Source organism: Penaeus monodon, chromosome 16, assembly GCF_015228065.2.
Source record: "Penaeus monodon isolate SGIC_2016 chromosome 16, NSTDA_Pmon_1, whole genome shotgun sequence".
NCBI lineage: Eukaryota > Metazoa > Arthropoda > Malacostraca > Decapoda > Penaeidae > Penaeus > Penaeus monodon.
Window position 1 is genome coordinate 6,918,986 of NC_051401.1, and position 52,500 is coordinate 6,971,485.

The 52,500-nt window shown below is 36.5% G+C and overlaps 1 protein-coding gene across 11 annotated transcripts; it reads left to right on the forward strand.

Moving 5' to 3' along the window:
• Positions 1-6,946: 6,946 nt before the first annotated feature.
• Positions 6,947-33,164, forward strand: LOC119582476 (collagen alpha chain CG42342-like; the record flags this gene model as incomplete). Of its 11 annotated transcripts, none has more annotated exon segments than XM_037930738.1 (23): positions 6,947-6,982; positions 7,626-7,694; positions 9,873-9,941; positions 11,319-11,375; positions 12,133-12,321; positions 13,374-13,445; positions 13,795-13,830; positions 16,034-16,127; positions 16,411-16,526; positions 18,313-18,412; positions 18,750-18,955; positions 19,118-19,162; positions 19,851-19,901; positions 21,657-21,695; positions 21,885-21,989; positions 22,223-22,330; positions 24,223-24,249; positions 24,519-24,572; positions 25,306-25,332; positions 26,318-26,353; positions 26,706-26,840; positions 28,383-28,575; positions 29,765-33,164. In XM_037930738.1, coding segments are annotated over 22 exon segments (1,824 nt in total), but the record flags the coding sequence as incomplete, so codon positions are not given.
• Between the last annotated feature and the right edge of the window lie 19,336 nt (positions 33,165-52,500).

Consider the following 52,500-nt stretch of genomic DNA (forward strand, 5'->3'; position numbering starts at 1 on the left):
TCCATTCTCTACAGAAAATAGATTGACAGACTCGGCTCGGCTCTACATTTCTTTGTTTGTTTGTTTGTCTGTATGTTGTAAGCAACCTCCAGGCTTTGTCACCCCCCCACCCCACCCATCCCCTCCCTAACCCCATGATGATTCCTTAATTTCTCTATCTTTTGTCATTTTTTAATTTCCTTTTCTCGCATCCTTTCTCTCTCTTTCTCTCTCTCTCTCATTCTCTCTCTCTCTCTCTCTCTCTCTCTCTCTCTCTCTCTCTCTCTCTCTCTCTCTCTCTCTCTCTCTCTCTCTCTCTCTCTCTCGTTCTCTCTCTCTCTCTCTCTCGTCTCTCTCTCTCTCTCTCTCTCTCTCTCTCTCTCTCTCTCTCTCTCTCTTTTCTCTCTCCCATTCGCCCCTTGTCCTCTCTGTGCATGACCTGTACTCGGCTCGTGCATGATGGCCAAGCAGGTGACGCTGTGCCATGAACTACGCCATGAGGTGTATTGCATTGCTGACCCCCCCCCCCCCTTACCTCCTACTTCCTCCCTCCCCCCCCCCCTCTTTATCTCTTTATCTCTTCTCGCTATGCTTTCTTCGTTTATATATCCCCTTCGTCCCTGGAGTAGATGTAAGGCATTTTATGAATATATATATATATATATATATATATATATATATATATATATATATATACACATATATATATATATATTATATATATATATGTATATATATATATATATATATATATATATATATATATTTATATTTATATTTATATTTATAATTGTATTTATAATTGTATTTACTTGTATTTACTTGTATTTGTGTGGTATTTTATTTAAGTTTTTAGATGTTATGTATCTTCATTCTCTTTTTTTTTGCTTGATAGTTCTTTATAGTTATTTCATTTCATTTATTTCGTGTATTTTCGTGGTTGTGTAACGTTGCTGATCGGCTGTCACGCCTTTTTTTCAACTTTGCTTATCAAGGTTGACTCTGAAGCTGATTTTAGGATGCAAGCACACATGCGCACACGCACACGCACACACACGCACACACGCGCACACACACACACGCACACGCACACACAATTTCCTTCTTTTAAGTATTCTCTCAGTCTGCTTCTTTTTCTTCCGTCTCATCATCCTTTTCATACTCCTCCTCCTCCTCCTCCTCCTCCTCCTCCTCCTCCTCCTCCTCCTCCTCCTCCTCCTCCTCCTCCTCCTCCTCCTCCTCCTCCCCCTCCCCCTCCCCCTCCCCCTCCCCCTCCCCCTCCTCCTCCTCCTCCTCCTCCTCCTCCTCCTCTTCTTCTCCCTCTTCGTATTCCTCCTCCTTACTGCCTGTTCCTCCTCCGCCTGCCCCTCAAGCCCTCCAAGGTAGGAAGGTAGATAGAATGCCCCTCCCCTCCCCCCCTCCCCTCCTCTCACCTCCCTCAACTCTCCCTTCTCCTCCTTCTGTCCTCCCTTCTCCTCTCCCCTTCCCTCTCCCCTCTACCCTTCCCTCATTTCTCTACCCTCCCCTCTCCCCTCCCTCCTCCTCCCCTCTCCCCTCTACCCTCCCCTCTCCTCTCCCCTTTACCCGCCTCTCTCCCCTCCCTTCTCCCCTCCCCTCTCCCCTCCCCTCCCCTCTCCCCTCTCCCCTCTCCCCTCTCCCTTCACATCCAGAGGTCTGCGGACTCTGGTGCTAAGTTGTAAACAGCCGAGATATCTTGATGGAGATCCAATTACAGGCCTTCATTCGGTCTCTCAATTGACGTTCTCTTGGGAAGGATCAGGGAGGGCGAGACAGACTGGGAGGGAGGGAGGGAGGGAGGGAGGGAGGGAGGGAGGGAGGGAGGGAGGGAGGGAGGGAGGGAAGGAGAGAGGGAGGGAGAGAGGGAGGAAGGAAGGAAGGAAGGAAGAAGGAAGGAATGGAGAGAGGGGAGGTGGGAAGAATTGAGGGAAAGGGGTAAGAAGGATAAGGCGGCGATCCCTCATCAAGATGAGTAGGATGGAAGAAGAATTAATAAGGGAGGGAGAGAAAGTAAGAAAGGGAAGGGAGGGGAAGGGAAGGGCAGGGAGGGAGGGGAAGGGAAGGGAGGGAGAGAAGGGCATGGAAGGGAAGAGAGGAAGGGAGGGAAGAGAGGAAGGAAGGGGAAGGGAAGGGAGGGAGAAGGCGGAGGCAGGGGAGGAGATGAACGAGAGGAGGATTAAGGAATAAGGGAGGGAGGACGAAGAGTACGAAAAAGAGAAAGGAAAGAGAGAGATGAATGTAGGAGGAAGTGAAGAGACGGAAAACTCTCAGGAGGGAGAGGGGGAGAAAAAGGAGGGACAGAGAGGAAAGAGTGATTAAAAATGGGAGGGAAGGAGGAAGAAAAAACGTGAGGGAAGGGGAGGAAAGGATGGAAATGATAAATAGGAGATTGGGAAGGTGGAAGGGAGGAGAGAAGACGAAAGAATAGAGAGAAATGAGAGAAGAGGAAGAAGACGTAATATCGGAAGATGAAAGGGAGGAGGAGAGAGAGAAGAAGGGGAGGAGGGAAGGCACGAAAGAAGAGAGACAGGGAGGAAAAATAGTGAGAAATTTATGAAAGAAGGAAGGGAAGTGAAGAAACGCAGGAAAGCCAACACCTGAAGAGACAAATAAATAACCGAAGAGAGAGAATAGAAGCAAAGAGAAGAGAGACCAAAGAAAACAGAAAAAAACGGAGATGAAGCGGGAACGGAGAAGGCAAAAAAAAACAAACAAAGGTAATACCACAAGACGCTTTACGTTAGGGAATAAGAAAAAAAAAGAAGAGAAAGAAAGGAGAGACAAGGAAGAAAAAAAAAATTGCAGGAAGTTTGAGTCATCCGTAATGATTTGAGCGCCGGAACTTAGAAGCTTTGTGAACTCAGGGCCAAGGCGGCGCATCCTGATGAGGGATTGGCGGGGGAAGGGGTGAGGGGAAAGGGGAAAGGAGGGGAAGGGGGTGAGGGGAAAGGAGGGGGAAGGGGGGTGAGGGGGAAGGGGAAAGGAGGGGAAGGGGAAAGGAGGGAGGAGATAGGGTAGGGGAGGGAGGTAGGGAATGAAAGGGGAGGAGGGAAGGGAAGGGTTAGAGAGGAGGAAAGGGAAGGTTAATGAATTAACTAATAGACGGAAGGGCTCTCTTGGTGACGAATAAGGTGATGAGTCCAAGTTCATGGAGCGAAAAAGGCATAGAGGTAGGGGTTGAGAGGATGGGGGGTTTGGCTCTCTCAAGATACAACCCATTTCCTTTTCTTCTCCTTCTTCTTCTCCTTCTCCTTCTCCTTCTTCTCCTTCTCCTTCTCCTTCTTCTCCTTCTCCTTCTCCTTCTCCTTCTCCTTCTCCTTCTCCTCCTCCTCCTCTCTCTCCTCCTCTCCTCCTCCTCCTCCTCTCTCCTCCTCTCCCCCATCTCCTCCTCCTCCTCCTCCTCCTCCTCCTTTCTCTTCCTCCTCCTCCTCCTCCTCTATCTCTTCCTCCTCCTCCTCCTCCTCCTCCTCCTCCTCCTCCTCCTCCTCCTCCTCCTCCTCCTCCTCCTCTCCTCCTCCTCCTCCTCCTTCCTCCTCCTCCCCCCCCCTCCTCCCCCTCCTCCTAGCATTTGTTTCTCTATCATTATAATTTCCTTCATTTTTCCTTCCGTCCCTTCGTCTGAAACATACGAAATCAGCAAGGATTTCTCGCCCAGTTTGCGGGAATCCGTGGCGTGTTTCGGCAGCAACTGCATCCCGTGTAAATCCCTGTAGGACACTTTTTCCATGGGATTAGGGGATTCTTTTCTTTTTAAGTCTGTTTCCTCGGCATTTTTTTTTTTTTTTTGGCAACTGCTTTCCGTTATGTGGAATACGAATCGCCAAGTACACGAGTCCACATAATGATATATTTACTTCGGAACATGGTTGAACAAAAAATTTTTTTTCAGTATGGACGTCAGACATATTTTGAAAGAAAAAAAAAAATGGATGATATCTGTGTGTGTTTTAATGATCTAATCGCTTTATTTCGACTAATGCTTTCGGTTTCACCAGATTTAAATATTAATAGTTTTAAAAATTCTCCTTTTTTGGCTAACTAATAATAAGTTAAACGGTAACCTCCCCTTCCCCCCCAACGAGTCATTATTTTTAATTAACACGCGTATTTGTGTAGTACTTTCAGAGCAGGTCTTAACATCCTCCATTCTCTTGAATTGAATCCAGCTTGTTGCTCTAAATAGCCAGCGGTGGGTTGACGCGTTAAGCCATTTTGTAGTAGAGTGAGTGATCTTCGCTCGTGTTTGGTCTGTCAATGTTGACTTTGTAGGTGAGTCAGGTACACACGCTCTAAGATGTGTTCTTGTGGTGCTGATAAATTACTCAGATTTTTATTTTTGTTTTTGTTTTTTAATTTTTGCTGTTGTTGTTCTTTTGGAGGTGTTTTTGAGACGGTAGAGTCAGAATTGTCCATGCAAGCGTTACCTCGTTGGCGCGCTTTTTTTTTCAAAGATGGCCGCCCCCGTCGTTTCGCTTTTGTTTTTTTTCGCGCGCCACAAGAACGCAGCTTTATTTCCAGGTGAACTAATCGTGCCTTTGGTTCCGGGGTCGAAGGGTGACTGCATTAACGGCGGTTTCTCTGTTTCAGGGCCTTAAGGGACACCGCGGCTACCCTGGTTTCCCGGTCGGTGGGAGCATTGTAATGGGCTTTTAGGGCCGACCCTAACCGTATTACACAGCCGTAACCTAACCCTGATCTAGCTCTCTTGTACACACGATTCACAGATAAATCCACACCTCCTCCTCTTTTCCCCCTTAACAGAAAGACGGTTAACCCTCTGGCATCGTGGGGCTCGGGATGTGACTCTTTACTTGGGCCGTGTTGACGTATTTTATTGTCGACTTCTTGAAGTTTACTCAAGGGCGTTGGGGTTTTCTCTCCTATGTGAATGAACTTTGTTTGCGCACATCACTTCGATATATATTCTTTTTTCGTCTCATATTACTGTTTAGTTTTTTTTTCGTTGAATTTTCTCTTTTCTTCTTTTAATCTTTTTTTTTTCCAAAGTCTTTTTCTCTTTAAGTCCGATTGATACATCTTGACGAGGTATATTCCCTCTCGTCAGTGTTCTCGTGGTTGCTTTTTTGGGATTGGCTTTCTTCTCCTTTCTCTCTCCCCTTCCTTCTGCTCCTCTTCATTGTTCTGTACCGAGCATTCGCTATTCTTCTTCTTGTCCTCCTCCCTCTTCTTCTTCTTCTTCTTCTTTTTCTTCTTCTTCTTCTTCTTCTTCTTATTATTATTATTATTATTATTATTATTATTATTATTATTATTATTATTATTATTATTATTATCCTCCTCCTCTCCTCCTCCTCCTCCTCCTCCTCCTCCTCCTCCTCCTCCTCCTCCTCCTCCTCCTCTCTTTCTCCTCCTCCTCCTCCTCCATCTTCTCCTCATTCTATCCCCCCCCCCGACCTTTTCCTCTCCTCCCTCCCTCTCTCTCTTTACCTTTCTCTCCTCTTCTTATTCCCTTCCCACTTTTCTCCCTTCTTTTTCCCCTTCTCCGCTTCCCCATTCACGTCCTATCCCTCCTCTCTCCCTCTACCCTTCTCTCCTCCCTCCTCCAACCGTCTCCCCTCCCTCCCCCCTCTTCCCTTCTCTCCTAACTCCTCCCCTCCCTCCCTCCCTCCCTCCCTCCTCTTCCCTTCTCCCCCCTCGCTTTCCCAGTCAGTGCGCGCGCCCTCTCGCGGGTGTAGATCCCTTAATACTGGGCAATGGCACTCGTGATAGTGTCGGTGATGCCACGGGGTTGCTCGCTCAATTAAACACTAATATTTATTAACAGCCTCGCCAAGGTTAATGTGCGCTCCCGGGCTTCGGTTCAGGGTCGTTTTCCATTATTTGCATTTTTATTTTTTTTTTTTTTTAATTTTTTTTTTTAGGGAGAAGAGATTTGGGGGATTTTTTTTTCTCTCTCTACTCGCTTTTGTGGAGCGATTTATGGGTATCATGATCATATTTTTTTTGTCTGGCCAAAAGTAACTGTCAGTGTTAATTAACGTTGGTTGGCTGTTCAACTAATCTAGGGTTAACTGTTCATCAGGAGAGCACTTCCCGTCCAACGGGATTTTGAACCTTATCGCCTGCTGGAGTGAGGGCGATGTCCCCCTGTCCCCTTCTCACTCGCGCGTGCGGCTGCGCATTCTAGGCCCTCTGTGGGTGCGCCATAAGGGTGCTAATTCCAAACGTCATGCGTCACGGGATTGTCTGGGTTCATCCGTGTATATATCTAGATGGAGTAGAAATTAACCTTTTTCGATTCCCTCATGTGAGCTAGATTCTGGGGTAGGGGGTGGGGATGGGGGGAGGGGGAGGGGGGGCAGTCATTGGAGCTAATACCAGGGTTCCAGGATCATCTGGAATTTTGCGGGGAGGATCCATTTGTAAATATCATAATCCTTTGATATATGTATATATATATATATATATATATATATATATATATATATAATGACCCTAGGTTCCCTAACAAGGCCCTCGCAGCCCGCTCTTTTTTTCTAATTTATAACTGCAATTACTTGGTAAATTGTTCCCTTTTACTTTATTCCCCTTATTATTTCATATGCACCTTTCTTGCATGGCATTTGATTAGGCATATGCATGGTAACTTGCTTAAGGCGGATGCATGTTTATATTATAAATATTATTTTCTTGTTTAATGTTTCGTAGGTCATTGCCTCTGTTTTTTTTTACTGCAATATTTTACATTAATATTTTGATGGAATTTTAACAGAATTAATCATCTCATAATGCTTAGCATGGTTCTACTCAAGAAGCATATTACGTAACTTAACAATTATCATCCAGATTTGAATTTCAATTTTATTATTATTATTATTATTTTTTAAAAACCAACGTCCGTTATTTTCATTTAAAAAAGACCAGTAACAATGCCATCAAATATTCGCTGGACTGAGAGTCGAAAATAAACATTTACATATTCTTTCAGGGCCCCATCGGCTTGGACGGGCCAAAGGGTGAACCAGTAAGTTGTCTTTGTCATCGTAAGAACAGAGAGAGAGAGAGAGAGAGAGAGAGAGAGAGAGAGAGAGAGAGAGAGAGAGAGAGAGAGAGAGAGAGAGAGAGAGAGAGAGAGAGAGAGGTGGGGCGGGGAGTAATAGAGAGAAAGAGGGGAGAATGATAGAGAGAAGAGGGGAAAGAGGGAGAGAGTAATAGAGTCGAAAGAGAGGAAAATAATAGTGTAAGAGAGTGGGGAGTAGGAAAGTTAAGGAGAGTAAGAGAGAGAGAGAATATATTTGAAAAAAAGAATATATAATTATATGTTGTACCTCGATATTTTGGATATCTTCAACAAGGAGTCCTTTTATGTTCCTTACAACGTTGCACTGCAATTTAAATTTATGTCTGTATTTTGTCTTCCATTTTTTGTATTTGAAATGTGGCTGGCAGAAACCGCAGAGTTCAAGCTCGGTTGTCCATTGCATGCGAGTCTGCTTCCTCTCGATTGTTTTTCCTTTTTAAGTATCAAAAGGTCGACCAGTCGTCCGCACTTCACCGTCATACCGGTTGTTCCTTTAAGACCCGTAGTCCGTAGATCCCCAGCAGGAGAATGCATGCGAAGGGCGGCGTTCCCAAGGGCGACACTAATGTGATTTTAACTTCGGCAGGGCGAGCCGGGCGAGAAAGGCGTCAAGGGAGACCCCGGCAGCGGCTACGACATCTTCGGGAAAGCCAAGGTGAGGTGTCGGTGACAAGCTCGAAGGCGCTCTCGAGGTGTACAAATAAAACAAACAAACAAACAAACAAAAGATCTATATATATATAAAGAGGATTTTAACGTTTTTGTACATATCTATTGGCTCTGTTTTGTATTTATTTTGATGTGTGTTTTGTCTTGTCCAGCTTCTTTAAAAAAGGAGAAATCTTATGGATAGTTTAAAAACAAGGTACTAATTATATTAATCTTTAAGTTTAGGTATTTAAGGATGAGAGATATCTCGAGTGCCCATTTTTTCCGTAGGTAGGAAACGAACCGCCATTGAATTAAGGCGAAGAACGTATTAGTGCCATCCTCTCTTCTAGAAATAGCACTCTTCTAGAAATGGCACTCTACCGTTCGACGCAGAGAGAGAGAGAGAGAGAGAGAGAGAGAGAGAGAGAGAGAGAGAGAGAGAGAGAGAGAGAGAGAGAGAGAGAGAGAGAGAGAGAGAGAGAGAGAGGAATAAATGGCACTGAATCTCGGAGAGTGGGCTTAGATAGCTGCTAAAAGGACGGCACTGGATGGCTGTGAGAGGCGTGAGTGCGTCAAGGGCGTGAGGAGAGGATGACAAGGGGGCAGGAGGGGTTGGGGTGGGGGTAAGGGGGGTAAGGGAATCTGCCGTTTGAAGGGTGTGTTGTTTTCTCAAGGTCTTCCAGGTAATTCTTGAGACGCAGGATAAAGGAGGGAGAGAGAGAGAGAGAGAGAGAGAGAGAGAGAGAGAGAGAGAGAGAGAGAGAGAGAGAGAGAGAGAGAGAGAGAGAGAGAGAGAGAGAGAGAGAGAGAGAGAGAGAGAGAGAGAGAGAGAGAGATATAGAGAGACAGACAGATAGAAAATGAAAAAAAAAACAAGGCCAGATAATGTTTAAGTTCAGGTTTGTGTATTCCTGGTTCTTGGGGCAAACACGTCGGCAGAGTATCAGTTTCAAGGTGCTGATTCTATGCATGCGTGTGCGTGTATACGTGCTGGTGCGTGCAGGAGAGAGAGGAGAGGGAGGAGAGAGAGGAGAGAGAGGAGAGAGAGGAGAAGGAGAGAGAGGAGAAGGAGAGAGAGGAGAGGGAGAGAGAGGAGAGGGAGAGAGAGGAGAGGGAGAGAGGGAGGAGAGGAGGAGAGAGGAGAGGGAGGAGGGGAGAGAAGGAGAGGGAGGAGAGGGAGGAGAGGGAAGAGAGAGAGAGAGAGAGAGAGAGGAGAGGAGAGAGAGAGAGAGAGAGAGAGAGAGAGAGAGAGAGAGAGAGAGAGAGAGAGAGAGAGAGAGAGAGAGAGAGAGAGGTAGGTAGGTAGGTAGTAGATTAGATAGATAGATAGATAGATAGATAGAAAAAAGAAAGAAAGAGAGACAAAAAAGGAGAAAAAGAACGGGAGACACGAGCGAAAGAGAGAACGCGAGAGCAGGAGAGACAGACCGAGCGAGCGAGCGAGCGAGCGAGCGAGAGAGAGGTAATCGGTCAATCTGTCCGGAGAGGTGGCATTACCGGTCGGACAAGAGAATCACATTTGCGTCTTGTGCATGTCGGTGTCTCATAAGATTGATGTTGGCGGGACATCCGTTGAGGCAGGCTGTCAAGGCAGGCTGTCAAGGCAGGCTATGAGGACGTTGGAGCGCGGCCAGGAGGCAGCCAGACACGCGGGATGGTGATCGCCTTTATAGTGGCCAGTTGCTTGATTCCTTTGTCCTATGTCGACTGTTTCTGTTTGTGGAAGGAGTAGGAAGGGAGTAATTAGGTAATCGGGATTTCCGCTTTTCTTGTTTAATTGTTTGTGTAATTGTTAGCGTGATGTAATTGCAAAAAAAGGGGAAGTGCACGGAATGCGTTTCGGTTTGAATAGAATTTTAGGTTTAGGAGAGACGGGAAAGTAAAAAAAAAATAGCTTCTTCAAGTAGATAAGACTCAGGTGTGTGTGTGTGTGCGTGTTTGTGTGTCACGTAGCATTCCACAGGTTTCGCTTCTAAGGTTTTTGTCCCCCAGGCGAGCACTGTTAGAAGGAAGTAGCGAAGTAGCAGCCGGCTTTGGGCTAACTCCTGCCACTCCCATTGTTCACTCGAGGTTCTCTTCCAGGGTCGGCATAACCCGCCAACGTCTAGGCAGCTTCACTCCTGTCCGATCTCCAAGCTTAAATATTCGGCTTTTAACGGTTCCAACTCACATTTTATTTCAGGGCATTAAAAGATCTATAACAAGCTTGGAAGGTGGTACGTTAGGCTATGCAGAAATCATCGCTATTAAGGTGAGACAGCACGGAAACAAACTCGGGAATCCCCACCTTTCATTTAGCTTCCTGGTGTTGGTAATCCTGCAGTAACACCTCCCCCCCCCCTCTGTGACGTCATCAGTGTGTCCAAACTGCTACCACTCTTTTTTTAAATTCCTGCAAAATAATAACAAATAAAAAAAAAGAACACGTGATCGCACTTGGTCTTTTTTATTTTAAACTGATTGTCGCACACTGCTCTAGTTACTGTGCTATGTTCCACGTTCCACTTTATGTGTTCCCTGTGTGTGATGTTATAAGTGTGTCCCTTGCTACGTCATCGCTGTGGACTTGATGACGAGACTTTTGTGTTTTGCTACCCACTGTGACGTCATGTTTTCCCGCAATTTTCCTGTTTTTTTTTCTTGGCTGCAGTTGTGACTTCATCTTATTGGTCTACTAACATGGTTTTGTTTGATTTATGTTTTTGTACAGGCTGTTTCGGTGACGGAGTGTTAGCTGTATATTTCGTTACTCAGTTATCTGTAATACTGTATATTGTTTTAAGTAGTTTTGATAATCTCTTAACCTGCACACCTTAATTAACCCCATGTCTATCCGTATAAACAAAACACAACCCATAAACATTTGTGTTGTACATGTGTAAACTACTAACACCTAATTTGTTTACCTTATTTAAATAAAAATACTAACAGTTATTTCCAGAAGTCTCTCTTTTTTTTTATTTCTGTCTACTACGTTCCACGTCACTGTTGTCCACGTCCGCTTCTGTGTCTGTTCATGTATGTGTGTCTGTCTGTTTATATTCGTCCTTGGCTGGCACCTTACTAAATCTGTCTTGTGTCACGTGTTTGTAAATCTGGCACCTGCACCTAATCAAGTGTTGTTGAGGACAAATACACTTTTTTTAACGTCGACAGAATTACCCCATATTGGGTCAAAGTCGTTTTTTTTCGTTATAACAGAATAATTGCTTTGATGTTAAATATTTTTTTCTTTTTGTATTCGCTTACTAACTTTGTGTTTTTTTGTGTTAACTTCTAGACGGAGTTAATACCATTCCTAAACAATTTTTTTTCTTGATTTTGTTTTGAGAGCAATATTTTTATTTTTTTGGTAGTAAGCCACCAAAAGATTGTCATTATTTTCCTTATTTTTTGGACTGATTTTGTATTCAACTTGATTTTGACATAATCTAGACAGTTTTACGATTTTTTTTTAATGCAAGGAGAATGAGTAAGGAAATGACCAGTGATTCCTTCATGGCTGAACCAAAAAAGCAACCCGGTTTCAGTTCTGCTTCAGTCCTCCCTCTCTTTTTTCCCCTCACGCCTGTGTTCCCGTTTTCTGTGGTGTGTTCCTGATTGTTTGTGTCTTACGCCCTTGTTGCAGGGAACTCCCGGAGGAGCCTGGGATTACATAGATTCTGATAGAGTGTTAGCTATTAAAGTAAGTCAGATCTTGTTTATTTGTTAAAACGCCAAACATTTTGGTGTTTTTTCAATGTTTTGCTGTCACTCAGAATAATGGATACACAAAAACAGTAACCATGGACGTAAATGTCATATATATATTTGTTGTTTTTTTTCTTCTTCGTAAACTATCCTTGATCATGACTTGAAAAAAAATAGTTAGTAAGTATATTTAAAATTAACTCTGCATGCCTCCATCCCTTATTTAAACCAACCGTTAGTGCAATGTAGATAATGAATAATTTTGACTGCATTTTTTATTTGGTTTTGGGGTAGTATTATGCCTTGATATACTACTAACAATCTGACATATAGATTCCACGTAATCATAAGTTATTTTTTTTCATCATTATTAGTTTTATTTTTCTTTTCGAAGTTCACTAAATTAATTGGTCAATTACGATCAACCATTTTTAAGCACCAGTAATCGGATTAACATAGTTTTTAAGCCAATAATGCTCTAATTGATAAGGCTGGGCGCAGCGGGAGGACTTCGCTCTAGTATGTAACAGATGTATATGCAAAATTGTGTGGATTTAGCTTTTGCATTTTCAAACCTATCACATGTAAAGTAATGCAAGGAAGACTGACCCTTCCACAAAAAGAAAGAAAGAAAGAAAGAAAGAAAGAAAGAAAATCCTTGGTCGCTCCACTCCCCACGAAGTAATGGCCAAGGCGAGTCCCTCCCGCTGGCCCTCGGTGGCGGCCGCGCGTACTAACGAGTGTTCCTGCAGGGAGAGCCGGGCGAGCCTGGGCCGCCCGGTCCCATGGGGCTCAACGGCAAGGACGGCCTCCCAGGCGTGGACGGGCGCGACGGCTACCCGGGCGAGCCAGGTCCGCCCGGGCCCGTGGGCGCCCCGGGCACCGCTGGACCTCCGGGGCCGCTGGGGCCGCCGGGGCCGCTGGGACCTGTCGGCGAGAGGGTGAGTACGCGTGGGATCTGCATCGCCTTCCTTTGAATAAGTTCATAAGTGCCTTTTGATTATTTTCTTGTTATTATTTGGTTATTAAACTTATTTTATTACTTTTCGTATATGGATTTTGTTAATTTCACACAGATATCGTTGGTTGAACGCAGGAACAGTTACACAAGTTTTATTATTATTTAGGTTTTAAGCACAAATATTAAATACCTATTTAGTAAATGAAATTCTCTGTAAAGCCTCTGTAATGTTAGTCTTTATTTTGCGTACTCTCTCTGTGACACCTCAAGTTACTCGACTGTCTGTACCAATCACTTTTTTCACTGTCATTTATAAGTTCTTAAATTTCCCCTCCCTATCCAGTACCAGCTTGTGCTTCACGTGTGCTCGTTTGGTTAAGAGGGATGAGGTGGTGGTGCCCTTAATGATTTGCCAGGTGCATAATATCTTGTGAGTCTGTCCAACATGTCCCTGTAATAGGAACTTATTCCTGCTTTCTTTCAAGTCTATTCATTCCTCTTTTCGGTATACGCTGGCAATAAAGTTAAATATATATAGATAATCCAACAATTGTGGTACCTATGTGAGCCAGGGTATGTTTGATATACAGTAAGTGACAGGAACATCTGACATACTGTGAGAAAAGTAATTAGAGTCAGCTCTCAGGTTGTTAAGGCTCGTACTTCAGTTATTACTCTGAAAAGTCTTAAACTTACATGAGAACTCTCAGCTTTATACTTGACACCATCACCTCACCCAACATGTCACGGCTTGTTAATACGTAACATTGCTCCCCTACCCCCTCCCTCCTTGTGTGTCTGTTCTTCCCCGTCATTCTCACGTCTGCGTTTGTACATGTGGTTGTTATGTGGCCTCAGTGTTGGCCTGACTGTATGTGTGTAATCTGTGGTCCTTACTGAGAGTCTTTGTCCCTCATTGTCCTTGATCCTGGTGGTCCCTTTCCTGGATGGTCTGCGTGCTCCCCATGGTCCGTGTGTGCCCATGATCCTCCGTGGTCCGTGGTTCCCCGTGTGGTTGGTCTGATGGTTCAGGGTTTCCGAGGGATGGCAGGAATCCCTGGAATGGATGGTCTGCCAGGACCTATTGGACCTCCTGGTCTACCTGTGAGCAATATTTATGTACAGGACTGTATCACCGGTGGGGGTAGGGGGAGGGCAAAGGGAAGGAAGTAGGAAGAGGGCAGGGCCTGCTGAAGGCCCTGTTCCTTTTTCTCTCCTTCACTTACATTCCTGCTCTCCCCTGCTCTCCAGGGTGGTTGTCTCTCAGTATATCATTGTGTTTTCATGGTCTTTTATAGTCTAAGATGTCCAAGAAGTTTTATCCAATCTTTCATTACCATTCTCTTATCCAACTGCCAATACTGTGATTATGGTTGATAACAAGATAAAGATAATGTATGGTGTTGCTGCTTCTAACATCCCACCCCCACCCTCCTCACATCACCTGTGGCAGGGCCCAGAAGGCAAGATCGGCAGCGTGGGACCACCCGTAAGTTGTTAATGCAGCACCACTTTGGCTCTGCACTGTAGCACATGGCAGCCAGCACTGGTAGACTGCTCACTGTGGCACTGTGCTTTAATACATAGTCTTACAAAGCTTGTAAATTTTGTTTGTGTAACATGCACCAGTTGTCTGTAATCTTTTCTGCATAGAAGAACTTGTAAATAATGGAAATAGACTGATCATTCAACTTTTTATTCAGAAACTAAAATTTATTCTAAAATTGTGTAAGGGATTATATGAGACTGCAATGTAGGTTTTAAGTCAGCATAATAAACAAGACAAACAATCCAAAGTTTGTTATCAGCAGCAACTTGAAACATGGTTTATTTAAGGAAAAGGCAAGGAGAGATGTAGCTAACTGGCTATTATTTTTTTATAATCCTAGTTTCATTCAAAGTACTGTATTTTAGTAGATAAATGAAAAGTAATCATGCTGCCTAATGTTCTTGGAAGTTATACTGTACTGCCATTGGTGCATGTTAGACATCCACACATTGTACATAGGTGTTGTCTAGTCCACACAAAGCTGACAACCTTGGTAGTGGTCACACAACTTTACTACTAAAATGTGTCAAATGTGATTACTACTAAAATGTGTGATAGTTGTTGTTCCTCTAGTTTCCAGCTCTGTTTGTACATATGAGTTCTCAGTTACTCTGATTTTCAGTTCTTAGTTATTTGTCTCATTGACACTGCTGGTTCCCCCACCTGTTTTGAACATGGTCACACTGTTTTTGCAAGCTGTGCTGCCTCGCTATTCTGACCAGTAGTCCATTTGGAGCTCGGAGTGTGTGATCAAGTTGTTGTTATTTTATTTATTTATTTATTTATTTTTTTCTTCTTCAAATTCCAGCAGATGGTTTTGGTGTCTCTTTAGAATCTTTTATTTTGTGTTTTGTTATATAATGGAAATGAAACTGAACTACAGGATATAATAATATCTGTTAAGTCCACATCAAACCAGAAATGATTCATAAGCAGCTGGTGTGAATAACCTGTATAAAGCAACAAGTGATTTACACTTGGTTTCATTACCTTTGAATTGGAATTCATCTCAAATATCTATCCTCTCAAAAATAAATGTTCAAAATTGACAAATTTTGTAATGAAAGCTTTATGATATGATATGAAAAGGGCAGCATAATAAGCTTCCATTTAATGCTTTTGATGAGCAAAACAGCTAGCAAACTTTGACTCTAAGGTGGCCCACACAACATGCAAAGGGAATTTTTTGGCCAAGTGATTATATCCAGTGTAACATGACTAACAGGGTAAACCTCTCTATGTTTTAACATATATTACAGAGGTTTATATAGATAACTTCAGTACTAAATTAGTTACAGTTTATGAAGTGTCTTGTCAAACTAACAGACATTTCCATGCTCATTAGTTGGTTTACAGTAGTATTTATAGATAATTGATAACAGACATGTCCTGATAACTCTTACTGAACTCTGTGTACCCATAATATTTTTAACTTTGGTCTATAGTTAAGCAACTTTCCAATCTTATAGTTTGACTGTCAGAGAAAGCAATTAGACCAGATTAAGAAGAGCAAGAAAAAACATCTTGTAGATTCTGTATGTGAATTTTTTGTTTATTTTTGCATCAGGAACATTTTCATCTGAATTTTCCTGATTTAATTAATTCATATTATTGTTGTTTTTATTAGCGTTCAAAGAATGGCTTTGTCTTTCCTTCAGTTTATTTTCAACTTTTTTGCTTGAAATAGTACCTCTTCTACATCCTTCTGAAACTTCTTTATTCTGAGACATGACAGGTCCTTGTTTCCTTCATTTTTTCTGCTAACTTTTCTCTTATTCTTCTGTTTTCCCCTCAAATAATTACCTTCGTTAAAAGAAATTGAGAATTAGATTAATACTCTCCCCTTTCACCTAAACTTGACTACCTGTCTCATCTCCTTCCTTTCTGCCCTCTTCCATACCACTTCCTTCCTCCAGACTTCCCACTTAGCTCCTTCTTTATAGTTAATCCTCTCTCAATCACTTAATTTGATGTCTTCCTTTGTGGGAATGACAGACTCCCTTCCCTTCCCCCAGCATGACTGTCCACTCCTCAACATAGGTCAGCATAGCAATACTTGTCCCCACATCTTTCTACCCATCCTTATCCAAGGCATGTCTCCCTCTTTCCTCCCTTGGCACGACTGACCCTTGCGTCCCCCCAGGGTGAGAAGGGCAGCAAGGGCGAGCGTGGCGTCACCACTGTGAACGGCAAGGAAGTTGCAGCAGCCATTCTTGAAGGTCCTCCAGGGCCGCCAGGTGAGTCTTATGGGTCTGTGATGATCCTACCCCTGCCACTTCACTCCTGTGGTACCTTCCATAGCACCCTCATCTTAGATCATGTGATAAATGAGTCTGTATCCATGCTATATGTATAATTTTTTTTTCTGTGTTGGTTTATGGATAATGCCTGGTGTCAGAAGAAACATGCAGGTATGTGGCTTAGATGTTATTAGGGATAAGAAGCCAGGTGCACATAACATCCAGCCAACGTGAATGATGGAGTCATAATCCCTCCTCCCCTTCATCCTCTCCTTACTAGGTCCCCCTGGGCCACCTGGTTTCAAGGGTGAACGTGGCATTGAGGGACCCATTGGACCCCCTGGGATCGATGGTGTACTAGGCCCACGAGGACCCAGGGGCAAGCGGGGCAAGAGGGTATGTACCACATGTTATAACATGCTCTTAGTACAAACATGGGTGCACTCTCTCACAAATACACAGACATATATATGTACATGTACATGTATACTGGGATGTGTCCTCTTACATTTTTTTCCAATTAGATCACAACTATAACTCTATGATTTTACAATGATAATGATATAGCTGTGATTTGCAGGGAGCACAGCCTTTTAAATCAAGGATGACACTGTTGGTGACACTTTGATTATATTGGGAAGCTATCTAGTTTTACATTCATACATACAGAAACAAGTATATGCACTTTTTCTTCTTTTTTTTCTTTGATATACAGTTTTTATATTCAGGCCAGCAGTGAATCAGAGTGTATTAGTAAAAGATTAATATGTTGAATAGTAATACTAATCTCTGGCAAATATCCTGCCACAACCATAGATGTGGAATGTAGCAGGACTATGCCTTAATAACTCAGTTAAACAGTCTGTGCTGTTTGATTTAATGTATTTGCTACATTTCTCAATATTAATCCAATAAATTTGATAGTTATAATTAAACTTCAGAATGAGTATTTAACTAATCACTTGAGTCTAAAAGCACTGATACCTTGGTAATGTATGGGAGCGTGAATGAATAGATGAGTAATGTGTACTGAATCCTGTTATATGATGATGCAATATGGTCTCCACAACCATATGGACAGTGATATACTAAATCCTCCCATTCCCTGTCCTTGTGTGTGTGAAATTCTATGTATTCCTTTGTGTGTGTGTGTGCGTGTGCTGTATGATGGTGTATATACATGTCTTTGATTTCCACTTCCCTAAAAGTTTCCTATTTGTGTTTGTTATTTTGTACTTGCTTATTATGATAATGTATGTGCCTTTAGTTCTTGCATGTCAATGTTGCCTTATTTTTGCATAACTGCATGAACAAGTAGCATACCATTGATTATAAATCATTAGTTACTTTCAGGTCTTCCAAAAGGGATTTGGTTTTGTGGTTGCTCGAAATTTTCTTTGGTTACTGTTGGGTGAGGTCTTTCATTCAGGTTTTCCGTTGTACTTAGGTGGTTGGTTGCTACTAACAGAAAATCGGTTCCTTATTTTCTTGTAAGCTGATTTGTGATTGGTCAGCTGTGGTGTTGGTGTTTGTCCTGTCTCCACCTCCTCCAGTCGATTGACCAATGGTCTCTCGGCCAAATGTGACGTCACTAACCCTTTCACCCAATCTGGTGTCACTAACCCTGTGTTCGTCCTGTGTTCTGTGTAAGTATTATTGTGTATTTGTGTAGTCCTTGTAAATGTTATGTGTACTTTAAACAGTAGTTACTAACAGATAAAATGTTAATTAATAAAACACTAACATTGTGTGCTGACCTTATTCAAGAAACCCAAATTTAAAGGATGTTTAAGGTTGTTCGGTCATCTTTATACATACACATTTATGTTTAGTTAGCATTCTATAAATTTTATGCACAATCTTTTGTTTCCCATTTTTGCATTTAGTTTAAAGCCTTTTATATATTTTAGTTATGTTGGTACTATTCTGTTTGTTTTTAAGTTGTTGATACTGTAATGATAAACTGATATTTCTCTTTAAAGAATATATGCTCATGTGATTTTTGAACAGTGCCAGTTCAAGTTATGATATTGACAAAATATGGGGGAGACAATATAAGGAAGTGCTCTACTAGATAGAATTTCTAGGGAGTATAGCATGTTATCCAGTGGCATCTTATAGTTGCCCTTTATCACTCTGTAGACAGACTAGTGAGAGTTCATTAATGTGGTTGTGGTGACAGGGACGACGTGGCCAACCAGGCACAGCTGCACAGAGAGGTCTTCCAGGAAAGCCTGGGCCCAAGGGTGAACCAGGACGAGTGGGCGACAGGGGTGAGAAAGGTAGGTTCTACGAAGAAGGTTAAGGAAGTGAAAAGTCATTTATATGTAGAGAAAAAATAATTTTTTATTTGTAAGGAAATTTGTAAATGATGTGTTAGAAAATTCCCATTTAATAGTAGAATTTAATGTATTCTTTAATATCAGAATACAAACTTAAATTTTGATTTGCCTTGATAGGAATCAGCAGAACTAAAATACCAAAATGAGAATAGCTTATATTATTGCTTTCCCACATGAGGCTATCTCCTTGTAATAAATAGCAATTTATTACACATTTGAAGGTGAGTCAAATATCAGTTTATTTTGATGGTGTAACTAATGTCCTTGCTGTACACAGGAGAGAAAGGTTCAATGGGTTCCATTGGGCCTAAGGGTGACAGTGGGCCAAGAGGACCTTCAGGCATTGATGGAATCCATGGTGAACCTGGACCACAGGGTCCTCCTGGCCTTCCTGGGGCTCTCGGTCCTAAGGGAGAGAAGGGTGACTATGGTGATATAGGTCCTCCAGGTCTCATGGGACCCCCTGGACTTCCTGGACCCCCAGTGAGTAAACAAAGAAAAACACTGATAAAGCATAATGAGTGTATGGTGATGCTAATGATTGTATTGTTGTTTGCAAGGCAAATTATGTCTTAATGAATTGAATTTTTTTTTTTTATATAAGTACTCTTACATTTTTTAATGACTTAATTTCTACCATTACAGGGCCTGCCAGGTCTCAAAGGTGATAAGGGCGATAAGGGTGATTCGGTGAGTAAAACTGTGGGAAGGGACTGGTGAAGAGACCAGCCTTTTGTTAGTTTCCATTGATCTTTTTGTAATATTATTATCAAATTCTTATCTATTTATGTGGATGAAATGAGAACAGATGTAAAACCCTTGCTAATGTGTATGAAATTTTAACATGAGGACCTTTCTTGGTTATTTGTAGGCAGGTTACATTTAGACCCATTTTAGAGGCACATTTCTGACACCCACACACTTTGCTAATCAACATGTTGAACCTACTTTTTCCAATATAGATATTTTTTTCATAAATTCTATATTTAGCAAGATAATTTACATGCTCTTCCTATTATTTAGTTATGTTTCATAATAGAATTCCCAAAACACAGTGCTCTACTGTATCACAAATAATTCACTAATTCCTATGTTTATGATAAAAGTACTTATAATCCATTTTTTCAGCATACTCACTATATACACAAAGGTTTTGATGATGAGATCATGCACATAAAGCTGTCAGAATTGTAATCATGTTATTCCAATTTATAATGTTAATCTACCATGAAAATAGAGATTGCTAAAGAACATAAATATTTGACAAAAGAGAGTAATGTCCCCCAGAAAAAAGAAATTAGAGTAATTCAAATAGAATAGCCCCACCTCTGCCCATACTTGACATCATGGATATTCTGTCTTGCTATTGGTCCACCAGGAGGGGCCCAAGTCGCGGTCAGCTGTTGTGCGGCCGGCGAGGGGCAAACTTGTAAGTCGGTTTGTGGGCTGGAGTTGTTGGGTGATGCTATGCTTATGGTTATAGAAGTCCTATTAATCCCGCTATGGATATTATTATTATTATTATTATTTTTTTAGCCCTGTTTTAATTCTACTGTTGAGGACTTTAGACATGGAATGAATAAAGATCCATAAACTGGCTGACCCAACACCTCCCTGGTCACATATTTCAGAAGGGTCTGCTTATCCCACCTGCCCTCCATTCCCCTGTCATGTTTTCACTTGATATGTCCTCAGACGAGCCAACATGTCAAAGCAGCTTTTTAGACACTTTATTTAAGTGCTTCATATTATTTTTGTGCACAGGAGACACAGGATATGTGGCGGCTTTCGACTTGCTGTAAAACTGTCTGATTTTTATTTGTGAAGTCTGTAAATCATAGCTTGTCACGTTGTCTTTTGTCTCAACATTTTTATTTTATTTAGTTCTGCCAGTGACTTTATGATTTGAGCATGATTTTAAAAGATTTTTAATGTGTGTCTTTTCTTTTTTCCTGTGACTGCAAACCCAGAAACTGAAAAAACTGAGAAGAAGACAGGTAACTGCACGTTGTTTTTTTTCCCTCCTCTTCTTCTTCAATTGTTTTTGTGTGTGGTATTCAATTTTTCCACCTTCTTTTCTCTAGACTCTCTTTTTGTATCTGTGGTGATGAATTTCATCGTCATGGTATGTTGTGAATATTCTGATGTTCCATATATTATAAATTTCTTAAAGACAAGAGAAAACTGGGAAGATAATGTCGGTTTCAGATTTAGATTCTGATGTCAATTATCATGTTAAACTGATCTGTAGAAGTTACACAAAAAGATTATAATGAAAGCAGATTTTTGCTCTGTGGTATTTTTAGTCTAGGTTACTGATTACGGATTAAAAATCAGTAATCAGTATTTACAAGAGTACTATTATTTCAAAAATTAAAGTAATGGAGAAAGTAAGTTATCTTCATATCAAAACTAATAGTACTGTTTTCTGATTTTTTTCTGATTCATCCAGTTTTGAAGAAAAAATTATTTATTACCTTCTGTTGGATATAGTAGATAGATATTTATTGCAAACAGATTTTATCGACAAGAGTTCGCAATACAGCATCACATTCTGATATTCTTAACATTACTTTATTTTACAATATGGATATTAGAATTTGAAATATTAGTTATTAAGCATTTTAAATGTTCTTACTTTCACTATTTGAAAGTTATTTGTACTATTATCTTATCAGTTTTCTCTTTTCCTTCATTTAAATGGCATTTCCAAACTGTTTAAAGAACAGGTTTCAGTACTAGCAAATACCTCTCTGTAGGTATTACCAATATCTTTCTAAACTTCAATTTGGCTTGCAAAATTCTAACAGTAAGTTTCCTCTTATTATTGTAGATAGCCTTTCTTATATCTTTTTCTTGTAGGATGATTTTAGTCTGATCTGATTTTTTGAGTACGTAGAAGGAATGAATTTCAAATTTCTAACCAATAAAGCCAAAGGAAAATGAATTTCTCTTGTATATTCTTGTATACCATGTGTTGCCTGTGTTTATACATGATTAAGAAGCTTGCAAATTTGTATCCTTTTTATCTTATTCTTGTTCTGACTGTTAAAAAGAAATGAAAAGATAAAAATGTTAAATGAAGTTTATTGCAATTATCGTTTTCTATTTTTTACTTTTAATAATTATTTGGTAACTGTATGTTTTGCATTAATAGTTTTTAAATCCAGTTGTGTTCTTTCAGGGAGACAGTGGCATGTGGACCGAAGTAGAGGGAGAAGTGGTGAGTTACAATGAGTATGACAGCAGTTGAATAAGCTCTGCATAATTTGAATATTAAATGGCTCTGATTCTGATTTGTTTGAAAGTATTACCTTTTGGTATAGTGGAGAAACCTGACCTATATGAAGTGCCTGGAATTAAAGTTTGATGCTTGACATTTGGGGTTTTAATGCTGATACTTGCTTGACAGATCATGGGACCACCAGGACCTCCTGGACCACCAGGAACCCCAGGCTTGCAGGGTCCACCAGGCATCAAGGGAGCAATGGGACAGGATGGTATTAAGGGTGATCCAGTAAGTTGAACCTTTTTTCTGTGTCCTATGGCTCCAAATATTCTTTGCCATTCCTGTTTGATACAATAATATTAACACTATTTAGTCTCATTTTCAAAGATTTCAGAGTGCTGTATTTGATATGATACTTTTTTTCTTATCTACTGCACTGTATTTTAAGCATCATCATAAAGTAAAGAGAAAAAAAAGACCTATTTTCCCACAGTCGTAGTAAACAAAACTTTTTCTTCTAGGGTGAAAAGGGCGATAAGGGTGATCCTGGCCCCATGGGTCTTCCTGGCCCTATGGGAATCAGAGGAGAGGCTGGTCGGGCTGGAGAGAGTGGCAAACCTGGCCCAATGGTAAGGTGGTCTGGTAAAGGGACAAGACGATGGGGATAATTTTGATGGTGGTGGTTTTTGTCTCCTAATGCTTATTCTTTTTTTCCCATGGTATTTTATTGTGTCTGCCGTGGGATGCCACTTGTCGCTACTGGAAAGGGATATGGATGCCTTACTCTTTTACGTTGGTGATTTGAGTGATTCAGGAAACTTCTTTTTTAAAGCTGTGTGGTTCTCTTTTGTTGGCAGCGTTAGTTTTGATTTCAGTACTAGGATTTTATTCATTTGTTTCTCTTTTCTCTCTTATTAAAAAAAAAAAAATTGTCTTTTTTTCCATGTGTGGATGGAAGTGGCACCTTGTTTGGAGATATACTGTTTTGTTGATTAAGACATTGCTCTCTCTATAAGAAATTGCTTTCCTGAAGGGTTAAAAGTTGGTTCAGGGATTTTGTAGGTTTTTTAATTTTCTTCAGTTTGTGCTGGATTTGGTTAAAAGTATGATCTCGTATGTTTAGTTGTGTTAGTGTTCTAAATTTCTGGTTTTGTTAACTATATTTTGATATGGTTGTGAAGAATTGACTTGACTCTCAGCTGGTGATTTCTTAATCTATATATGTAGTGAATGTAGTGTAGAGTATGAATTGAAATTATCAGTTGTCTGTTTCTCAGTATTCAGATAAGCTGCCTATAGTGTAAGTGATTTGTTCTGTGTACAACTTGACAAAATTAAAGTTGATTAGTAGTGCAGAGTGAAGTAAACAGAGATATTAGAATATAATGGTATATACTTAGATAGGAATTTGATTCAGTCATATTAGAATATAAACTTGGAAAAGAGTATAAATGTAGGTTATTGATTATAAATATTGATTTTAAGGTATAGTAGAAGTAATTATCATAGGAAAATTCTTTGACTGCAAATTTGCATGGTTTATGTAGAGGTCTTGGCCATAGAATGCTGGAAGAAAATTTACTTATTTATTTTCTTATGTATTTTTGTGTGATGAGTCTTTATAATCTGGCTGTGAATGTTTTATACTCGAACTTAGAATTTAAATCAGTTTCTTTTTGTTTCTCGTTTGTTTTTGCAATGCAGCACTTTAGAGGCTAATATTATTTTGTTATTGTTTCTATTATGTTTTGCTTTGTTTTTTTGTGTGCTTTTTTTGCAAGCATCAGCATTATGTTGCTAAGCATTAAGGAGACATTTAGATTTTTGTCTAGCATTTGTATGAAAAAGCTATATTTATTATTATTTTTATAAGAAAACGGGTCTTTGCATGATCAGCTTGACAGTGATAAGCATTTATTTAGAAAGTCATTTTGATTTGTTTTTTACCAGTGGAAGTAGGTCCATTCATAGAATATTTTTATGCTTGAAGAGATATGCTTATGAAATAATATTATAGGAATAGATACAATGTAGACCAAGTGTATAGCAGGGAAATAGGAAAAAGGATTGTATTTATTTTCTGTAGTTTGAAATAGTCTGATTAGACACATGCTTGAATTTATTGAATAATGTAAAGTATGGTATAGTGAGCTTATACACCTAATTTGATCTTAATACAAGGCGTTATTGCTGTGAAACGATTATTTTCCCCAATTTTATCTCTGTGTTTACTTTTTTTATGGGTAGATTAAATTTTTATTCAGTTTTGTAGATTGCTTATTAGGTCCTTTACAAAACCTTAAGGTAAATATTTTCTGATATTTTGATAGAAATATTGATGTAAGAAATCATATTTATGGAGCATGCGTGACATGGTTTGCTTATACAAGCATTTTTACACAAGTGCATGGCATCTAGTTAAATTGGCATAACTTATGTGTAGTGCAAACTATATGTATGCCATGACATTCAGCATTTTCTTGTGGGTTTTAATAATTCTCATATTAATTTGTTTCAACAGGGACCTCCTGGGTTGGATGGTATTAAGGTGAGTCAACTTTGATCCGTGAAACATGAGTTTTTTGCGCAATATTTGCATTGAATATCTGGCTTGGTGGTGAAGTGTTGAAGTTATGAAGTAGTTTTTTAAGATCATGAAGATGGAAGTAATTCATTTAGACCTATTTAACAATAGTTGTAATGGGTTATGTAGCAACAGGTTGCATTTAAAAAGGGAGTAAATAATAAGAAAGAGTCCTAGCAATGTTTTAAGTGTTGTTTAGACTTCTGTTTTGTAATTTTGCACTTATTCCACAGGGTGCTAGAGGTGAAATTGGCAAAAAGGGTGAACGAGGTGATCCTGGACTACCTGTAAGTGAAACTGTTGTTTTTAATGCTAACAACAAGATGTGGGCTCCCTATGTCTGTCTGTTCATGTCAATGTCCTTGTCTTTTGTAAAATAATTTGTTTGTGAATTGGCACAATTTTTACCTTGTATTTTCTTTCGGTGGATATTGTTTATTCTTATTTTTTGCACTAATTATTTCATACCTACATTATGTTTTCTTTTCTCTTGTCCATCCTTTTACAGTGGTAGAAAAGTTGATATTTTTCATCTTTTTATTGTGATTACAAGGGATAACAGTAGACAAAGAGATGGCAATGAGAGAAAAGGAACCATACTGCAATTTTTAAAAATCTAAGCTTTTTATGTATAATTTTATATATTTGTAAAGACTCCAGTGACGAGTCCTATGGCTATCTGTTTCACACACTTATCTGTGTTTTATGTATTAATTTGATTCCTTATCCTACTTTCCTTTGTTTATGGTGCTTTGTGTGTCCTATCCTAAAGCAACTGTCATTCCATATTCTCACTTTTTTTAAAGGTTTATTCTAAAGGGACATCCCATTCCTTTCGTACGTCTACAGTTATTTATCCATCATCTTGGTTTGGGCATTATAGCTAGAAACAGTAACCAATGCCAGCTATAATTTTTAATGGTTGGAAGTGGTAAGGTCATGCAAGGACATGGAATGGCAGTTGTAGTTGTAACCCCCACATCCTGTAATTACTAATGTTCCAATGTCTTTTGCTTCTAGGGAACGGACGGGATTCCAGGGGTTGAGGTACTAACCGTGGATGGTTTTGCTATTTTGCATGTGCTTGGATCTGCTAAATTAAAAGTGAAATTTCTACTGTAATTCTAATGTACTGCAAAAAAAAAGAGAAAGAAGATTACAACTAAAGCTTTTGATAGCTTTTGTTTCTCTTAGTTTATATTTGCATACTTCCTAATTTTTTTTTTTTTTTTTTTTTTTTTTTTTGTGAGAATCTCAGCCAGGTTTCATGTAATTTCCACCTTGGTTCATAATTCCACTGAAGTTTTGAGTTTCAGAGCGATTTAAAGATTCCTATATTATATTTCAATATATTGTAGCATCTGATTGAGAAGTGAGTTTTATTGGCAGTTAATACATTTACTGTGTACATTTCTATGCTTAAAGAAAATCATTGGTAAAAGGATGCTTAAAGAAATATTAACTCAGTATATATATATTTTTCTACCTAATGTACTTGGAAATTTACAACAGGATCTTTATGTATTTCTTTTCCTTCTATGGCGTCGCCTTTCACTGAGAGTAGGGAAGAAGGTTGTGGCTCATTGTAAGCAAACACTAATTCTTTTAGATATACAAAAAAAAGGCAGTTTTAAAAAAGTTGATTAATTCTCATATTGCACTAAAACTACTGCTCTTGAGACCATGGAATTTAATCATTTAGCAAACTGCTTTTCTCTCAGTTAGATCACCAGTTGCTTCCTATTAATGTATACTTTGAAGTACTGTAGTTTTCTTGTCTTTGTAATTTAACTAACATATTTAGTTGCTATAAAGCTTGTGCTGATGTAATATTACTGGTAAATTATCATATAAACTTTCTGAAAATTTTATAACAGATTTAAACCTAGTAAATGCATTTAAGAGTAATAAGAAAAGATCCAGTCTGCACCATGTTTTTATTGTTCAGTGTAATTCATTAAGAAGAGAATAGCAAAATGCCTTGATCAAAAGCACAGGATCTGACACCTTCTATTCCTCTTTAATTCCCCAGGGACCTAAGGGCGAGAAGGGCATGAAGGGAGAAAGGGTAAGTGTTGGTTTTGATCCCACAGCCTCTATTGCATTGCTGTTTCTTTGTTTTCTTTACTTGAACTGTGACAAATGTATGATACATACTTTTTTACTTCATTCTGCCATAAGAGTTCACTTTGGTCTTTTTTTTCAAGGATTGGCTTCCCTTCTCCTATCACAAAAGACAAACTTCTACTTCGCTTGCTTTATAGTCATTCCTTTTGGAGAAAAAAAAAGGAGCATGTTCTCTCATCAGTACTGTTCACTATTCACTTTACAGTTATCGCAGAGGGCTTACTGCCGTCACCATAACATCTTCCTCCCTGTCATAAATAATTCAGCCTATTTTGAACACTTACTAAAACTAGGGTAATCAGGGACGGCGTGGGCGTCGAGGCAATCCTGGACCTAAAGGAGAGATGGGAGTTCCTGGTCTAGATGCTCCTTGCCCGACAGGACCTGACGGCCTTCCTCTGCCTGGGTGTGGTTGGCGGCCGGGTCAGGTGAGCTAAGAAGTCTTGTTGATTTGAGGTCCCTTTAGGTTTATTTTGCTGTGTGATGTAGAGGATTTGTAGAAATTTTATTTTATTATTATTATTATTTTTTTTTTAAGTTTAGAGAAAGGTTGTTGTTGATAAAAAAAAAAAAAAAAAGAACTTTGGTTCCACAGGAGCCTGTTGGGAAGGTATGTGACTCTTTGTAATGGTTTGTGTAAAGAGTGACACTTTAACCCATTGACTCTGGAATACATACTGTCCACTGTATATATATTTTTTCTATCACTAATTCAAGGAAAGGGTTAAATAGGTGAGGTCAAGTAAGCCTAGTAATTGTAAGTAATTGGTAATTGGTCACTATGCAATAGTGGACATTGCACATATTAGTGCACTTCCAGTGTCAATGAGTTAATAGAAAAAAATAATTGCATGGTTTAATAATTAGAGTTAACATTTTGCTTGTCTAGAATTGGGGAAAATATTCTACTATAGTTTACTTTCAGAAGGGAGGGAATTATGACATAGTGTGGGTGCATGGAGAATACTATTAAGTGAATTTTCAGCCACTTTAAACTTAAATACTATTTTAGATTTGAATAATGGCATATGTTATAATGAAGTCATGTGTGTGCACACAATGCACATACATGCATACATGCACTCATGCAATCACACATATGCACATGAGCGCGCGCACACACACACACACACACACACACACACACACACACACACACACACACACACACACACACACACACACACACACACACACACACACACTCTTTCTCACAAACATACAAAGACTCACATGCAGTGATTAGGTAAAACATTTCATTCAAATCATATTTATAAGTCATGAAATAGTAACTTTTTATGCACTCAAGGTCTGAATAATTTTTTTGTGACTGATATTTAAACTTGCTTAAAGTTGCAAAATATTGTTATAAAATCTGTAATATTGATTGTGATATTGATATACAATCTTTATACAATATACATGTAAAGTTCTTTTCACACTTTATTTCTACAGCAAACTAGATATCTTAGCAGATGTATTTTGATATATACTCCTTGCTTACAGGTTTCTATTTTAGTATTTAGAGAATATTGTTTTAGTTAACGTGTGTTTTATATAAGAATGTAAGTGAAGAGTTGAAAGTGAATATCATACTTTTCATTCCTTCATTTTCCTCTATGTGTTATATTTGTTTTCAAATCTGAATTGTTGTGAGCTTGTGTAGATTTTGACATACTCTTGAATTTATCTCTAAAGAAAACTTCATGTATATGAGCAGTTTTGTTCTACCATGAACAGAGACACACAAATGGAATTGTAGTTGCAGCACTAACTATGACCTGCCTATAGCACTTGCTGCTGAATGTTGTCCTGAAGAGCTTTCCTTACCTCTGCCCCCACTGTCCCCTTCCCCTTCCCCTCCCCTCTCTCCTCCCCCATCATCCCCTAAGATCAAGTAAAAAAAAAAAAGCTTCATGAAAGCATTTATGGAGTCACCTTGTAACGCTAGCTAACTTGCCTCCTCATAGGGGAGGAATATAATGCGTCCCTTGGGTGTGGGTGTGGGCATCAGTCCCATTGATGCATCTCCATTGGAGCCACCCATCACCACCTCCACGATTGCGCCTTTGGATGACTATGACGACTATGAAGACTATGAGGATGAGGACTCTAAGAAATGAGATCCGCACTAACTCACTAACACCTCATCAGTCCTGGGCTGTGAGTTGCTGTGTCTGGTCACGTAGAGAGTTTGGATGAAGTAACAGAGGTTGTGGCCTCTGCTATGAAAGGCTGCTAGAATTCATTGATAATTGTCATTGAATCTTTTTGCTCATGTTATTTTTTTCCTTCAAGTATTGCTATTATTTAAAAGAATATAATTTTCACAAATTTCTTTAGTTTTGTTACCTATTGCTTGTATCTCACTGTTATTTTCTTATAATGTATGCTTAGATTTATTACATGGCTATAATGGATGTTTTGTAAAGCTTCATTTATACTTTATGTGTAGCAAGAGTAAAGGCCACTATATATCACCTAATTTCTATGGAAATGTTTGAGGTTAAGTGCTTATATTTTGTCAAAATTATACATTATTTTTTTTAAAATATACAAATATTAAGTATTCAGTAATGCCCATAGTCATTATGGAAGCTTAGATTATATAACAAATATACCTTGAAGCAGATACAAAAGCCTTCCAAGCAAACTTTACATGTCTTTTTCTTCATATGTAAATTCTACCTCGTAAATGGTGCCTTTGGGGTTTACTTTTCTACAAGATTGTTGTTTGGGAATGCAGATATTAGGAAGCTTTGGGCTTTTTTTGAATTTTATTATTCCTTGGCCACTGAGAGAAGCTTATGTGCATGATTATTTCATTAGAACAAGCAAGACAGGAATTTTTCTGTTTCTCATTCTTTAATTTTATGCTTTGATGTGATTAATTTTTTTTAGTGGTGCTCATTCAGCATCTGAACATAAAATTAAAATTGTACTAGACAGTGAATGATGTCAATTGATATTTGACATTTTTGTTTATTATGTAATAGGCAGTGGAAATCCTTCATGAAAATGCCTACTATTTTTGCATGATTGTTTTTTAACACAATGCTTGACAAACAAACCCCTCTTATTTATTATTTTGATATTACACTGTAGTTTCAGCATGAAATGGTGATTCCTTATGTTTTTAAGCATTTAACTGCATTGCATGATAACATGAAATTATTATATCTGGAATTGGAATCAACATATAGTACATTATTATTACCAGAATACTTTTTCCTGCTTTACCGTTTACATGAAGATACCTGTAGGTTTTACCCATGAGAATATTAACTATATAATGTATTATATTATAAAATGGCAAATGTCTTAAATACTAATTAAACATTCTAATTTTCAGAGCTTTAATGACCTTTTTAATCGTCATTAGTGGCTGCAGAAGTAAAGGTTATGCCAGCGACAACCATGGATACAAGTAGATCCAGACTATCTCACATTGAAGTTTTGGATTAGAAGAAAACAAGCAAGAAATGTTACAAACCTTTAAAACAAGAAGAGAAAATAGAAGTTATAATTCAGTAGATTTTCTGGACAGCCATTGGTTAATATGTCTTTATGTTTACAACTTCAGATCAGCCTTAAGTTCAAGCAAAATGTACTGAACATATTGAAAGAAGCGTTGGCAGTGAACTTTAGATTTTTCCCTTTGTATATAGTGTACAGAAGTTTCTACTGTCCTTGGTCCACAGTGACGGTGTATAGTGAGTTCCTTTATGTTGACCCTTGATTTCAGTGCTTACCTTGAAACTAACACAGAGGGGCAGACCTCTACTGGACATCACATAAACTACAGTATGGTACTGCATGGATGTTTAGTGTGCTACTCCTGTATAGCAAGCATGTTACAGAATAACTGCCATAGTTTAGTAATTGTTATACAATATGTTTTCCTTTTATGTTAAAAGGTATGCACTTTGTTATTTTTATTTGATTTTTTTTTTAATGCTGATGTTTTTTGTGTTTTTTTAATGTCTTTTAATTCAGATTTTTTATTCATCTTTTTTTTGTTTTGTTTTAGTGATTTGACAAGTGTATTGCATAAATTTTAAGAAACTTCATACAGATGACTTAAGATGAGAAAATAAAAAGCATATATGGTAATGAAATGTTCAACAGAGCTGCCATACTGAATATATGCAGTGTTCACATCAGAACGTATATATATATCAGATTTACAGTGTAGCAAATACAGGAATGATCAGCACCACTGTGTCATGCAATGTCTCCATGTCCAAAATATAGAAGAACAGTAAAGCAAAATGTAATCTTCACAAAATCTAAACTTATCCATTGTTTTGAGGATCCTTTAATAATCAAAGAACTTCTCTTGTACTTGCATTAACTTTGACCTCTTTTTAGAGAGTTCTCTTCCATATTTTGGGCACTATGTGAATAAGAAAGTGTTCTGAGAGTTTTGAGCAAAGGTAAATAGTTGATAGTGCAGCTGTCCTGTTGTGCCCGATGATAGGTGGAGCCTGACCCCCTCTGAGGGATGAGTAGCCCTTTTGAACAGTGAGGTGACAAGCACACATCAGATGTGTAGTTATTTAAGCCAGTCTCCGAAGTGGAGAAACTCAAGGATCAAACCTGTCGATGGATGAAGGATATACAAGAGATCTTCCAGTTTTTTTCATTATTTTCGTAACTTGTAATAAAGAAATCAAAGTTTTTAAGCACAAAATATCCAAATGTTAAGATACTGCAAAAATATTGTTGTGAATGAACTTTTATTGGTGATTAATTTTTATGATAATTTTTAAAAAATGTGATTTTTACCTTATAAATATGAAACTATGACAGTTGTTGTGTTATTTGATATATAAAGTGAATTGAATAAGTCTGTACATTTACTTTGTAAAAAAAAAAAAAGAGTGTTGTTCATTCACAGCAATACCCTGAATTTCTTTTCTTTATTTGTTTTCAGCTCAATGGTGAGCAAGAATATCTAAAAAGAATAAAGTTTCTTAACCTCATAAATTGTAAGACATATCCACAATGACAATTCAGCCACTTCTGATAATTGTTGGTTTGTTGGACAGCTGAGAATATCACAAGGCACTGCTCATATCACAAACATACCCAGTGACCAGCAGTTATTCATGTGGTTGAGGCTGATTGGAATTTAGGAGAAACATTTACAAAACCGTGTATGGTTGACTCGAGTTCAAAAGTCCTAAACCTTGAGTGTTAGGATGTAAAAATTACTCCAGAATGATTTTGTTTTTACTCAGGATGTAAGCTTCCAGTAGTTAAAAGAAATTATAACCACTGTATATTGTGAGTACGTTTAAATACTTTTTGTAGAGATGATATAATTCCAGTCTTTTTTTGAGTTATTTAATAGGAAAAAATTCTAGTTATAAGTTGATTTATAATTATTGACAATTTCATTTCTAATTAATGAAAAAAATACTAGTAAAGGACTTGAAAGAACACTGTGGAATATTTCTAAGTAGTTAGTTATATTAAAATGTTAAAAAATCAAATAATACTTTTGTCTCATTATACTCATCTTCAATGCTAAACTCAATTAGTTATTGTGTGTTTGATAAATTTAGAATACATATATTACCTCAACATATTGCTGCAGTAGAAATGCTCAGTTCCTCATGCTAATCGATGTCTGTGTGCAAAGTGTTTTTTGGTAGTGTGGGTGCCACCTAATTGTGTGTTTGTATAAATGAATATGTTCTCACCTGTTTAGGAGAAGCTAAAGAGATTTTGGATGTAAATATTGATGCCCTCCAGAAATTTTTTGCATGTTTATGTAGTTCTTTAGGTAAGGACAAGAATAAAATGCATTTGTTTATTTTTATTAGCCAGTAGAATCTCAAATTAATCTATTATTGTCTTTTGCTATAGTTACCATATGTTTTTGTGGGACATCTTCTAGTCAGACTGCCTATACATTACTCATTTTGAATTCTACTTTATACTATATTTTTGATAACAAAAATACACAAGACCTGTAGATGATATGCATGTATCATTTGAATTTATGTTGGAAGTTATGCTCGACAGGATTCCTTTCAGTACCACTACCTGACAGATGGAAAGCAGCTTTTTGAGAACAAGTGTGAACAATGACCAATGGGAGATATGTATGGTAACTATAGTGTGACTTGTATGATAGCCCTAATATACAAGATCATGATTTTGATACAAGCGGTCACAAGTGCAAAGTTTATGCTAAGTCCCTACCCTCCATATTTTCTCCCCTTCTTACTTTATTGACTCTGTGGCATTCACTGGTTGGGTAAGTATTGTATGAAAGCATGATCTTAATATTAAATTCCTTCCCTCATAAGATAGTTGTAGCTAATGCCATGGGCAAAGTAAGAGGAAACTATGATTTATACAGTCTTATTAATGATAACTAACTGAATAAGCCACTGTCAAAGTCTCTGAGATTTTCATATTATGTTAGGACAAAGAAAAAAATACAAAAAAAAACTTTGCAAATACATACACACACTATTAAGCTCTTAATTGTTTTTAAAGCAAGAAAAGAAAGGATCTGGGAAGAACCCCCAACTTTTTTGAGCTTACAAAAGAAATAAATATTGCAAAAAAAAAGTCTATGGATGTCACATCATCTATAATGTAGATAAAGGACATTCACCTGCTCTAGGCACTGCAGCTTCATTTTTTCTAACTCTCGAGCCTTGTATAGTTTTGAAGTAAGGTTTGAGTAATGTAAAGCTTGTAAGTTATGAAATAAAATCTGTGTATGATTGTGAGATGGAATTTTCTTGTATACCTTTTTTGTTTTATTGATAGTACAACAAATTTTCATATTTTCAAATAGACAGAGCATCATAGGAAGAATTAATTGTAATGGAAATGTGTATTTTGAAGGTTAATAGGAAATTGCAGCAGACCATTCAATATCAAAACTCAAAGCAAATGGCACTTTGTAAAATTTTGAATTTATTGCACGACTTAGAAAGAGACAACAAAAATTACAGCTACATACTTGGTAAGAAAATAAACAAATATATAACAAACCTATTAGGAAGGGAGGTTTAAGTTATTAATGCATTGTTGAGAAGATGAAGACAATTACAAAATTGCTAAAGGGAAAAGTTTTTGAAATGAATTATCTTTGATGTTTTCATCTGGTGCTGCAGAAGTATTAAAACACACCCAAAATTACATGTGCAAACAAATAATGATGACAATTGTTTTACTATACTGACTTGATTACATAAACTTATAATCACAAAATGCATGCATAGTAAAGGCCTAAACTGATATATCAAGTCCAATATTCATGAATCCATTGATCCATGACTGTCCAGCAATAGAATCAAACAGGGAACACCAGGCCTTTAGTCCCAAGTTTCCAAATGCCATGTAGTAGTGAATGGCCCATGATTTTTAGCCTTTTTGCCTTTTATTATTATTATTATTTCAAATAAGAGGTGAGAAATAAAAAAAAGTGTAGTAGACGCTATCCTACTCCCGTATATGTCTTTGTGTTTGCCAGTTGAAAGTATGATGCTCTCCGGAAACTGTTGCTAGATAGAATATCCAGAAAAAGAGATATTACCCATAATTATAAGTGTCTTATAAATGTAATATTTTGATTTATTTACATTGCCCCTAATTGGTTTCTTAATGTTTTTATACTTCTTAATACTTCAAATAATAATGCAATAAAACGAGATGTCAGTAAGAATAAATAATAGTTATATAATAATAAAATTGAGCCAAGTTATACACGCAAAAAAGCGAAATAAAACCACAAACCACTTTCTTCTATACTATTTCCCTTTTGTTAAACAGCAGTGATAGCATTTCGACTATGCAAGATATGTACAAATATACTAAGATATATAAGTATATTCAAATATGCTGAGACCAGGGTATATTTATCCATTAAACGTGTGAACTGGATAATGATGCTTTTTCGTTGTGTTACCAAAGCAAATACTTGATGGGAAAGTCTCATATTTTTAGAGATTTTACCTTTAACTAGACGTCAGGGGGAGATATAAGGATAAAAAAAGTTAAATAAGTGATACGAATGACACGAAAAACGTATTATTTGTGGTGTTAATAATAATTGCTTTAGTCAATTCAAATTGACTAAAGCAGGACAAAAAGAGACAAGAAAAACATTGTTTTTATCATGCTCATTATCTTGACTTTATTCCTACCATCAGTGCATTATCTATTTTTATTATCATCATCAATGTTACGCGAATTATCATTCTTACTATTTAAACTACAATTTAATTACGAAAAAACAAACAAACAAAAAAAAAAAAAAAAAAAAAAAAACGAGAAAACAAGACTGAAAAATTGGAGCAATAGAAAAGCTTCCCCTTTCGACTTCACAGTTTCTATGAAAATAAGAACGTTTTCCTTGAAAACTGTAATACACGGATAAAAACATGCATTTTGGATTTTTGTTTGACCGTAAATTTAGAAAAGAAAGAAAGAAAGAAGAAAAGAACAACAACACACCATAGTTAATCTGTAGTTTGTAGCGATTTACCCCACATAGTAACATTTCTGAAGCGTAAGTTAGTAAATAAGTAAGTTCATTACGTTCATCGAAATCTACAATGCAAAATAAAAACCCAGTTGGCTGTCATTAGCTTTTGGATGGAAGCAGCAGTATCGTCTTCGATTTTTACGTTACATGAGGGTCCTGAATCGAGACCAGAGTAAGTCTTCCTTTGGGAAAGGTTAACAGGTGTTTGTTCGAGACTGTTAATGCCAAAGTTCCTCGGTCGGTTTCCATATGAGGTAAAAATGATTTTTAATTGTGCATGTATATGATTTTTTAAAAAGTAACTAATATATACACACATATTTTCTGTGGGTAGTCGTTAGTAATGTGTATCGGTACATGTTTTCCCGGGCAGCGTGGCAGCCCGAGAGCTGGTCAACGGCAGTCGCCCGCTGACCTCCATGAATGTCCTTTATTCCTCTTGGACCAGAATAAACCAAAGCGAACAGATCTCGCCTTGTAAATTCATAATCTTCACCTCGATCCCAAACATTTTCTTTATGAATTGCCATAAAAGTGTCATAAAGGAGAGAGAACCAAATAATGGACGCCATACTCAGGTCAAACACGAGGAACTGAACATTTACATTATCGTTTGTGAAAGACCGGTAAAACGAAATGTCAGATTAAATATATCCGATAAAATTCTAGGCAATAATTATATGAATAGCCATAATGATAAATATAATGATTAGTAATTAGTAATCATAACCAAATATAATAGAAATAAAAATAAAAATAATGGCAATACCGCTATTGATGTTAAATTATATAATAATGATGATGAATATGACAAGTAATAATAATCATATTGGTAGTGATATATAGTTATAGATACTAACAATAAAAATATGTCTTTCTCTGCAATTTCTTGAAAGTCATTGAATTTTTTAACTGCCGAATATAAAGTGATTTCAAGTTTTAGCTTCGCCCACACAGGCGTGCCAACCTGTTAACTTCTTGTATTTTATTTTGTAACTCTTCTTTTGGCCATTTAACCCAACAGTACGTTAAGGAGTATTTGGAAGATATTTTATAATGTAACAGATGTAAATATGGTATAAGACTACACAGAGATGTATAACTTTAATTTTTACGCTCAATTGAGTCAGTAAAACGTAATACAATTGATGTGAAATGCAACATTAATAAATGAGGGATAAATGATCGTTTGAATTCCTTGCCTTGACATACATTTATCTTTAATCTTACAACAAACAGGCTGTCTATGATTATTTCTTAATAAGGAACAAGAATCTACATGAATAATACATAAAAAAAAAAAAAAAAAAATCAAAAGGCAGAGAAATGAATAAACACAGACCAATACATTCGAATTTGTAGGTTCCAAGTACTCTTCTCAATACCCTTGCTGTTCCTAAATGAGTTCTAATGGTGATTCCCAATTTCTCCAATCACTTTTCGATATTCTTTTGTCCCATATCCCAACGGTTTCCTTACTTCCCACATCCTTACAATATCTTCCTTAGGATCTTGGTATTTCTCAATTTTCTCTTTTTCTTTTACATGTATCCCTTAGGACAGCACTATCTATTATCATTCATTTCCTCTCTTTTCTCAATTACTACACTGTATGATCGTCTTGCATCCCACACTTTGCATTCCTCATTTTCACATACACTCGCGGGGTATGGTGACATCATATTTCACAAAGCTTATTGACATCATTATCATTACTGTTGTTAATACTGTTATTATTATTATTATTATCGATTATCTCTGTTATAGCAATAAAAAATGTGATGATGATAATGCTATTAATATTTTATTACTGTTGATCATTATCATCACTATTTCTTTTGTTATTATTATTGTTATTATTATTATTATTATTATTATTATTATTATTATTATTATTATTATTATTATTATTATTATTATTATTATTATTATTATCATTATTATTATTATTTCTACTGTTTTTATATCATCGTTATTATTACTATCATTATCATTACTCTTATTTTTATTATCATTATTATCACTACTGTCGTTATTGTTATTATTGTCATCTTTATTACTATTATTATCATTATTCTTATTACTATCATTATTATTGCTATCCTTATTACTATTAATACTAGCTCTCCCATCTCTCAATCGGTTTCTGCTTCCACTTCCTTTATTAATTTTTTGCTTTAGCTTTTTGTCAGTGTTGCCAACTAGAACGTACATTTCCAGTCTGCTCTGACAGAAAGTCTGAAAAATTCTTACGTCAGAGTTGCAGTGTTTGTCTCTACAGAAATGAAAAAAAAGAAAAAAAAATCAATCTTCTTTCTTCTCTTTCATTCTCTCTCTCGCTCTTCCTGTCTCCCTCTCTCCTTTCCTTTTCTCTGAAACATTCGCTAACAGGAATGGGATCAAACGTGCAACAATCACACACACAAAGATGCAGATTAAGCTTATTCTAACGACAATTATATCGAGAAACAAAATTAAGCAAAACAAAATAAATAGCAGACATGTTGCAAGTTAATAGAAATGGCTTTCTAACTAATATTCGAGATGGCTTAGTGAGATCAAAGCCAACCAAAAGGTTCATATCTTACAGATTAATAGTTCCAAATCAGTTTCTAATAGATATCTTTATAACACCTGCCTGACTTTAATCTGAGTTTTAGCCATTTTACTGAAGAAATGTGATATTAGAGAGAGAATGTATAATATACAATAATTAAATGTAGAGTTGAAAAATAGAATTTTCAGTAAAAATGTTTTAATTTGTTTTATTTTTAGTATATTTATTACACCTGCATGATGATTTTAATCTGAATTTTAGCCATTTTACTTAAGAAATAAAGTATTCTAAGAAAATGTATAATAAACAGTAATATATTAAATTGCAAAATTAAGATGACGAAATAACAACAATTTATATTGTCGAGAATGTCGAGTTTATTTATTACACCTGCCTGATGACTTTAATCTGGAAAACTCTTGTGTACATGAAGATGGATATTTCAAATAAAAGGTAATAATTTGTACTTCTCGTATTTCACATCATCGTTATTATTTGATGTCGTAAATATTAATATTATTGTAGTTCTATTTATCCCTCATTCTGTCTCATTCTTTCTTTTTCTCTTTCTCTCGTTCTCCCTCTCTCTTCTTTTTCTTTTTCACTCAGTTTCTCTTTCTCTGTGTTTCGTTCTCCCTCTCAATAATCTATCACTACCAAATTAATTCGAAAAAAAAAAAAAAAAAAATCACACCAGTCTAATGATTAAACTTGAAATGTTTTGTATACGTGAAGATAGGAATATCAAACAAATGGTAATATTTTTTCATACTTCATATTATATTTGTTATTGTTGTAAATATTAAATTAATGTAGTTCTGTTTATTCTTTCTTTTATTCCCCCTTCTCTCCTTTCTCTCTGTCTCGCTCTCCCTCTTAATTACCTTTTGTTATTAGAACCAAATAACATCGAAATCAGAAAAGATATAATAATTAATTCACTTTGTTTTTAGCATGTTTATTACACCTGCCTGATGACTAACCTGGAAATATTTTGTATACGTGAAGATCGATATTCCAAACAAATGGTAATTTCATATCATCGTTATTATTGTTGTTGTAAATATTAATTTCATTGTAGTTCTATTTATCCATTATTTACTTACCTTGTTACATTTATCACCAATGCTTTATTTTCATATTGTTCTCCTATATTTGTTAGCAGTATTGTCATAATCACTGGTATCATGAACGTAGGTCTTCGTTCGTATTTTAATATGTTCCCAACTATCATCTCCATTTCCACCTTTCTCTCATTCAACCCTCCCTCTCCTCTCTCTCTCGCTATCTTTATCCGTTTCATTTTTTGTCTTTCGTTCTCCCTCTCCCTCTCTCGCTCTACCCTTCCCTTTCTGTCTCTGAATCTCCTTTCTTTGTCTCTCATTCTCCCCCTCCCTCTCACTGTATCTCTCTCTCTCTCTTCTTTCTTTCTTTTTATCACTCTGTCTCTCGTTCTCCCCACCCCTCTTTCTCTTTTTTCTTTCTCGTTATCACTGGTTCTCTCCCGTTCTCCCTCTGTCTCTCTCGTCCTCCCCACTCCCCCTCCCTTTCCTGTCTTTCTCTGTCTCTCGCTCTCCCTCAGATTCTCTCTCCTATTTCCCTGTAAACATTCGCTGATAGGAATGGGATGAAACGTGCAACAATCACACACCCAAAAATGCAGACTAAGCTTATTCTAACGACAATCACATCGAAAAACAACTAAAGCAAAACAAAACAAAACGCAGACATCTCGCAGGTTAATATTTCCAAATAGGTATATCTAATTGATATTCGAGATGGCTTAGTGAGTTAAGAGCCAAATAAAAGGTAAGTATCTTGCAGGTTAATATTTCCGAATAGGTTTCTTATTGATATTCGAGATGGCTTAATGAGATCGAGACCTGCCTTCGAGGTGGAGGGACTAGGTTTCGATTCCTTAGTAAAATCTTTAGTTTCTTTTTCGTAGTCACTGATAGAACCTTTTTTCTTTATGATTGCAATGGTAATGACATACGGTTAAGATGTGATTTTAATATTAATACATTATGAGTAGAGCCAGACACGGAGAACATGTCGTGAGAAGGGAATTACGATCTTAGTTATTGGAATATTGAAGAGAGAATGTATAATCTACAATGATTAAACTTGAATTTAAAAATTTTAGTCTCATCAAGATGCTTTCTTATGGTTTGATTGTTAGTTTATTTATAACACTTGCCTGATGACTTTAATCTGTAAAACTTGTGTACATGAAGTTGGATATAAAAATAAAAGGTAATGATTTGTACTTCTCATATTTCACATCATCATTATTATTGTTGTCGTAAATGCTATATTATTGTAGTTCTTTTTTATCCCTTATCATGTCTCTATCTCTCTTAATAAAAATCGTACAGTTCCTATTATGCTTCTATCAATAATGTTCAAATATTCTTTCCATTTATTCAGATTTATTTCCATCTTGAAAGAGAGAGAGAGAGAGAGAGAGAGAAAGAGAGAGAGAGAGAGAGAGAGAGAGAGAGAGAGAGAGAGAGAGAGAGAGAGAGAGAGAGAGAGAGAGAGAGAGAGAGAGAGAGAGAGAGAGAGAGAGAGAGAGAGAGAGAAATGCTTATGACTTTGTAAGCAAAGACTATGAAACAACATTAAGCTCCCTTGAAACAAATTAAGATCCCATCTTCTTTATTTCGTTTTTACTTAATCGGTCTCGGGGGAGATAGAGTAAAAAGAATGAGAATGAGAATGTTGATAAGAAGTTTGCGATAAGCATTCTGATCACACGCTGAAGGTCTCTCGCTTGTTAAGAATATAATGGCAGTTCTTAAAGTAATGGTGTTTATGTATATATGTATACACACACACACACACACACACACACACACACACACACACACACACACACACACACACACGCATATATATATATATATATATATATATATATATATATATATATATATATATATATATATATATATATATATAAGTATCCATCTATCTAGCTATATATATATAAGTATCTCTATACATATATAGATATTTATATATATATAGCTAGATAGATAGATACTTATATATATATATATATATATATATATATATATATATATATATATATATATAATAATAATAATAATAATAATAATAATACCATTGACCATGATCATGAAACTATAAGAGGACAAGGTAAAAAAGATATCTTATCAAAAAATATTAACCATTTCGAGTGTTACAATTTTGTTATACCTATATATCATTATCGCAAGGTACCATTAATAAATGTCATCAACATTAAAATAATAATTACGAAGTGTTCAATATAATCAGAAAAAAAAAAAAAAAAAAAAAAAAAAAAATATATATATATACATATATATATATATCTATATATATCTTATATATATATATATATATATATATATATATATATATATATATATATATATATATATATATATATATATATATATATGTGTGTGTGTGTGTGTGTGTGTGTGTGTATAATGCACACACACACAAACACACACACACACACACACACACACACACACATATATATATATATATATATATATATATATATATATATATATATATATATATATATATATATAGAGAGAGAGAGAGAGAGAGAGAGAGAGAGAGAGAGAGACAGAGAGAGAGAGAGAGAGAGAGAGAGAGAGAGAGAGAGAGAGAGAGAGAGGTTTCCTTTGACTCCTGATGTGGCGACAAACAAATAAAAAGGTGAAAAAAAGGCTTGTTATTAAACCCCCCATGATTTATTACTAACCCACTCCTTTCCTTTTTGTATTTATGTTTCTAGTCCTTAATCATTCCTTAATAAAGGGGTCCGTGTTGTGATCAATTCACAGTCCTCACTATTCACAGTGATTGCCATTATTCGAAGAGTGCTGCGTCGTTCTCTGTCGTGCTACCTTTGACGTATGTACAATAACTCAGGACTTAAGATTGATTACTAAATATATTACTAACGGTAGTATAGTTTCCTTGATTGCTGTGTCACTGAAAATCCATTTAGCATACCAGTAATTACACACACGCACACACATATACACACAAAAACACATATACGCAAGTATATATATATATATATATATATATATATATATATATATATATATATATATATATATATATATATATATATATATGCAATATGTATATATATATATATATATATATATATATATATATATATATATATATATGTATATATATATATGCATATATATATATATATATATATATATATATATATATATATATGTGTGTGTGTGTGTGTGTGTGTGTGTGTGTGTGTGTGTGTGTGTGTGTGTGTGTGTGTGTGTGTGTGTGTGTGTGTGTGTGTGTGTGTGTGTGTGGTTGTGTGATGTGAAAATCAGAGAAGTTTTATCCTCCGATTATAGATACATGTAAATTTTAGTGATACTGTAAAATAATTTTTGAGGGTAAACCTGATCAAAAGTTAAATGACAACCATTATACTGATTACTCATAGCAGAATAAAGTACAAGTCTCGAACATCAAAAGAAAAACATATATGTATATATATATATATATATATATATATATATATATATATATATATATATATATATATATATATATATATACATATACATATACAAACATTCATACATTGTTCACAAGACACGCAATTCCTCCGCCAAACATCTGAATCAGTGTCTTTCGAAAATCCGATTCTCCTACGGGTGGTTCACAATTTTCAACATTTCCACAAGCGTAAGAAACATATACTTTTTGCCCCCCCCCCCTAAAAAAATTACAATAAATGTTGAGCCTATCTTATGTCAAAATATAGACAAACTCATGAAGGTGTTGATTATTATTTGCGTGTAAGCACCATGTGTATAGTCCACGTACTTCAGTATTTGGCACGAGCGAAACTATTGGACCGTAGAATATACCAGGCGTATCAAAAACCGATCTATATATTTTTTCCATTTTGAAAAGAGTACACATGTTCCCTCCCCCCTCCCCCCAACGTACGGTTTGTACGCTTGTGAATATGTTAAAAACTGTGAACTCCCTCTTACGTCCTTCGTTTAAGTCAGTGGTTTACATCCCCCATGCTCGCAAAGCTTTTTTTCTGAGGTTTACTAACGACTGAAGAAACAGAAAAAAGTAAAAAGTAATATATATATATATTTTTTTTTTATTATTATTATTATCATTATATATATATATTTTTTATTAAAACAATTGTTTTCTTTCCTGTTTCAAATTTACTGAAATTCGTTGCGTTAGTAATATAAACCTATGTGAATAAAATAACGTAAACTCATAAACATCAACAAGTGTAAATAACAAGGAAACGTTTGGATCACACATTTAGGGTCGCTAGTCCAAAAGATTGTCTTTAGGGTCGCAACCAAAAACGGTCGGGAAATGCAGGTTTAAGTCATGGTAACCTTACACAAGGGCATTTTGCTTTATTAATTTTTTTCATTTATTTCTATTTTCATTTATTTATTTATTCATTTATTTTATACATGATGTGTTAGTACTAAAACTGAACCGGACTGAGTTAATATTATCCTGAAGTGATATTAACAAAGTGATCGAAGCAAAAATCGAATAAGTGTTATATATGATTGCTACAAAAGGGAATCGTGAATCATTTTACAAATTAAAAGATATCACTGAGCTTCTCATAGTTATATCTTTGAGATTTACAGATACCTGTAACACACACACACACACGCACACACACACACACACACACACACACACACACACACACACACACACACACACACACACACACACACACACACACACACACACACACACACACACATTATTGCTGCTGTTATTGATTACTAAATCGAACACATTTCCAGTATTCAAGGGATAGCAGGCCAACGTTTACTTCGAACTCCGGTCCCCTGCATTGAAGAACTGATACTTCCTCTGTGATTAAGGATGGATTAGTCCTTATAAGCGAATATGTACGTTTTCCGTTAAACAGTTATGTAAAGAAGAAGAAAAAAGGGCTGTTAATTGTTGGTTTCCAATGCCCCAGTCTAATCGATAGACACTATAAAATTATGGTTAAAACGGACTGTTGGCAGTACGACATATAATAACGACAGGTAGTGCGTATATATATCAATATAAGTATTACTTTTTAAACCTTTATTGCGGAAAAGTTACATCAAGCAAAGGAACACAAATCCATAAATCTTGTACTGTAACATCACATTTGCAACAAGCTACTGTGCAGCATCCAGGCCTAATATATAAATGTCCCCAGATTGTTAATTTCAGGGTTAAAGCGAAACTTCAGGAATAAATGTTTGTGTTATCTTAACAAACGATATATATATATATATATATATATATATATATATATATATATATATATATATATATATATATATATATATATATATATATTAACCATGGTCAGAATGGGGTTCCTCATGGGAACAACGTTTCGGTTCGAGGAGGACGGGCTATGGAGGCTGACTTTCCCGACGGGGCGAGGAGGAGGACGGTAAAGACGGTAGTGAGGCGGAAAGTCCCGCTGCGGCGTTGTTGCGAGTGGTATCACGAGAGAGCAACACAGTCGTGAGCAAAACAAGTCAAGGAAAAGAGTGAAAAAGAATAGATGAAAGGAAAAGAGAGGAAGCAAAATCCAATCAGGCAAGGGTGGCACTGCCAAATAACCGCACAGTAGTGTACTAAAATAGGCCGTGGTGGCCGAGTGGTTAGAGCATCGGATTCAAGACTGGCACGACGGCAATCTGAGTTCGAGGGTTCGAGTCACCGGCCGGCGCGTTGTTCCCTTAGGCAAAGAACTTCACCTCGATTGCCTACCTAGCCACTGGGTGGTCAAGCCAGCTCAAGTCAGTGCTGGTCCCAAGCCCGGATAAAATAGAGAGAATGATTACCTAAAGGGTAACACCGGCAATCTCCGTGGAAAGGAACTGGTGACCCTACCACGTATTCACTCCAAGAGCATCACAACATGAAAACTACAAGTATCATGCTGTGACTACGGCGGTTCAAACATGAACCTACCGTATAAAAAAAAAAAAAAAAAAAAAAAAAAAAAAAAAAAAAAAAAAAAAAAAAAATATATATATATATATATATATATATATATATATATATACATATATATATATATATATATATATATATATATATATATATATGTATATATATATATTTTTTCTCTCTCTCACGTCCCTGGTGTGTTTAATTCTAATAAAGACGCTACATTACTTCATTTGCTGTTCACACAAAAGTCGATGAGGTCAAAGTAAACTTTATATGATATTACTGGCCAACATATGTTTCTCATTGTCTATTTTTAGCTCACACACGCACACGCACGAACGAACGCACGCACACATAGACACACTCACTCTCATTTTCTTTCTCTCTCTCTCTTTCTCTCACAGATACACGAACGCACTCACTCTCACTCTCTCTTTTTTCTTTCTCTCTGTCACACACAGACCTGTTATTTTTCGCACTCCTGTATAGTGATGACAGGCGTCCCATTGCGTACGGCAGCACAAATAATTTTTATTGTGCTCTGCTGTACATGCGCTTGGTTGCAATCCGGTATTTCCCCCTTTCATGTTTTATTTAAATATTTTTAAAAACTCTGTGATTGGAATGACCGGGACAAATAAATAAAAGAAATTATTTTTGTTGTCTAGAGAGAGAAAGAGAGAGAGAGAGAGAGAGAGAGAGAGAGAGAGAGAGAGAGAGAGAGAGAGAGAGAGAGAGAGAGAGAGAGAGAGAGAGAATAACAATTTGTTAAAAATGATTACTTAAAACAAAGGAATGTTGCATACTCATCAAAGTTTTTTTTTCGGATACGACTAGACAATAAAGAATGAAATTTGACTTAATGACAAAATACCTTGACAAACAAATAATTATATAAACTACAGCGATCATGATTCAACATACAAGTAAATCACCCTAACAGAAAAAAAAAGTTATCTTTTAAAATTCTATGAAACCTAACGATTAGAAAATTCAGTAAGGTTTAAAAAATAAAGTAGAGCCTATCAAAATATACAAAAAATAATGAAACTAATATAATAGATTATTATAAACAAATCTAACGAGCGAACAATGCCAATTTAATCTTAAAACGTTCAACAGCGGATTGAAAAAACAAAAATAACTAGAAGAGGTGTGGACACCAGAGCACAGAGTATCGGGCAAACAATACTCATGTGACAAGGACGAGATTTGTGGTGCAAATAGGACTACAATTGAAGTTTAAAGAAGAGGTAAAATGATTGGAGGACAAAAGCAGGTTAAGATAGTAACGTACTGGATAGGATAGTTGGGTGAAATTAGAGAGAGAGAGAGAGAGAGAGAGAGAGAGAGAGAGAGAGAGAGAGAGAGAGAGAGAGAGAGAGAGAGAGAGAGAGAGAGAGAAAATATATATGTATATATATATATATATATATATATATATATATATATATATATATATATATATATATGGAAGAAAAACCCACAACACAAAAACTAGATTTATTGAAAGTAAGACTGCAGTTTCGAAATCCACCTGGATTCCATCTTCAGGTCTGTGGGTTTTTCTTCCATTGTATCAACACGGAAGAGTGTTTTGCTATTCATTCATATATATATATATATATATATATATATATATATATATATATATATATATATATATATATATATATATATATATATATATATATATATATATATATAAAAGATCTAGAGCAAGGATACTGCAGAGAAAAAGAGCCACAGGAATAGGGTAAATGAAGGGTTGGAATGCTGCAAAAGAGAGGTGAGGTAAGATTAGGCTAAGCTAAGCGAGGCTGGGGGTTAAAATGTGACAGATCTGAGCGGACAGCTGAAGATGAAGAAAAAAGAAAAATAAAGAAATGGAAGATGGAAGAGAAGAAATGAAGAACACTGGGGGAAATATGGAGAGCACGAAAAACGAATAAGTGCAAGGGAGAAGCTGAGGAGAGGAACTAGAGGAAACTACGGTCAGAAAGAAATACTAATTACAGAAGAAAACAATTCAAGTAGTCGAGGATAGAGTGGAATATAAGCCAGAGGAAATGAGCGTGTGAGAGACAGAGCGACAGGTGAAGAAAGAAAATAATACAATGTATGGAATTCTGTGAAAATCTCAAGCCTCAAGCAGAGCCGTAGATCAAACTACAGCATTTTATAGCAAGAGAACTCAAGTTTGTTAGTATGGGATCGACCGCACCCATAATACCGGAGACCACGTCATTTTCGCCGCACACGCGCCAAAAAGACCAGTTCGAGAACGTAGGCTCACCCGACAAGCCATCCTGCAGCTGTCCTCCAACCCAGTAACAGTCATCTCCAACGGTCATCCCTGAGAGCTGAGCGCACGGCCCCCTCACTGGCGTCGTGAGAACAAAGCCTCGGATCAGGTGGTTCGTTGGGCATTCTTGCGATAGGCACGGCAATAAGTCTGGCGTGCATGAGCCCTGTGGCTGGAGAAGATTGATTCCCGAGTGTATGGCTTTACAGACGAAGGTGTAAGAGAGTTGCTGGTTCTCCTTGTATATGCCAACGACCGCGCTGTTTCTTGGACATAACTGACTGCTGGGGACAGAGGCTGTTTGGATTTCGTAAAGGCCCATGGGAGTTGGCTGGACCTGCGATCGAGATGTAATTTTTTTTTGAGAATGTGAGTTTTTCAATTGTCTTTTGATAAAAAAAAATCTTCATGAATATTATCAATCTATGGTAAGAAAAGAGGTTCTAGTTTCTAACAGTTTTAACACCATGCCCCTTTTTCTCCCTCTGTGTATGAAGATGTGGTACACTATATTGTGAACATCGGCCCAGACAAAATGAAATACTACAAAAGTGAGAAAGAACATGATGTGAAAACCTGACGTTTTAAGCAAACCCTGGGTTCTTCTTTTTTCGAATAACGTCACAGTCATTTTGTAACTATTTTGCTTGTATTTCATTTCATCTATATACACATATTACAGTATATCTTGTTCACCATTTCAGATGTATACTTACAAAGATTACAGAGGAGGAGGTGGTCTCTCGTTCTGTCGGTTGAGTTTGCTTGGTTGTCTCTGTAGTCTGGGTTGATGTAGTTGATGTAGTTGATGTGGTTGATGTAGTTGATGTAGTTGATGTGGTTGATGTAGTTGATGTGGTTGATGTAGCAGATGTGGTCGTTTGTGTAGTCTCGGATGGCACTGCTTGCGTCTCACTGACTCCTGTGGTTTGTGCTATTCCCGACGTGGTCTGAACATAGCAGAGGGTATTTGCTTGGCCGTCTGGGTGGGAAAGGACCTTGTAAAGGCTGCACGTCCCTTCTGCGTGTCCGTGTGCTAGATCGTCGGATCTGAGCTCGAAGCTAAATCCATTACAGTTCGGGTCTTTCGGAGAACGTGAAAGAAATAAATAAAGAAACAAAAAGTCATTAGGCTGGTTATGTCTGTCTGTCTGTCTGACCAAGTATGATATATGATTATGTTTGTATGTACACAAACACTATTATTGATGATAATACTGTATGCTAAGAAATATGATTAAAGCCATTTATATATATATATATATATATATATATATATATATATATATATATATATATATATATATATATATATGTGTGTGTGTGTGTGTGTGTGTGTTAATGATAATAAGAATATGATAAAATTATGGTAATATTATGAATGATAATAATCAAAGGTACTGATGGTAATTATGTAATGATAATGATCGGAGACCTATATCATGTTCAAGATCTGTAATAAGTTCCAAGCATTTACACCAGAAAACCTGATTATATATGCTAGCGTTAATATTGATAATAATGATGATAATGGTGATGGTAATTGTGATGGTAATGATGATAATAGAGATGATGGTGATAGTAATGATTATATGATGATAGAGACACTGATAATGACAACAATGATAATATCGACGACCATGAAATTAACATAAATGATAATGATAACGCTAACTATAATAATAAAAATAATGAAAATAACAGCAATAATGATGACGGTGATGATGATCATCATCACCGTAATAATAATAACGATAATGATATGTATATATATATATATATATATATATATATATATATATATATATACATATATATATATATATATATATGCAAACATATATACATACATTTTTTTGTATGATACCCTGTCAGATTCTGACTTTGGCTGTCACAGCATGTATAGTATTGATTATGGTAATAATAATGACACAAATAATAATGGTGATGATAATGATAATGGCGATAATGATAATGATAACTACAACAATAAAACAAACACCCAGAACCACAGAACGTGAAAATCGTCTCATCACTTACTCTGGCTACATCCAATTGCACAAACAGTATCAGTGGTTGCAACAAAGCTTTGAAACTCATCCCCACACCTGCCTTCCCCGTCCACTTTGAACACCCCCACGCCCGCCCAAGCCCGTGAAGCGACTTGGGCGACAGCAAAGGCCAACAACCACCTCAGGTCGAGCATTCTGAGTCAAAGTCAGGTTACTCGGACCGTCCTGTGTGGCACTAGAGGACGGATCTTTGTGGCACTCTTAAAGGAACGGAGGAGGCTTGCTTCGTGGGTTAGGCGCCTGCGTTGTTCAAGAGAGGCAGGGTACGGTTCAAAATGGGTTATTTATTGCGGTCATTGACACGTAGGGGTGTATTTGTATCATTGTCAGTGTAAATGTCATGTATATATATTTTATTTGTAAAATATACCTGTGTGGATATGTGGATGTTTGTTTATATGTGTAAGTGTGTGTGTGTGTGTGTGTGTGTGTGTGTGTGTGTGTGTGTGTGTGTGTGTGTGTGTGTGTGTGTGTGTGTGTGTGTGTGTGTGTGTGTGTGTGTGTGTGTGTGTGTGTGTGTGTGTGTGTGTGTGTGTGTGTGTGTGTGTGTGTGTGTGTGTGTGTGTGTGTGTGCGTGTGTGTGTGTGTACATGTTTGTATGTATATATGTATGTATGTGTACCCTGTATGTAAACACATACACATAGGAACACATATTTAAACGAGGAAATAATACCATTTTTCTCTCGTTCCTGAATTGATCGAAGGTGCGAGTATATACCTGGTTAATGTGCGTCAGTTACAATGATATACAGAGATTGCTAGTAATTAATGAAACGGTCATTATTCCTTAATAAATAAAGTAAAATAAAAGTTAAATCGTAGAGAATGCTATTGGTAATAATTTTGATTATTGGAAAAACTGGATTTGAAGAAGTGGATGACGTAAAGTACTCAGTAATTATAGAATATAAATAATATTTTTACTTGTTACTATTATTCTATTAATATTATTTTAAAAAATGGGTAGCAATAATAAATCGCAGTTACGACGAAATAAATGTGTATCTTAGTTTCATAATTATATTTCATCTAGTCTGGGAGAAAAAAAAGGAGAGAGAATATAAACACACACACACACACACACAAAATACAAATTACCCCCCCCCCAAAAAAAAAAAAAAAAAAAAAAACTGCAATATGTTATATACTTTTCTAATTTTCCACTTTCCAATTTCCATCTCTTTATAAACCATACATATTATAAGCCCCCCTTTCCTCAAAACATGAGAAAATGTAATATATGAGAAAATCTTCGTTAATCGGTTATATTCACCCCTCCACTCTTTGTATTTTTTCTCCTTCGCCTCCTTTACCCACGCAACGTATTGACAGAAAAAAAAAGAAGATGCAGCCATTATTTTCCATCGTCACATTTTTTATAACCTAATTCTTATGTGTGAATTTAGGGAAATAGGTCGTAAACTACTAGACAAGATAGCATTTTGCCTTTAACCAATTTTCGTGCCCATCTTCTCTTCTTCCCTTCTTTATTTATTTATCTTTTTTTTTTCATTCGTTGTCTTACCTCGTGCTCTATCTCCATTACCCTAAACCTCCTTGTCATTTTAGAACATGTCACAAGGTAAACTACTATGCTTTCGAAACCAAAAGAATTATGAGCGAAGCCTAAATGGAAAAAGAACACACACACACATATACATACATACATACATATATATATATATATATATATATATCTATATCTATCTATCTATCTATCTATCTATCTATATATATATATATATATATATATATATATATATATATATATATATATATATATATATATATATGCCCCATGTGGTCTATGGTTATTATAATCTCTGCAGCGGGTGTATATTATATTAAGGGAATTCTTAACCTTAGGGGTATGGGAATCAACCTCTGGCGGTGTGCAACTTGATCCCTGGATATTTGTATATTACAGATATCCGGGGATTTACAAATATCGATATCTTAAGTATTTACTTAAGATATCGAGTTATACTTAGGTAGAATGAAACAGATGAATCAAAGTCATATTATAAGATAGTTGTAACACTTTGTATATTGGGCATTTCGTTTTTTGAGTCACTTTTATTATAGAATCATAAATACTTATCGTTTTCTTTCACATTCTATTCCTAAATAGCCATATCTAAAATAACTTAAAGCTACTGATATCTTTGGAAGCCATACTGGTAACTAATAGAATTGGAGATGATTATTTCGACAGTCAAGTGAAGGTGGGTATGATTAGGCCTACTATTTTTTGGGCATTCCCTTGGGGGTTTAAAAGCATCAAAACGCGAAGTTCTCGTAAAGTACTTATAAAAGTTGTAATTGAGGTAATTTACCGGCTAGATCATAACTCAAAAACTTTAGATCTAGCAGGAAAATCGCTAGAATGGCAGCATTGTATTTCTAGCAAGGCTGGTAGATTTATGTAAGTCTTAATTACCATTTTCTATAAATGAAGATTAAATCAGAAACTGTTAATAATTAGGGAATACTTTTCTAGACTAGTGAATCTTTTCCATTTTCATGTATTTTTCAACCATAAAAAGTGGAAAATACGAAGTAAATCAGGACCATTTCGTCTATCTTAATAATAATGAATGTCGAAGGATAAAGAAAAGATATCCGACTATTGTTTTCAATGTTTAAAGTGAAATAAGAACGAAAATTCGAGCTAAATTTGTCTCTAAAGATTCGAACTACTATAGTGTTGTTCGAAATAATTCGAAGCAGTCGATTCTGATGAACGTTTCTACCCTGGGTTTCCAGATTATTTTGTATTTAGTTTACAATTAGTAAAGTGAAATATTTTCTTACAATAGTCTTTCTCTTGCTATTACTATTTTATTCTTCCACAGAGCCCAAAATATGAATTTCGGTAAATAATCATAGTGGAGGAGTATAATGTATATGTTACTTTGGCGGTATAGCAGACCAATTCAATTTTCATATGGCCAGACATTGATTTTTTTTTTTTTTTTTTTTTTTGCGGGTGGGGGGCGGTCAACGATATTCATGAACAGACGAATGTATCTTTCTCAACTGAAATAATACTTTATACAGATTTCAAGTGATCCTGTAATCCGGCACCTAAGTTATGGTGTGAACTACGGCGTAGATGTATGACGGTAGTGTTCATCTGCCTTATGCCGCGCTGTTGCCTTCCGTCCTTCCCATTCCATTAACAGCTTCAGTAACGGGGTGCTGCTGCTATTGGGACTGATCACACACACACACGACTTGTCCATTTCCTTCTCTAGCTCCCCTTCCCCCACTCTCTTTGCACACGCACACTCACACACACACACACACACACACACACACACACACACACACACACACACACACACACACACACACACACACACACATACATATATATATATATATATATATATATATATATATATATATATATATATATATATACACATACATACATACATACATACATATATAATTATGTATATAATTATATATATAATATATGTATATTCATATATAAATGTACATACATATATGTATATATATATGATATATATATATATATATATATATATATATATATATATATGAATATACATATATATGTATATGAATAAGGTATCTT